The sequence below is a fragment of the Rattus rattus genome, chromosome X (assembly GCF_011064425.1).
Source record: "Rattus rattus isolate New Zealand chromosome X, Rrattus_CSIRO_v1, whole genome shotgun sequence".
In the NCBI taxonomy this organism is placed as follows: Eukaryota; Metazoa; Chordata; class Mammalia; order Rodentia; family Muridae; genus Rattus; species Rattus rattus.
In genome coordinates, this window is record NC_046172.1 from 123,270,445 (window position 1) to 123,342,533 (window position 72,089).

Consider the following 72,089-nt stretch of genomic DNA (forward strand, 5'->3'; position numbering starts at 1 on the left):
GGTTGCCATCCCCTTTAGCTCTTTCAGTTCTTCCCCTAACTCTTCCATAGGGGTCCCTGTACTCAGTCCAATAGTTGGCTCTAAGTATCTTCATCTGTCTTAGCTGTTGGTAGAGCCATATGTATTTCTAAATCTATTTATTCCCTTAGCAAATATATTTTCTTTTTAAAAATATACTTTTTTATTTTATAATTTACATTTTGTTAATTCGTTGAGAGTTTATGCTGTGTTTTGAATATATTCACACACACCTGGGTTCTTGTACAATTCACCCCCTTCCATGCCCACCCCAATTGTTTGTTTGCTTTCATTTTTAAAGAACAATTTCAACAATCATGCCCAGCAATGAACTCTGAAAACCATAATGTTTGGCTTGAGTAGACCACTTATGTGGTAGTGGCACGAACATCACAAGAATAACCATTCACTTTCTAACTGCATTGAAATTTTGCACCACAAGATGGAACTCATACAGGACAATACAGGGTTAAGACATATGGCTACACAAGTCATATGCTCTAGCAGAGAAACTAACACCACAATGCTGCTAAATTGAACATAGTGAAAAAATATTTTTATATCATAAACAATTGCTAATTGTTTTCATGCTAATAGTTCTACAGATTAGAGTGGAGTATTTGTGATTATCTCTATGCATGCTGGGATTTGGTCTAACTTGGGCATGTCCAAGTGTTTTAAATGGACAGGTTTACTTTTGCTTTTGTTTGTTTCATTGTTTGTTTGTAATCAACCACTACTTCTGGATCTTACACTCTTTCTGTTTCTTCTTCCACAATGATCCTTTGGCTTCCATGGTGGGAAAATACATATGTTATATTTAGAACTAAAATTCTAATGTCTTTTGTTCTTTGCTCCTTTGCCAATAAGACACTATGTTAATCACTACTGATTGCAAATAAAAGCTTTTCTTATGAGGGCTGCACGATACTTTAATCTATGATGTAAAAATTATTTTTAATACTATATCAATTTTGAAGAATGATAGTATTAGGTATGCTAATAGGGCATATGACTTGTGTAGTCATAGGATCTTAGTGATTTATTGGTGCTATGTATGAGTTCCATCCTGTCTAGCAAAATTTCAATGTAGTCATGCCACTACTGTACAAGTGGTCTTTTCAAGCCACACATTATCACGGTTTTCAGGGTTCAAAGCTGGGCATCACCAATGATTACTTTTCTCCTCCAGTAGATTCCATAAGCACCTTCTAGCACTATGAAAGATGGCCAGTGGTACTAAAGCTTCCAGGTTTGTATAGGCTTGAGTAATAGAGCACAGCAGAAACAAATATATTTTCAAGAATTACTGTGTGCCAGGAACAGCTCTGAGTGAAGGTGATACAATAGTGAGGGGAAAACTTCCTTATTCATAAAACAAAGGAACTAAATGTAAATGTAGAAATAATGTATCAAAACACTTGCTGGACATGAAACTATACAGACAACAAAAGGTAAGCAGGAAGTGTTGAAGAAAATGATGAGAAAAACAGAACAAGTGTGTAAGGCCACATTCACTTCTTTACCCAAGAAATGTGTTGTTATGAGGAAACAAAGGAAAAGAAATGTATCAGTTACACTAACATATCATTCATGTAAAACATAATAAATATCACAACCAAGAATACAAAAGAAGAATGAAGATTTTTAAGTGACAACGTTGATGATACACATGTCCAGTGGAAAACACAAAACTTTTTAAACTCAAAGTCTACCTGTGTAATGTATCCCTGTTTTCCACTATTATGTTTCACATGAATGATATGTTAGTGTAACTGATACATTTTTATTGAATACTTATAATAAGAATTTGAGGTGAATTTTTTATTGCCTTGATTTTAAAGATGAGGAATTTCATCCATGAAACTGTCACTTACAAATTACAGATTGTGAACAGCAGAGCTATGTAAAATGTAATGATCTTTGTTTGACTCATTTCTATTTAGCATTCAATTAGATTCTGAGACAGTCTATTTTATTGAAACAAACAGCTCAGTTTTCTTTGTTCACAAACTATATTAGTGTTTAAATAGAAAATTCTAATTGATTTATAAGACAGTCACTAAAAATAAGCAGAAGTAACAAGGTCTCCAGAGATAAAACCAAATTAGAAAAAAAATCAATCCTGCTTCTGATTACTGCCATCAAATAATAAGAAAATATATAAGAAGCTCTACCTTAGACACCAAAACAAAGTAAAATAACTGTGGAAATATTTAACAATTACGTGGAAGAGCTCTAAGATGAAATTACAAATTAAATGGAAAAGAATTAGATAATGATAAATGGAAATATTCACCATGATAAAACATTGGAAGACTCAATATTGACATATCAAACTCAGCATGTTTTGGTAAAAAATTGACTTTACAATTTGTATGGAATAACAAAATTAATGAAACAAATTTTAAAAATATAACAAGAAAGCAATTCAAACATTTGAATCAAAGATACTGCAAGCAATACTAAGAGAAATATGATCTCTAGACTAGAACATAGAATCCATGTACCGAGAAATGAATCAATGCTGTTTTGAGGCCAACTTGGTGTACACAGGAATTTCTAGGTAGAGAGTGCTGGGAGACACGGTTTCAAAGAAAATCAAAGAAAGAAATTCAAAAATAGACCCATTCATTATGATAAAGATTGAGTTGTAATAATGTGGCCAAAGAGATTTAATGGAGAAACTGATAATGTTTCTATTAGATAGATTTCAAATGGATATGAATATCAATTCTTACCTCAAAAATATTTAAAAATAAACTTATATAGATCATAAGTCTAAACATGACAGATAATAAAACAAGGGGAGATGAAATTATCTGTACCATGGAATTTTATTTAAATTGTGTTCCTTTTTTGCATGTTACTGTGATACAGTGATACATGATACATGATACATGCAAGATTTTTTACATACATATATTTGTATTTTAAGCCTATTGTTTCCATACTCCTCCTCCTCCTCCTCCTCCTCCTCCTCCTCCTCCTCCTCCTCCTCCTCCTCCTCCTTCTTCTTCTCTCTCTCTCTCTCTCTCTCTCTCTCCCTCTCTCTCTCTCTTTCTCTCTCTCTCTCTCTCTTCCTCTCTCCCCAAATCAGGCAAAACTGTGTTCTCTCATGAACATTATTTTTGAAATTTTCTTTTTTTTTTCTTGGATGATTTATGTATTTACATTTCAAATGTTATTCCCTTTCCCTCCTTTCACATATACCTCCCCTTCCCCCTGCTTCTATGAAGATTCTCCCATCCCACCCTCCAACTCCAATCTCAGTGTCTTGGCATTAACTTACATTGGGGAAATGAGACTTCACAGGACCAAGGGCTTCTCTTCCTATTGATGATGAATAATGCCATCCTCTGCTACATATGTTACTGGAGTCATGGGTCCCTCCATGTGTACGTACACATTGGTTGGTAGTTTAGTCCCTGGGGGCTCTGGAGGGGTCTGGTTGGTTGATATTTTTGTTTTTCCTATGATTCTGTAAACCCCTTCAGCTCCTTTTATCTAACTCCTCCATTGGAGTCCCATTGTTCAATCCAATGGTTAACTGCAAGCAGCCTCTGATAGAGCCTTTCAGGAAATATCAGTATCAGACTCCTGTTAGCAAGCACTTCTTAGCATCAGCCATAGTGACTGGATTTAGTGGCTACATATGGGATGGATCCACGGGTGAGGTAATCTCTGGATCATTATTTCTTTTTTTTTTTTTTTTTTGGTTCTTTTTTTAGGAGCTGGGGACCGAACCCAGGGCCTTGCGCTTCCTAGGCAAGCGCTCTACCACTGAGCTAAATCCCCAACCCTGGATCATTATTTCTTCAGACCCTGCTATATACTCTTTGTTCCTGTATTTCCTCTGGTGGGTATTTTGTTCTCCCTTCTAAGAAGAATTGAAGCATCCACACGTTGGTCTTCCTACCTCTTGAGCTTCATATGATCTGTGGATTTATTCTTAGGTATTCCAGGCTTTGGGGCTAATATCCACTTATCAGTGACTGAACACAATGTCTGTGCTTTTGTGACTGGATTACCTCACTCAGGATGATATTTTCTAGTTCCATCCATTTGCATAAGAATTTCATGTGGTCATTGTTTTTAATAGCTGAGTAGTACTCCATTATATAAATGTACCACATTTTCTGTATTCATTCCTCTGTTGAAGGATGTCTTGGTCCTTTCCAAATTCAGGCTATTATAAGTAAGGCTTCTTTAACATTGTGGAGCATGTATCCTTGCTTTATGTTGGAAAATCTTTGGGGCCTACTATGCCCAGGAGTAATATAGATGGGTCCTCAGGTAATACTATGTCCAGTTTTCTAAGGAACTGCCAGACTGATTTCCAGAGTGTTGGTCCCAGCTTGCAATCCTAAAGACAATGGAGGAGTGTTCCTATTTCTCCACCTCCTCTCCAAGATATACTGTCACCTGAGATTTTGATAATTGTCATTTTGACTAGTGTGAGGTGGTATCTCAGGGTTGTTTTGATTTGCATTTCCCTGAAAACTAAGGATGTTGAACATTTCTTTAGGTGCTTTTCAGCCGTTTGGTTTTACACAGTTGAGAATTCTTTGTTTAGCTCTCTACTCCACTTTTAATGGGATTATTTGATTCTCTGGAGTCTATCTTCTTGAGTTCTTTGAATATATTAGAAATTAGTCCTCTATCAGATGTAGGATTGGAAAAGACCTTTTACAATCTGTTGGGTGCCAGTTTGTCCTATTAACAGTGTCCTTTCCCTTACAGAAGCTTTGGAATTTTATGAAGTACAATTTGTCGATTTTTGATATTAGGGCAGAAGCCGTTGTTCCTTTCAAGAAATTTCCCCCTGTGCCCATGTGTTCAAGGCTTTCCCCTTTCTCTTAGTTTCAGCGTATCTGGGTTTTTTGTTTTTTGTTTTTGAAGGCCTTTGATCCAAGTGGACATGAGCTTTGTACAATGAGATAAGAATGGGTCAATTTGCCTTCTTCTACATGCTGACTCCAGTTGAATCAGCAGCATGTGTTGAACATGCTGTCTTTTTTCACCATTTGGTAGTTTTAGCTCCTTTGTCAAAGATCAAGTGACCATAGATATGTGGGGACATTTCTGGGTCTTCAATTCTATTCCATTTTTCTACATGCCTGTCTCTGTACCAGTACCATGCAGTTTTTATCACTATTGCTCTATGATACAGATTGAGGTCAGGGATGGTGATTCCCCCAGATTTTTTTATTGTTCAGAGTAGTTTTCATTCTCTTGGTATTTGTTATTCCAAATGAATTTGCAAATTGTCTTTTCTAATTCTATGAAGAATTAATTAGAATTTTCATGCAGATTACACTGAATTTGTAGATTACTTTTGGCAAGATGGACATTTTTACTATATTAATCTTGACAATCCATGAGCATGGAAATTCTTTCCAATTTCTAAGAACTTTTTTGATTTCTTTCATCAGAGACATGAAGTTCTTGTCATACAGATCCTTTACTTTCTTTGTTAGAGTCACAGAAAATTATTTTATATTGTTTGTGGCTGTTGTGTGGGTGTCATTTCCCTAATTTCTTTCTCAGCCTGCTTGTCCTTTGAGTAGAGGAGGGATAAGATTTGTTGAGTATATTTATACCCAGCTACTTTGCTAAAGTTGTTTATCAACCCTAAGAGTTCTCTGATAAAATTTTTTGGGACCATGTAAATATACTATCATATCATTTGCAAATAATGATATTTTAACTTCTTCTTTTCAAATTTGTATCCCTTTGACCTCCATTTGTTGTCTAATTGCTCTGGCTAGGACTTCGAATACTACACTGAATAGGTAGGGAGAGACTGGGCAGCCTTGTCTAGTCCCTGATTTTAGTGGAATTGCTCCAAGATTCCCTCGATTTGGTTTGATGTTGGCTACTGTCTTGCTGTTTATTGATTTTACTATGCTTAGGTATGGGCTTTGAATTCCTGATCTTTCCAAGACCTTTATCATGAATGGATGTTGAATTTTTCAAAATTTTTCAGCATCCAATGAAACGATCATGTGTTTTTTCACTTGTGTTTGTTTATGTATTAGATTTCATTGATGGATTTCCATATATTGAACCACCCTTGTATCCCTCAGATGAAATCTACTTGATCATGGTGATCATCTTTTTGATGTGTTCTTGGATTCTGTTGGCAAAAATTTTATTGAGTATTTTTACATCGATATTTATGTGGGAGATTGGTCTGAAGTTCTCTTTCTTTGTAGGGTCTCTATCTAGTTTAGGTATAAGTGTAATTGTGGCTTCATAGAACAAATTGGATCGTGTTGCATCTGTTTCTATTTTGTGAATTAGTTTGAAGAGCAATGGTATTAAGTCTTCTTTGTATGTCTGATAGAATTCTGCACTAATCCTAGCTGGTTCTGTACTCTTTTTAGTTGAGAAACTTTTAATGAGTGCTTCTATTTCTTTAGGGATTATGGTACTGTTTATTTGGTTTGTCTGATCCTGATTTAACTTTGGTACCAGGTATCTGTCTAGAAAATTGTCCATTTCATCCAGATTTTCCAGTTTTGTTGAGTATAGGCTTTTGTAGTAGGACCTGATTTTTTTTAATTTCTTCAGTTTTTGTTGTTATCTCTCCCTTTTCATTTCTGGTTTTGTTAATTTGGATACTCTCTCTGTGCCCTCTGGTTATTCTAGCTAAAGGTTTGTCTATCTTGTTCATTACTTCAAAGAACCATCTTTTGGTTTTGTTGATTCTTTGTATAGTTCTTTTAGTTTCTACTTGATGATTTCAGTTCTGAGTTTGATTATTTCGTCACCTCTACTCCTCTTGGGTCAAATTGCTTCTTTTCATTCTAGAGAATTCAGGTGTGCTGTCAAGATGTTATTGTGTGGTCTCTCCAATTTCTTTTTCAAGGCACTCCTAGCTATGAGTATTCCTCCTTGCACTGCTTTCATTGTGTCCTATAAGGTTGGATATATTGTGCCTTCATTTTCATTAAATTCTAAAAAGTCTTTAATTATTTCTTTATTTCTTCCTTTACCAAGTTGTCATTGAGTAGAGTGTTGTTCAGCTTCCATTTGCATGTGGGCTTTCTGTTATTTTTGTTGTTATGGAAGACAAGCCTTAATCTGTGGTGATCTAATATGGTGCTTGGAATTATTTCAATCTTCCTTGTATCAATTGAGGCTTGTTTTTTGACCCATTATATGATCAATTTTCAAAAGGTAACAAGAGGTGTTTAGAATAAGGTATATTCTTCTGTTTTAGAATGAAATGTCCTATGGATGTCTGTTAAATTCATTTGTCTGTTAGTTTCACTGTGTTTATTTAGTTTCTGTTCCCATGATCTGTCCATTGATGAGGGTAGTGTTTTGAAACCTCCTACTATTATTGTGTGTGGTGCAATGTGTGTTTTGAGCTTTAGTAAAAAAAAATTACGTATGTAGGTGCCCTTGCATTTGGAACATAGATATTCAAATTGAGAGTTTATCTTGGTGGATTTTTTCTTTGATTAGTATGAAATGTCCTTCCTTATCTTTTAGGACAACTTTCGCTTGAAATTTGATTTTATTTGATGTTCGAATGGCTAAGCCAGTTTGATTTTTTTTTTTTTTTTTTTTTTTTTTTTTTTTTTTTTTTTTCTTTGGGTACCATTTGCTTGAAATTTTTTCCCAGCCTTTTACTCTCAGGTAGTGTCTGTCTTTGTCACTGAGGTGGGTTTCCTGTAGGCAGCAAAATGCTGGGTCCTGTTTTCCTAGCCAGTCTCTTAGTCCATGTCTCTTTATTGAGGTTTGAGTACAATTGTGTTGAGAGATATTAAGGAATGGTGATTGTTTCCTGTTATTTTTGTTTTTAATGGTGGAATTATATTTGTGTGTCTCTCTTCTTTTGGTTTTGTTACAAGGAGATTACTTTCTTACTTTTTCTAGGGTGTATTTTCCCTCCTTGTGTTGGAGATTGCCATCCATTATCCTTTGTAGAGCTGGATTTGTGGAAAGATATTGTGTAAATTTGGTTTTGTCATGGAATATTTTGGTTTCTCCATCTATGTTAATTGAGAGTTTTATTGAGTATAGTAGCCAGGGCTGGCATTTGTGTTCTCTGAGGGTTTGTATGACATCTGCCCAGGATCTTCTGGTTTTTAGAGTCTCTGGTGAGAAGTCTGGTATAATTCTGATAGGTTTCTCTTTATATGTTACTTGACCTTTTTCCCTTTCTGCTTTTAATATTCTTTCTTTGTTTTGTGCCTTTGGCGTTTTTGACTATTATGTTACAGAAGGAGTTTCTTTTCTGGTCCAGTCTATTTGGAGTTCTGTAGGCTTTTTTTATGTTCATGCACATCTCTTTCTTTAGGGAAATTTTTTCTATAATTTTGTTGAAGATATTTGCAGGCCTGATTAGGGAATCTTTTTTCTCTCCTATACCTACTATCCTTTGGTTTGGTATTCACACTGTGTCCTAGATTTCCATCAGGTTTTGAGTTAGAAGCTTTTTGCACTTTGCATATTCTTTGACTATTGTTTCAATTCTTTCTGTGGTATCTCTGCTCTTAAGCTTCTTTTTCTATCTCTTGTATTCTGTTGGTGATGCTTGTGTCTATGACTCTGATCTCTTCCTAGGTTTTCTATCTCCAGTGTTGTCTCCCTTTGCGATTTCTTTATTGTTTCTGTTTCTACTTTTAGATCCTGGATTGATTTGTTCAAATCCTTAATCTGTTTGGTTGGGTTTTCCTCCAGTTTTTTGTTTTTTAGAGTACTTTTGTGTTTCCTCTTTATGTGCTTCTACATTCTTATCTGTGTTCTCCTGTATTTCTTTAAGGCAGTCATTTATGCCCTTCTTAAAGTCCTCTATACCATCATGAGATGTAATTTTAATCCGAATCTTGCTTTTCTAGTATACTGCGGTATCCAGGACTTGCTCTGGTGGGAGAACTGGGTTCCGATGATGCCAAGTACCCTTAGTTTCTGTTGCTTAAATTCTTGTGCTTGCCTCTCGCCATCTGGTTATCTACGGTGTTAGTCTTCCTTTCTCTGACTGGAGTCTGTCCGTCCTATGAGCCTGTGAGCCTGTTATCTTAGGCGTGTCTGCACTCCTGGGAGACTAGTTCTCTCCAGGCAGGATTTAGGTGTGCAGAGCTGTGTCACATGGTTAGTTCCTGGACACTCATGGAAATTGGAAGGATCCTATTCCTGGCTGTTTTGTGGTTCCTGTCCCCTGTGATCTCCTGGAGAGTCCCTCTTTATATAGTTATGGAAGCAAAAGTGGTAGTCTCACCTGTGAACTTAGGAGTGACAGCTCTCCTAGGAGACCAGCTCTCTGCCACTGGGATTTGAGAATCAAGAGCTGTGGCTCAGCCTTTCCTCCAGGGCACAGATGGAAACTCATAAATGTGCATACTTAATACTGAGGGTTTGTTGAGGTAGTATTTGAGTAATCTGCCGGAATGCTTCCCATGTGTTCCTGCTCCACACTGATCCGCATGCTCTAGCTATCTTCTCAGCTGTTTTCATACACTGTACCCTTGGAGGGTTCTTCCCATGCCAGACACACACATCACATTCTGCAGGCCATGCTACTGTGGCCACACAGCAAGCTAGCCCCCAGCATTCTACAGCCTAGTAAGGCTTCCTGTCACAGACTTTGCTCACATTCCCAACAACCCTGTGAAGTCATTATTTAACCAATTTGTAAACCAATAACTAAATTTATATGTTAAATAATCGATGTACATCACACCACAAACTTACAACTAATTGATAAAGATATAAACCACCCACCTAGATAAGATAAATTTACCTATAGAAATCCATCCCTTAAGGAATATTTATAACAACCTGTATCTATGTAGAGATGCATGGCAAGGATCTTAGCGTCTGTCTCCATGTTGCTTCTCCCTTTCTGCTTCTCCCTCTCCTTCTAAAACCTCTGTTCCTGCTTCCCTTTCTTCTTATCCAATGACAGACCTCATTTTATCTTGTGCTTGCCTTTACCTGTAGAAGGACATCAACTTACAAGGGTTGCCATCTTCTTCAGCTCCTTCAGTCCTTCATTTATCTCTTCCATAGGGGCCCCTGACCTCAGTTTAATGGTTGGCTTTAAGTGTTTTCATCTGTGTCAATGAGCTGCTAGTAGAGCCTGTCAGAGGGCAGCCATGTTAGGCTCCTGTTTGCAAGCACAACATAGCATCTTAGGAAGACCAACTGTGTCAATAAATCAGACCCCCGGGAGCTCCCAGAGACTAAGCTACTAAGTAAAGAACTTATATGGCCTGGGTTCATGGGCCCTTGCACTTATGTAGAAAAGGACTGCCTTGTCTGGCCTCAGTGAGAGGATGATGTCTAATTCTATAGAGACCTTGATGCTCCTATAAGGGGATGCAAAAGGTGGGTGGGTGGGTGAGGGAAATGAGGAGTATGTGGGAGGGGAAAACCATCTCTGAGAAAAAGGAGAGAGTAAGAGGGTGAAGAATTCTTGGAGGTAGGACAGGGGAGGGAGGCAACATTTGGAGTGTAAATAAGTAAAACAATTTTAAATAAAGAAAGTTAGAAAAATAAAATGAAATAAATTATGTTCCTTAAAAACCATATTGCTCAATATTTGTATAGCAATATATATATATATAGATAGATATAGATACAGATATATTTATATGTGTGAGTGTGTGTGTGTGTGTGTGTGTGTGTGTGTGTGTGTGTGTTTCTTTGATCTTGAAATAACTTAGTCATTCTACTTAAGACCTCATGGAACTCACCACTGTCAAGCTTTTTTTTTTTTCTTTTAAATACAGTTTATAAAGTACTGCATTTTCTAATGCGTTTTTAGTTAAACCACTGTATTGATTTTAACTATCAATTTTATGTTCCCTTTCTGTCTTTATTTCTTTTTAAACTGTGCAGTTTTGTGTTATTATTGGTTTCAACTTATACTGTTTTTATTATTGTGATGTTTTGTCTTGAAATGGTTTTGAAATATTCTTCAAATATAATCAGAAACATTTTGATGGTAACATTATTTCTTCCATTGACCATTTTAATACTTGGGCAGCTCAGAATCTCAGCATAACTCCTCATTAGAACCTGCCTTTTTTGTTATAATCCTCTTCACATTTTTAGTTAAATATACATGTTTTTAGATAATAAAGTTCATTTTATTAACCATTCCCTCCAGTTAATTAAGGTTCTTATTTATAAAAACAGGAAGCATCACTACTAGGGCATTATGATGCTTAGACAAGAAGTTTCTTTAACTCTCTGCAGTCATTTTTATGGTATTTGTCTTCTACTTTATACAAATCTTTTGGAGTTAGGAAAAGTTAATATAATTTATCAAATCATATTCTTATTTCCTACACATCTTTCATTTTCAAAATGGATATGATTCCTTATTCATGTGATAGTTATCTTGATAGTTCTCAAATTATGTATAGTTATTGCTGCATTAAACTGTAAAATACTCCAAATGAATTCATTAATGCGTTTGCTCTTTATACTTAACTTTCTTAGATATTCATTTCATAATGTCATGACTTAAGAAATTTTTATAAGGGGTTGGGGATTTAGCTCAGTGGTAGAGTGCTTGCCTAGCAAGCGCAAGACCCTGAGTTTGGTCCCCAGCTCTGAAAAAAAGGAAACAGAAAAAGAAAAAAAATTATAAAAGAGTATTAATCACAAGACCAACTTAAATTAATCACATTATGTTTATCTGTTGTGTGGCTTTCAAAACATCTTTTATAATATGAACATTATAAAGGATAGTGACTATAATATCTTGCACCTTTCTATACATCACAGTTTCACATGTGAATTGGAACCCCACAGGCAAAGAACATGTAAAGCTAATTTAAAAAATATATATGAGTACATGTCTATTCTTTATTACTTTTATTTTTACATTTGAATCCTTTTTTACAGTCCAGACTTCATTCCTTCCCTGGTCTGCCCTCTTACCACCACTTCACTTTCCATACATTTCCCCTCCCCAATCCACCCCACCCTTTGTCTCCAAGAAATGTCCCTAACCCTCTACTCCCAACCTACCAGGCCTCCATAATTACTGGGGCCTAAAGTTTCTGGAGGGTTAGGTGCAAGATCTTCTCTCACTGAGGCCAGACCAGTCCTCTGCTGTATATCTGTTGAGGGCCTCAAATCAGCTGTGGTTTGCTGCATGGTTGTTGGCTCAGTGTCTGAGGGATATCCAGGGTCCATGTCAGTTGATGCTACTGGTCTTCCTATGAAGTAGCCTCCTTCTCCTCAGCTTCTTCCATCATCTCCCAATTCAAACAAAAGGGTCCCTGGCTTCCATTCATTGGTTGGGTGCTATAATCTGCATTTGACTCTTTCAGATGCTTGTTGGGGCTCTCAGAGGGCAGCCATGCTAGGCCCCTGTCAGGAGTAAGCACAGCATCAGTAACAGTGTCATGGCCCCAGTCCTCCTGTTGAGCTGGATTTCAATTTGTGCCTGTCACTGGATCTCCTTTCTCTAATGCTCTTCTCTATTTTTGTCCCTAAAGTTTCTTTGGACAGGATGAATTCTCGGTCAGAGCTTTTGACTGGGATAGCAAGCCCATTCCTCCATTAATTTTCTGTCCCTACACTGGAGATGAACTCTACAAGTTCCCCATCCCTACTGTAGAGCACTTCATCCAAGGTCCCTCCCTTTGTGTCCTGAGAGTCGCTCATATCCTAGGTCTCCCCCATATCTTTCCTCCCAAGGTTACCTGTTTCCATTCTTTCTGCTGACTTTGGAGGCTTTAGTCCTGCCCCTCAATACCTGATCATGTTTTCCCTTCCCCTCCCTGTCCCCTCTCCAACCCATGTCCCTCCCTCCCACCCTATGTCCCCCTTCAGTGCTTTCTTCTCCTTCCCAAATGGGATTGAAGCATCCTCACTTGGGTCCTTCAGCTTGTTAACCTTCTTGAGTCCTGTGGTTTGTATCCTGGGTATTTTGTACTTTTTGGCTAGTGTTGTGAGTACCTACCATGCATGCCCTCTTGGGTCTGAGTTACCTGGCTCAATAGAGTGGCATGGGAAATGACATATACGTATATTTCTAGAGGCAGAAATTGTCCCTACGCACAGGCAAACTTATGTAATATAATACAGAATCATGTGGATGAGTCCTACAGTTGAAGCTCTTTTCCATCTCTCAGCTATATAAATATAGAGAAACTTGTGGCATCATTTTCTTCATAGTATTTCTCTTCCCTAAAACATCCTCAAGCATAACACTTGTGTTTATAGTCTTGTGTTCTGTATCAGACAGTTTAGACCTCCCTTTCTAAAGAGCAGTAGATCTTGAGTATTCTAATTATGTGAAAAAACCCGGTGCCTGGATTTTTGATAGGAAATATCAATATCAACACCCACCCATTATAAATTAAAGTTTATATTGTTTTTTATTCTGTTTTTGTTTTTCTTCTTTTTTAAAAAAAATCATATTATATCCTGATTGCTATCGCCATTCCTGCCCCCCTCACATAGTCTCTACCCAATTTCCCCTCCCCTACTTCTCTGAGAAAGTGGAGGTCCACCTTGGGTATTCTCTTGCCCCAGTACATCATTTTTCTACAGGACTAGGTACTTCTCTTACTGGGGTCAGCCAAATTAGTGAAACAGATTCGATAGAGAGGTAACAGCAATAAAGATAACCCCTGCTCCAGTTGTTCAGGACCTGAATGAAGACTGAGCTGTATATTCTTGAAGTGTGCAGGAGACCTAGGTCTAGCACATGTATGCTCTTTGGCTGGTGTTTCAGTCTCTGAGTTTCTGCTAGGGTCCATTTTAGTTGACCGTGTTGGTAATCTGGATGAGTTTCTATTCTCTTTGGAGCCCTCAGTCATACTCACAAATCTTCCATAAGAGTCTCTAAACTCAATCAACTGTTTAGCTATGAGTTTCTGCATCTGAGTCAGTTGCTGGGTTGTTGGTGTCTAACTTCTTGAGTTCTATATATATTTTGGATATTATCCCTCTGTCACACGTAGGGTTATTGAAGATCCTTTCCAATATCTAAGCCACTGTTTTGTATTTTTGTCACTTTCTTTTGCCTTACAGAAGCTTTGTAGTTCCATGGGCTCCATTTATTACTTGTTGATCAAGGTGCATTATCTGCTGGTGTTCTCTTAAGGAAATTGTCTCCTGTACCAATGTCTTCAAGGCTATTCCACATTTTCACTTCTATTATTTATAGTACCTAGTTTCATGATAAGAAGTTTGATATGAACAACAATGCCAACCAACCAGAGCTTCCAGGGACTAAACCACTATCCAAACACTATACATGGACTGACCCTGGGCTCCAACTGCATAGGTAGCAATGAAAAGTCTAGTAAGGGCACCAGTGGAAGGGGAAGCCCTTGGTCCTGCCAAGGCTGGACACCCAGTGAACGGGATTCTTGGGGGGAAGGAAGTAATGGGGGGAGGATGGGGAGGGGAACACCCATAAAGAAGGGGAGGAGGAGGGGTTAGGGGGATGTTGGCCTGGAAACTGGGAAAGGAATAACATCTGAAATGTAAATAAAAAATACCCAATTTAATAAAGATGGAAAAAATAAGGTTTGAAAAAAATTAAAGTTACAGTAAAAAAAAAAAAAAGATGTTTGATCCTTGTTTGTATTTTGTGTAGGGTGATAGATAAGGACCTATTTTCATTTTTCTATAATGCAGATATCCAACAGTTAAATCAGCATGATTTGTTGAAGATACTTTCTTTTATTCATTGTAGAGTTTTGCTGATACAAAGATGTGTAGATTTATTGCTGGGTCTTCAATTTGATTTCATTGATCAACCTGTTAAATTTTATGCCAATAACATGCAGATTTTTATTACTGTTGCTCTGTGGTATAGCTTGCAATCAGGGATGGTAAATTTTCAAAAGTTCTTTTATTGTACAGGATTGATTATCAATCCTGATTTTTTTTTTGTTTTTACATATGAAGATGAGTATTCTTCTTTCAAAGTCTATAAAGAATGGTGGTGTAATTTAGATGGGTATTGCATTAAATCTGTAGATTGCTTTTTGTAAAATTGCTATTTTTACTGTGTTAATCCTCCAGATCCATGATCATAAGAGATCTTTCAATATTCTGATATCTTCTTCAATTTCTTTCTGCAATAATTTGAAGTTCTTGTCATATAAGTCTTTCATTTGCTTGGTTAGAGTGACACCAAGATATTGCATATTATATCTAGCCATTGTGAATGATATTGATTCCATAAATTCTTTCTCAATCTGTGTATTGTTTGTATATTGGAGGATTATTTTTGAGTTAATTTGGTTTCTGGCCCCTTGCCTGAAGCTGTTTTTCAGCTGTGTGAATTTTCTGGGAGAATTTTTGCGGTTGGTCAAGTATATTATCTTTTTATTCATGAATAGAGATTATTTGACTTCTTCCTTTCCCATTTATAATCCCTTGATCTCTTTTAGTTGTCTTATTGTTCTAGCTAGAACATCAAGTACTACATTGAATAAATAGGGAGAGAGTGAGTAGCCTTTTTTTTTCTTTGATTTGGTGGATTCATTCTGTTTCTTTACATTTAATTGGATGTTGTCTATCTGTTTATTATAAATTGTAGTTATTGTGTTTCCATATTGATCTTGTATCCTTGATCTCTCCAAGATTTTTATCATGAAGAGGTGTTGGATTTTGTCAAAGGGATTTTCAACATCTAATGTGATGATCATGTGGATTTTTTTTCAGTTTCTTTATAGGGAGAATTATGTTGATGGATTTTCATATGTTGAATCACACGTGCCTCTTTCAGATGAAGCCTGTTAACCATGATGGATGATGGTTGTTTTTGTTGTTGGTTTTGTTTTATTTACTTTTTATTTTTATTAACTTGAGTATTTCTTATTTACATTTCGATTATTATTTCCCTTCCCAGTTTCCAGGCCAACATCCCCCTAACCCCTCCCCCTCCCCTTCTATATGGGTGTTCCCCTCCCCATCCTAACCCCATTGCTGCCCTCCTTCCAATAATCACCTTCACTGGGGTTTCAGTCTTGGCAGTACCAAGGGCTTCCCCTTCCACTGGTGCTCTTGCTAGGCTATTCATTGCTACCTATGTGGTTGGAGCCCAGGGTCAGTCCATATATAGTATTTAGGTAGTGGCTTAGTCCCTGGAAGCTCTGGTTGGTTGGCATTGTTGTTCATATGAGGTCTTGAGCCCCTTCAAGCTCTTCCAGATCTTTCTCTGATTCCTTCAACAGGGGTCCCAATCTCAGTTCAGTGGATTGCTGCTGGCATTCGCCTCTGTATTTGCTGTATTCTGGCTGTGTCTCTTAGGAGAGATCTACATCCGGTTCTTTCAGCCTGCACTTCTTTACTTCATCCATCTTATCTAATTGGGTGGCTGTATATGTATGGGCCACATGTGGGGCAGGCTCTGAATGGGTGTTCCTTCAGTCTCTGTTCTAAACTTTGCCTCCCTATTCCCTGCCAAGGGTTTTCTTGTTCCCCTTTTAATGAAGGAGTGAAGCATTTGCATTTTGGTCATCCTTCTTGAGTTTCATGTGTTCTGTGCATCTAGGGTAATTCAAGTATTTGGGCTAATAGCCTCTTATCAATGAGTGCATACCATGTGTGTTTTTCTGTGATTGGGTTACCTCACTCAGGATGATATTTTCCAGTTCCATCCATTTGCCTATGAATTTCATAAAGTCGTTGTTTTTGATAGCTGAGTAATATTCCATTGTGTAGATGTACCACATTTTCTGTATCCATTCCTCTGTTGAAGGGCATCTGGGTTCTTTCCAGCTTCTAGCTATTATAAATAAGGCTGCTATGAACATAGTGTAGCACGTGTGTCTGTTATATGTTAGGGCATCTTTTGGATATATGACCAAGAGAGGTATAGCTGGGTCCTCAGGTAGGTCAATGTCCAGTTTTCTGAGGAAACTCCAGAGTGATTTCCAGAATGGTTGTACCAGTCTGCAATCCTACCAGCAAAGGAGGAGTGTTCCTCTTTCTCCACATCCTCGCCAGCATTTGCTGTCACCTGAGATTTGATCTTAGCCATTCTCACTGGTGTGAGGTGAAATCTCAGGGTTGTTTTGATTTGCATTTCCCTTATGACTAAAGATGTTGAACATTTCTTTAGGCGTTTATCAGCCATTCGGCATTCCTCAGCTGTGAATTCTTTGTTTAGCTCTGAACCCCATTTTTAATAGGGTTATTTGTCTCCCTGCGGTCAAACTTCTTGAGTTCTTTGTATATTTTGGATATAAGCCCTGAATTTGTTGTAGGATTGGTAAAGATCTTTTCCCAATCTGTGGGTTGGTGTTTTGTCCTAACAACAGTGTCCTTTGCCTCACAGAAGCTTTGCAGGTTTATGAGATCCCATTTGTCGATTCTTGATCTTAGAGCATAAGCCATTGGTGTTTTGTTCAGGAAAATTTCTCCAGTGCCCATGTATTCGAGATGCTTCCCCATCTTTTCTTCTATTAGTTTGAGTGTATCTTGTTTGATGAGGAGGTCCTTGATCCACTTGGACTGAAGCTTTGTACAGGGTGATAAAAATAGATCGATCTGCATTCTTCTACATGCTGACCTCCAGTTGAACCAGCACCATTTGCTGAAAATGCTATCTTTTTTCCATTGGATGGTTTTGGCTCCCTTGTCAAAAATCAAGTGACCATAGGTGCGTGGGTTCCATTCTGTGTCTTCAATTCTATTCCACTAGTCTATCTTTCTGTCTCTGTACCAATACCATGCAGTTTTTATCACTATTGCTCTGTAATACTGCTTCAGTTCAGGGATAGTGATTCCCCCAGAAGTCCTTTTATTGTTGAGGATAGTTTTAGCTATCCTGGGTTTTTTGTTATTCCAGATGAATTTGCAAATTGTTCTGTATATAAGCCCTCTATCTATTGTCTAACTCTCTGAAGAATTGGATTGGTATTTTGATGGGGATTGCATTGAATCTGTAGATCAGTTTTGGTAAAATGGCCATTTTTACTATGTTAATCCTGCCAATCCACGAGCATGGGAGATCTTTCCATCTTCTGAGGTCTTCTTCAATTTCTTTCTTCAGGGGCTTGAAGTTTTTATCATACAGATGTTTTACTTGCTTGGATAAAGTCACACCGAATATTTTATATTATTTGGGACTATTATGAAGGGTGGTGTTTCCCTAATTTCTTTCTCGGCTTGTTTCTCTTTTGTGTAGAGGAAGGCTACTGATTTATTTGAGTTAATTTTATACCCAGCCACTTTGCTGAAGGTGTTTACCCGGTTTAGTAGTTCTCTGGTGGAACTTTTGGGATCACTTAAATATACTATCATATCATCTGCAAATAGTGATATTTTGACTTCTTCTTTTCCAATCTGTATCCCCTTGACCTCCTTTTGTTGTCTGATTGCTCTGGCTAGAACTTCAAGAACTATATTGAATAAGTAGGGAGAGAGTGGGCAGCCTTGTCTAGTCCCTGATTTTAGTGGGATGGCTTCAAGTTTCTCTCCATTTAGTTTAATGTTAGCCACTGGTTTGCTGTATATGGCTTTTACTATGTTTAGGTATGGGCCTTGAATTCCTATTCTTTCTAGGACTTTTATCATGAAGGGGTGTTGAATTTTGTCAAATGTTTCTCAGCATCTAATGAAATGATCATGTGGTTTTGTTCTTTCAGTTTGTTTATATAATGGATCACGTTGATGATTTTCCATATATTAAACCATCCCTGTATGCCTGGGATGAAGCCTACTTGATCATGGTAAATGATTGTTTTGATGTGCTCTTGGATTCGGTTTGCCAGATTTTTATTGAGTATTTTTGTGTTGATATTCATAAGGGAAATTGGTCTGAAGTTCTCTTTCTTTGTTTTTCTTTGTGTGGTTTTGGTAGAAGAGTAATTGTGGCTTCATAGAAGGAGTTCAGTAACGCTCCATCTGTTTCAATTTTGTGGAGTAGTTTGGATAGTATTGGTATGAGGTCTTCTAGGAAGGTCTGATAGAATAATGCACTGAACCCGTCTGGACCTGGACTCTTTTTTGGTTGTGAGACCTTTGATGATTGCTTCTATTTCTTTAGGACTTATGGGGTTGTTTATCTTATTTCTGATTTAACTTTGATACCTGGTAACTGTCTAGGAAATTGTCCATTTCCTGCAGATTTTCAAGTTTTGTTGAATACAGGCCTTTGTAGTAGGATCTGATGATTTTTGAATTTCCTCTGATTCTGTAGTTATGTCTCCCTTTTCATATCTGATTTTGTTAATTTGGACACACCCTCTGTGTCCTCTTGTTTGTCTGGCTAAGTATCTATCTTGTTGACTTTATCAAAGAATCAACTTTTGGTTCTGTTGATTCTTTCTAGGGTCCTTTTTGTTAACACTTGTTTTATTTCAGCTTTGAGTTTGATTATTTCCTGCCTTCTACTCATCCTGGTTGTATTTGCTTCTTTTTCTTCTAGAGCTTTTAGGTGTGCTCTCAAGCTGCTGATATATGGTGTCTCCTGTTTCTTTCTACAGGCACTCAGAGCTATGAGTTTTCCTCTTAGCACAGCTTTCATTGTGTCCCATAGGTTTGGGTATGTTGTACCTTCATTTTCATTAAATTCTAAGAAGTTTTTAATTTCTTTCTTTATTTCTTCCTTGACCAGTTATCATTGAGTAGAGCATTGTTCAACTTCCATGTATATGTGGGTGTTCTTCCCTTATTGTTATTGAAGACCAGCTTTAGCCCGTGGTGGTCTGATAGGACGCATGGGATTATTTCTAACTTTCTGTATCTGTTGAGGCCTGTTTTATGACCAATTATATGGTCAATTTTGGAGAAAGTACCATGAGGTGGTGAGAAGAATGTATATCCTTTTGCTTTAGGATAGAATGTTTTATAAATATCTGTTAAGTCCATTTGGTTCATGATTTCTCTTAGTCTGTCTATGTCTCTGTTCAATATCTGTTTCCACGATCTGTCTACTGATGAGTGTGGGGTGTTGAAATCTCCTACTATTATTGTGAGGTGCAATGTGTGCTTTGAGCTTTAGTAATGTTTTTTATATGTTCGTGAATTGAGTTTTGGAGCATTTTAATGAGTGATTTTGCATCAATGTTCAGAAGGGCAATAATTCTTAAATTCTCTTACTTGGTTGAGTCATTTTGTTTGAGAGTTACTGTGGTACCATAAAATAAACCTGGAAGTGTTCCTTCAGCTTTTATTTTGTGCAATAATTTGAGAAATATTGGTATCATCTCCTATTTGAAGGTATAATAGAATTTTGCACTAAAATTATCATTCTGTAACAATTTTGTTGTTGTTTCGGTTTGTTTGTTTGTTTATAGACCTTTAATGATGACTTATATTTCCTTAGGGTTTTTAAATCTAATTAAACTGTTTATCTGATGTTGATTCTACCTTTGGTAAGTATGTGTGTGTGTGTGTGTGTGTGTGTGTGTGTGTGTGTGTGTGTGTATTAATATAGGAAATTGATTATATTTAAAAAAAAATTATAAATAAAAGGCATTAATTTCAGAGACTAAGTTGATGTTCAATGGGTAGATTTATTTTTATAAAGTTGTTTTTGTTTTAAAATTTAATTCAAAAATTATAAATATTTATGTGGACTATATGATATTTCAATACATTCATATTTAGTACCCAGCCTCATTTTTATTTCCTTGTGTTTTGCAGAAACCTGTACAAATTAGTTTCGGTATCTCTAAAATACATTAAGTTAGAAAATGCTACGAGATTTATGCTAATACTTAATGTAGAACTGACAAGAAAGTTATGGCAACTTATCCGTGTGTTACAAATCTAATGTTTATCAAAAGAAAGATACATTAAATTACTTTAAATATAAGCAATGGGGAAATTACCAAAGTGGAAAAATATTTGATTTTATATTCTATGTTGATTTTTGTCCTTTCTTCTTCTAAAAATCATGTTCAATGTCAGAATTTAATTTTAATGATGAATGAAACACAGTCAAATATGTTCCCTCAGGAGAGAAAAGTGCAAGAGGCAATATCTTTAAATGTTAATATAGATGGTCATTTGCATAGAAAGACCAATACATTCTGGAATGTAATGCGATTCTAAAAGGAATAATATGAATGTCTACTTCTACTGATGTGAATAAATTTTGCTTACCATCTATTTTCAGTACAGTTATCAAAAGCATATGGGATTATAAGGCCTTAATGAAGAGATGTTTATCTAAGGAAATTTTGCCATAAAGGTGAAATAGCTAACTATACCTGTATTCAAATGCTTATCCTATCTTAGAAACTCTGTAGCCTTAAATATTCTATTTTCTTCTGATTTTATAATGCATATTTCTAATAATACCACATATTTATTATAGATTACTAGATGGCATAGAGACAGAAACCTACTAATCTAAGACAACCTCGAGAGATTTGCACAGAATATTCAGTATAGAGCACCTATTATTATATGGAAAGCAAGAATTGTTCCCATTGTTCTTTAAAATGTGCAGTAGTACTGTGATTCTGTATAATGAGCAAGACGATTTAGAGTAAGCACCAAGTCTCTTGTAAAGGTGACCATTTTAAACATTTTCCCAGAATAACTTCCTATGAAACTAGTGCTTTGGATCTCTTCCAAATTGGAGAAACAATAGTACTTTTGTTTTATAGTCAAATAACATGGTAGAAATTTAAGGGAATAAAACATTGTTCATTTGAATGAGAATAATATAATGCCAATAATTTCAAAGCTCCATTAATCTTGTAAGACCCAATTACTATGAACTCTGTATTGTAGATCCAAAACATACTTGTACTGCTTATGAATACTCTATAAAATAGTTTCATGCTTTTCTTTTATAACATGCACCTTTTAAAAAATTAGATTTTGATGTTTCTATAATAAAGGCATGACTTTAGATTTTATTAATTGGAAATATCAGAGTATAAAATAGGTTAAAGTGCATTTATTGTAACTTGATTTTAAAGTTCTTAACTAAGTTTTGTTACTCAATACTTCATGGCTCAAAATTAAACATTTACAACTTTGTCAAGATCTTTATTCCTTTGATGATGGTTACTTTGTTTTACTTACTTTGCATTCCAATTCATACTTCTGTTCGTATCACTGTGGTGGACCTGTAACTTTAGAGTGGTCCTGTCACCAGGTCAAATAATGTCCACAAATATGCCAGTAAAATAAAATACATGAATGAAATAATGCCAATGACATGTCAAATATGCCTGGTACCTTCAGACATCATTGGAAAAGAACTCTAGTTACATATGTGTTATATATATTATATATATATATATTATACATATATTATATATGTGGATATATTTGTGTATTTATGGATATGAATAGATATTTGCATATATGTGTGTGTGTATGTTTATCAATAGAGTTATTACTCACCTTAATCTACTATGATCATCTCTCCTTCAGCTTCTTCCTTTAAATCTATGATTTTTTCCCCAGTTTTAAAGAAGTTACAGATGTTTCATATTTTCTCTCAAAATTCATTTTCATATATTTATGAATGGCACAAATAATTTTGATGTCCATTTTATATCAGGCATTATTTTATATTATTAATAAGATATGATAGAATAAAGAACATAGCAGAACGATTAATCTGTTTTTTGAGGAACACATTATTTTACATTATTAATAATACATCATAAAGTACACAAGGGAAAATCAATTGTGTTTTCTGAGGGACAATTACAAGGTCAATGTAATTGAATAGAGTTAGAAAGATGGAGGGGTGGATGGGAAAGTAGCTAGAAAAATAACTCATGTTGATGTGAAGATACTGTACTACATGACGCCTCATTTGTTCCTGATAAGAATTTTGATTTTTAAAAGTATCACTGTGGCTTTCTTTTTGTCAAAAGTACCTGATAGATAAAATTTTCATCATATCAAATGATAAGGAGTACCAGTTACTAAAAAAAATACATTAGATGAAGACAGGAAACAAATTTAACTTTACATATTTTGAGTTTGAAATGTATTTCTGAAATCAAAGAGCAAATGTCACACTGGCAGGTGAACATATATTTGTAAAGTTCAGGAAAGAGATTTGAGCTTGTATTTTGGATTCAGGAGTCAAAAACATTCAATAAGGGTTAAGTAGACATTAATCCAGAAGAAAGCTAAGAAATGGTCCTTGCTAAGTCATCATTTTACAGTGGAAAATTTAGTGATAGAGCACTATTGAAAAGTTGTACCAGACTGTGATACACTTTATAAAGAACAAAATAATAAATCCACATATTACCAACAAAAGGAAATTAAATCCATAAAGAACAGAACATTTTCCAAGAGACAAAAATAATAAAACAAATCTGATAGACAAACAGAAGTTAATTAAGTGAAATCTATTCTGAAAGTTTTCACTCACGTCCCAGAAAGTTATAGTAGCATGTTTAAGGATAACAAGGAGCACAGAAATATAGGTATAGTCAAGCACTTAAAAGCAATTTATTGTTGTCTAGAATGCAGAATTGAAGGTGGATAAAGTGAGAAACCAAGCTGAAGATGTGGGTATGAATAGGATCAAATCAGGTCCTTACTAGACTTGTTAAATAGCCATTGCTAAGGCCATGGGTAGACACCCCAGGATTTAAAGCTGGTAGAAGATTTGATCAAATGTTAGTTTTAAAATGTCCTGTTTGCTGATCCAGGAAAAATTACTTGGGAATGAATAAGGTGCTGTGAATCACAGAAAATGGTCTTGATTTTGATTGATGGGAGAAACTGGAAGTGGGTTGAACAAAACACTGCATCTGTATATGGAAAATTACTTCAGTCAAAAAAAAAACAACAAAAAAATAGGCCTTCTATCATTCTTTCCTAACATTTTATGAAGATTTGAAGACACATAAATGAAAGTGAAATCAATGAATTTACAAACATAAAAGGAAAACAGAAAGAAGGTAATGGGACAGGTGGATGTGATAAAATGCTAAAGGTAAAAGGGGATAATAAAATAGAGAGGTATGATGCAACTAGCGCTTGTTTTCAAATCAGTCATTTGTAATTAGTAATGTTTGGCTTCCCAGGGGACATGTGGCTATGTCTAGAGACATTTTTTTTATTAACTTGAGTATTTCTTATTTACATTTCAAATGTTATTCCCTTTCCCGGTTTCCAGGCAAACATCCCCCTAATCCCTCCCCATCCCCTTCTATATGGGTGTTCCCCTCCCCATCCTCCCCCCATTGCCGCCCTCTCCCCAACAATCACGTTCACTGGGGGTTCAGTCTTAGCAGGACCAAGGGCTTCCCCTTCCACTGGTGATCTTACTAGGCTATTCATTGCTACCTATGAGGTCAGAGTCTTTGGTAGTGGCTTAGTCCCTGAAGCTGTCTAGAGACATTTTACATGTAAAAGTAGGAAGGCAAAGCGTTAATGTTATCTAACAGTTGGAAATCAGGGATGTCATTAAAAATTGTCTACTACACAGGAGAACTTTCCACAACTATACATTATCTAGCTAACAAAGCCAATAGTGCTGAGAATGAGAAACTGTCCTGACCTAAGTGGATGTTATTGTCAGAAATGAATGGCTTTTAGGCAAAGTAACTCAACTGCTTGTAGTAGTGGTTAGCAGATTTCATACTACAGTGATTGGAGGGAAAAGTAAGATTAAGCAATTTAAGTTTAATTCTTAAAATCCCAATATGAACGGTAAATTGCTGTTATTAAGAAAAAGTCTAGAACCAGACATTCCTAATAGAAAGGTAAGAACATATATAAAACAGGAACACATACACACATACAAAATCATGTAGGATGTTTTTATGTTTGCCAACTATGAGAGCTCAATTGCATCCCTTTTTAGTTATGGTAAATGCTCTTTCGAATCATGTTACTACTGGTGTTTTTCTGCTACCTTTTTATGCCAGCATAAAATTGAACAAAGGTATTTAGGTTTTGCTGGTTTTCACTGCTTGTTATTTTCAATTACTGCTATTATAATGTCATATTCTATGTGAAATAATAAGCAACAAATATTTTTGACTCAAATAAATGTAAAATCTATGTATTTCAAACTACATTTACACAGGAAAATGTAAAAAGTAATATACCATCTATTATTTAAGTGTTTGAGAAGAGGTATGTGCATATAGTAAATTTAATATCATACAAAGTATTAATACATTGAGTCCTCTTAAGGTACCTCATAAAACCATAATTTTTATGGAAATAAGAGAACGCAATATTTATTCTCAAAAATAACATTTTATTGTTTTATTTTATGAACAAAGGAGATCTAATAAACTTTACATATTTTATGCTCTTTTCAGACTATTTTTTCCTTATTTTGGCCCCGAATCATCACCTCTTTGTTCCTCTTGCTGCTGCTGACCTCTCCTAATATGTATACATGTAAATTTATAAAATGTAGCAAGAATCTGTTCAAAACCCCTTATCTTATCATATTTCTATATTCCATAATTCATTTATGGTTTTTTAACAAAATAGAATCATTAATTAACAATGACGGTATAAATGTGGGCTCTTACATCCTGACCTGCCAACAGCTTCAGCAGGAGACTCCTGCTTTACTGGAGGCAACACCCATAATAGAAACTAGTGTGTACCAACTGGTAAACACTCCTTAAGGCCTGCCCAACTGTTTTCAACAACTCCCTTGTCCCTGGTCTCTGTATCCAGGCTGACCTACAACCCTAGCAGAAGACTTGTGCCATATCTGTAGCAGAAAACCAGATGACTACAGAGTACCATAAGAATACAGCCAACAAGAGGCAGGGCAATATGGTACCACCAGCACTCACATATCACTCTACATCATGTCATGGGTATTCCAACAGGTAAAGCAGAAGATAACGGCCATACATCCAATCTTATGATGACGATAGTGGCCCTTAAAGAGGAAAAACATAAATCCCATAAGGAAATCTAGGAAAAAATTAAACAGGTGAAGGAAATGAATAAGACCTGAAAATGGAAAAAGAAACAATAAAGTGAACAAAAAACTAAGGGAGTCCTAGAGATGGTAAATCAAAGCAAGGGAACAGGAACTACAGGCTCAAACACCACTAGGAGAATGCAATAGATGGGAGAGAAAATCTCAGACATAGAAAATACTATAGAAGAAATTGGTATACTAGTCAAAGGAAATGGTAAATCAAAAAAAAAAAAAAGTGACACAAATCATCCAGAAATTCTGGGATCCCATGAAAAGACAAAATTCAAGAACAATAGGAGTAGAAGAAAGAGAAAATTTACATCTCATAGGCCCAGAAAATATTTTTAACAAAATGATAGAAGAAAATTTTCCTAATCTAAAGAAATAGATAGCTATAAACACAAAGGGAGATTATAAAATAACACATATATTGGACAAGACAATAAAGTTTCCCTGCAACATAATAAGCAAAACACTAATGTACAGAACAGAAAGAATATTTACAGCTTCAGGAGAAAAATGCCAAGTCAGGCATAAAGGTAGACCAATTAGAATTATACTTAATTTTTCGAGAGAGACTCTAAAACCCAGAATGTTTTTGACAGATGCCTTGCAGATACCAAGAAGTCACAGAATCCAGTCCTGACTACTACACTCAGCAAACCTTTCAATCACCATAGGTGGACAAGACATCCCATGACAAAACAATGCCAGATACACTGTAATACTATATCCATAAAAATAAATGAAATTAGTAATTTCACATCAGCATTAGCAAAATACACACACACACACACACACACACACACACACACTATAACCACCACCCACATCATAATAACAGTAACATTAATTGGTCATTTATCTCTCTCAATATCCATGGAATCAATACTCAGTAAAAGACACAGGCTAAGAGAGTGGAAATGCAGGCAATATCTGTCCTTCTGCTGCATACAAAAATAGACGTCAACAGCAAAGACAGACATGTCCTCAAAATAAAGGGCTAGGAAAACATTTTCCAAGTAAATGTACCCAAGAATCAAGCTGGAGTAGTCATTTTAATATCTAATAAAATAGACTTTCAACCAAAAGTAATTTAAAGAATCAGAAAGGACACTTCAAAGTCATTAAAGGAAAAATCCACCAATGACTTCTGAATTCTGAACAAGGACACCCACATTAGTCAAAGAAACATGACTAAAGCTTAAATCACACATCTAACACTACATATTAATAGTGGTAGACTTCAACACCAATGGACAGGTAATCCAGAGTAAATCTAAACAGATAAATAATCAAACTAATCAATGTTATGACTCAAATGGACCTAACATATATCTACAGAAGATTTCATGCAAACACAAAAGAGTATAACTTATTCTTAGCTCCTCAAATAAATTCTCCAAAATATATTGGTCACAAAGGAAGTTTCAACAGATGAAAGAAAATTGAAATTAGCCCCTGTAGAAGAACACTCCTTATTAGACATGGATTTCAACAACAGAAACAACAGAAAGTCTACAAACCCATAAAAAATGAAGAATTCTTTTCTGAGTAACCATTGAGTCAAAGAAGTAATAAAAAATTAAAGACTTCCTAGAATTCAATTAATGCACAACAGAACCAGAACTCCAGAGGTATTATTATCCTTGACTTCAAGCTGTACTATAGAGAATCACTAATAAAAACTGCTTGTTATTGTCATACAAACAGTCAGGTTGAGGAATGAAATTGAGATGAAGAGCCAGACACAAATCTAGACACCGAGGGATACTTGATTTTTGACAAATAATCTAAAATTATACAATGGAAAAAGAAAGCATTTTCAATAAATGATGCTGGTCTAACTTGATGTCACCATGTAGAAGAATGTAAATAGATCCATATCTATCACCCTACAAAAAACTCAAGTCCAAGTGGATGAAAGACCTCAACTTAAAACCAGATATACTAAATCTAATAGAACAGAAAGTGGGGAATAGCCTTGAATGCATTGGTACAAGGGGCAACTTCCTGGATAGATCATTAACTATGGAGGCTCTGAGATCGACAATTAATAAATGGGACCTCCTGAAACTGAAAAACTCCTGTAAGGCAAAGGACATTGTCAATAGGACAAAACAACAGCCTACAGAATGCAAAGAGATTTTTTTTACCAACCCCATAGCTGACAGAGAGCTGTCAAAACATATAAATTTCCAAGATATATTAAGAACTCAAGAAACTAGACATTTATAAACCAAATAATCCAATTAAAACACGGAGTAGAGATCTAAACAGAGAAATCTCAAATGGTTGAGAATTACTGAACCATCAGGGAAGTACAAATCAAAATGACTCCTAGATTCCATCTTATATCTGTCAGAAAATTGGGAATTTATTTCAAGAACCAAGCATACCAATTCCTTGATATAGCCCCAATAGTTATTCCACCATACAGCAATGACACTTGATCAACTAAGTTCACAGCAAAGCTATTCATAATAGAACCTGGAAAATATTTATACATATCTCAATTAAAAATGGATAAAGAAGATATGGTCCATTTACATAATGGATTATTACTCAGCTATTAAAAAAATAACACAATAAAATTGCAAGGAAATTGATGGAGCTAGAGAAAAAGAGGTCATACTGAGGGAAGTAACTTAATCCCAGGAAGACAAAGATGGTGTGTATGCACTTAAAAGTAGATATTAGCTGTAAAATAAAAAGTAAAAATGCTGCAGTCCACAGACTCATAGAAGCTAAGTAACAAGGAGTGCTTGTGTACGTGAATGCGTGCGTGTGTGCTTTCGTGTCTGTGTGTGTGTGTGTGTGTGTGTGTGTGTGTGTGTGTGTGTGTATGTGTGTAGAAACAAATTTTGCTGTGAAGAGGAAGTAAAACAGTCATTTCAAGTGGACAGGGTGTGTGTATGTGGGGTGGAGGTGGGTTGCTACTGTAACAGGTGGGAAGAGGATCATAGATCCTCTGAAATGAGTGGGCATCTCTGGGACAATATAGAAACTCAGTGCAATGGAAACCCACAAAAATTTAAGACAGTGACTCTGGTTATGACTACTAGAAATGGAAGACACCGAGCTCAAACTGTTCATTTCCTGTAACCAACCAAGTCTTTCAGTTGAGTGATTGGGACAGCAACCAAGCCACAAAACCTTTGAACTACATTTTGTCCAGCCTACAAGATGTGCTGGGGTAAACGCAGCACCCAAATTATGGGACTTGCCAACTAATAACTCATTCAGCTTAAAACCCATAACAGGAGAGGTAGCTCACCCCTGATACTGCCTGGAGGATCAGGACTCCACTGCTGGTAACCCAGAGACCTAGGATAAGAAATAATTCCAAATGATATTCTGCTATACTAATAGATTGTTGCCTAGCATAATTGTCATCTGAGAGTCTTCATGTCATGTCACAACTGATAGAAACATATTCAGGATCCATAGCTAAACATTAGTAGCTGGGTAATCCCATAGAAAATGGAAGGAAGAATTATAGGAGCCAGAGGGTCAAGGACACCATAAGAAACCCACAAAATCAAACAGTATGGGTCCATAGAGACTCACAGACTGACCCTACAACCAGGGAACCAGCATGGGACTGACCTACATTCTCTGCACATATGTTATAGTTGGGTAGCTCAGTCTTCTGGGATGTATAACAGTGGCAGCAGGGGCTGTCTATCACGTTTTTGCATGGTTTTTGGAACCCTTTTCCTCCTAGTTGCCTAGTCTAGCCTCAATATTGAGGAGGCACCTAATCTTACTGCAACTTGATAAGTCTCTGGTGGATAATAGCCCTGATATTAACCTTTTCCCAAAGAGAAATGGTAAAAGAGTGGATGCGGGGGTGAGAGGGGAAATGGAGGGGACTGGGAGGAGAGGATGGTAGTGAAACTGTCATCAGAATATATAAATAACGGAACATATACATTTTTAAATAAACCCACTCTATGACTCCGGATGTTAATGACTATCCTCATTGTTGTATTAGAAGTTGTGTTTTATCAGACTATTCCAGATCTCAATGTAGTGTCAGTTTCCCACCCTTTTTTCCTACAATGATTGTTCACAAACAAAATCAACCTTATCATTTTAACAGGTGTCAGAAAAGTTTTGTTTAATGCACATTTCTGTGACTACATGATTAACACTATTACATACTATATAGTATTTTGCAGAGATTCAGAATATGTGTCGACTTTGCTAATACACTTTCTAGATTATCAGGGACAATGAGACTTGTATGTAGGATTTGTAGGTAACAAAGGAATTCCTGGTATTTTGTTGGCTATCTGACCTCTACTCTACATGACTGACCACATGAGTGACAGACATTTTACATATAAGTTATTGATATCATCTCTATTTAAACTTGGTTTTATTATGTGCCTAGAACAGTATGATATACTGGTAAATTTTTAATGACTAACTCTCAATCCCCCCCCAAACAACCATGATTTGTAGTGTCTTTTTATCTCCAGAGCATAAATATTTCAAACATGGTTGATGTTCAATATCAATTTGGCCTGAGAAAAGCAGAGTAAAGGAAAACTATATGTAATCAATCAGTTCTCATGAGCAAAATCACACAGACTCCAGTCTGTGGTTAACTCAATGTCCAGCACCCTCAGATGCAACAGTACTCAAACAGTTGGTGTAGTGAATACATTATGCTATGTTATTACTTTCTCCATTGTCACCTTAGAACACAAAATCATTAAGATTTTTGGAAGAGAAAACAAATATTGTAAATCTATAAATAGAAAATAAACATTTTAATTCAAATTTTAATAATTAAAATAAGGAAGTAAATAGAATATGATAATTTTATTACAAAATAATTCATTGAATGCTGTCTATTCGTTACGTACTTTTTGGGAGATTAATGCCTCAGTAAATAGATTGAAAGATTTTATACTTTCTAGAGAGAACAAGCAAAACTACGATGTAAAAGAAATAGAAAACTCTAAAAGGCCCCATGTCTCCTGGTCTTAGGATATTAAAGAAGAAGGGGGGGGGAGAAGAGGAGGATGCTAATGACTATGACAACTATGGCGACAGAGGGTGAGAAGGAGAATTACAGTAGAGATAAATCTTGAGTCTTGAATGTGACATCCAAGGAAAATGGCTGGCATTCTGACTTCAATAAAAAAATCAGCAATGAAGATCAGATCAGTTTATTCTATGCTTCTTTTTCTCTTAGAATCAATTGTTCTGTGAATGGTATCATCCTGATCTGGAGTGAGGTTGAGGCAAACATTAAAATCATTATAGTGTTTGCTTTGGTTTTAGTTTCTCCCATGATTCAAAAGGTGTTCAGAATAAAAAAGAAAGTCTTCTTGAAGAGCCTAGGATAGTGGGGATGAAGAGGGCTTATACCTGAATGCGATGAGCATAGTAACTGTGGCAGAGGAACAACCTGTTACAGATCAGAATCACATGTAAAACATTTGAAACCAGATACTAAACAGCAGTAGGTACTTCCTCAGGTTCATATGCTATTTGTTTTGAAAACAAATAAGATAATACTATATTACTTGGTAGAGAAGTATCATGTCTATAGATGAAGAATAAAGTTTGAGAGAATATAAAACCCTTTTTGTGAGGGTGTAAGGCTTTTTTTTTTCAACAGGTTTTAAATTATTTATTTTATGTGTTTTCTTGAGTATAGTTAGCATCACTAGGTTGGAGTTTTCTTTCTAGTATTCTCCATATGGCTGGGTTAGTGGAAAGATGTATAGGCATAAATTTTTTACAACCTACTTTATTTTATTAGATATATTTCCTTATTTATATTTCAAGTGTTATTCATTTTCCCAGTTCCTGTCCATAAGCCCCCTATCCTCTCCTTCTCCCCTATAAGCGTATTCCCCTCTCATCCAACTCCTTTTACTGCCCCCCTAAGTTCCCCTGCACTGGAGGTTCAACCTTGGCAGGACCAGGGGCTTTGCCTTCCACTGGTGCCCCAACAAGACTATTGTCTGCTACACATGCAGTTGGAGCCCTGGATCAATCCATGTATAGTCTTTTGGTAGTGGTTTAGTCCCTGGAAGCTCTGATTGGTTTACATTGTTGTTCTTATGGGGTTGCAAGCCCCTTCAGCTCTTTCAATCCTTCCTCTAATTCACCAAAAGGGGGTCCCATTCTCAGTTCAGTGGTTTACTGCTAGCATTCACATGCTCTGGTTGTGTCTCTCAGGAAAGATTTATATCTGGTCCCTGTCAGCATGCACTTTTTAGCTTCATCAATCTTATCTAGGTTTGGTGACTGTATATATATATCTCCACAGTGGGACAGTCTCTGAATGTCTTTTCCTTCAGTCTCTGCTCTAAACTTTGCCTCCATATCCTCTCCTATGGATATTTTTGTTCCCCTATTTAAGAAGGAATAAAAGCATCCAAATTTTGCTCATTCTTCTACTTGAGCTTCCTGTGGTCTGTGGATTGCATCTTGGGAAATTTGAGCTTTTGGGATAATATCCACTTATCAGTGAGTGCATACCATGCGTGTATTTTTGTGATTAGGTTACCTCACTCTGGATACTTTCTAGTTCTATCCATTTGCATAAGAACTTCATGTAGTCATTGTTTTTAATAGCAGAATAGTACTCTATTATATAAATGCACCATATTTTCTGTTCAATTCCTCTGTTGAAGGACATCTGGGTTATTTCCAGCTTCTAACTATTATAAAAAAGGCCACTATGAACATAGTAGTGCATGTGTCCTTGTTATATATTGAAGCATCATTTGGGTATATGCCCAAGAGAGGTATAGCTGGATCCTCAGGCAGTTCAATGTCCAATTTTCTGAGGAACCTCCAGACTGATTTCCAGAATGGTTGTACCAGTCTGCAACCCCACCAACAATGGAGGAGTGTTCCTCTTTCTCCACATCCTCGATAGCATCTGCTGTCACTTGAGTTTTTGTTCTTAGCCATTCTGACTGTTGTGAAGTAGAAACTCACGGACCTTTTGATTTGCATTTCGATGATGATTAAGGGTGTTGAAATTTTCTTTATGTGCTTCTCAGTCATTTGAGTTTCCTAAGTTGAGAATTCTATGTTTATTTCTGTACCCCATTGTTTATAGCATTATTTGGTTCCCTGGAGTCTATTTTCTTGAGGTTATATATATTTAATATTAGACCTCTATTGGATGTAGGATTGGTAAAGATCTTTCCTCAATCCGTTTTTTGTTATTTTGTCTTATTGACAGTATCCTTTGCCTTACAGAAGCTTTGTAATTTTATGAGGTCCTATTTGTCTATAGTTCATCTTAGAGCGTAAGCCATTGGTATTCTGTTCAAGAAAACTTTCATTACTCAGCTATCAAAAACAGTGACTTTATGAAATTCATAGGCAAATGGTTGGAACTGGAAAATATCATCCTGAGTGAGGTAACCCAATCACAGAAAAACACACACGGTATGCACTCATTGATAAGTGGCTATTAGCCCAAATGCTTGAATTACCCTAGATGCATAGAACACATGAAACTCAAGACAGATGATCAAAATGTGAATGCTTCACTCCTTCTTTAAAAGGGGAACAAAAATACCCTTGGCAGGGAATAGAGAGGCAAAGATTAAAACAGAGACAGAAGGAACACCCATTCAGAGCCTGCCCCACATGTGGCCCATACATATACAGCCACCCAATTAGACAAGATGGATGAAGCAAAGAAGTGCAGGCCGACAGGAGCCGGATGTAGATCTCTCCTGAGAGACACAGCCAGAATACAGCAAAGACAGAGGCGAATGCCAGCAGCAAACCACTGAACTGAGAACAGGACCCCCGTTGAAGGAATCAGAGAAAGAACTGGAAGAGCTTGAAGGGGCTCGAGACCCCATATGAACAACAATGCCAAGCAACCAGAGCTTCCAGGGACTAAGCCACTACCTAAAGACTATACATGGACTGACCCTGGACTCTGACCTCATAGGTAGCAATGAATATCCTAGTAAGATCACCAGTGGAAGGGGAAGCCCTGGGTCCTGCTAAGACTGAACCCCAGTGAACGTGATTGTTGGGGGAGGGCGGCAATGGGGGAGGGTGGGGAGGAACACCCATAAAGAAGGGGAGGGGAGGGGTTGGGGATGTTGGCCCGGAAACCGGGAAAGGGAATAACACTCGAAATGTAAAGAAGAAATACTTAAGTCAATAAAAAAAGTAATAAAAAAGAAAAAAAGAAAACTTTCCCTGTGCCCCTGTGATCAAGGCTCACTACACACACATAATTGCACCTATAACAACAACAAACAAAATACAGGAAGCAACAATCACTGTTCCTTAATATCTTTTAACATCAATGGACTCAATTCCCCAATAAAAAGACATAGACTAACTGACTGGATACATAAACAGGACCCAGAATTTTGCTGCATACAGGAAACACACCTCAGTGATGCTACCTCAGAGACAAGGGCTGGAAAATTTTTTTCCAAGCAAATGACCCCAAGAAACAAGCTGGAGTAACCATTCTAATATCTAATAAAATTAACTTTCAAACAAAGTTGTCAAAAAGTTAAGGAAGGACATTTTATACCCTTCAAAGGAAAAATCTACCAAGATGAAGGCACAATTCTGAACATCTATGCTCCAAATGCAAGGATACCCACATTTATAAAAGCAACTTTACTAAAGCTCAAAGCACACAATGCACACCTCAGAGTGGGAGACATCAACTCCCCCCACTGTCATTAATGGACAAAGATCATGAAAACAGAAACTAAACAGAGACATAGTGAAACTAACAGAAGTTATGAATCAATCAAATTAACAGATATCTATAGAACATTTTATCCTAAAACAAAAGAATATACCTCTCAGCAACTCATGGCACCTCCTCCAAACCTGATCATATAATTGGTAACAACACAAGCCACAACAGATACAAGAATATTGAAATGATCCCATGCATCCTATCAGATCACCAGGAAATAAGGCTGGTCTTCAATAACAAAGAGAGAGAGAAAGCCCACATACACATGGAAGCTCAACTAAGCTCTACTCAATGATAACTTGGTCAAGGAAGAAATAAAGAAATTAAAGACATTTTAGAATTTAATGAAAGTAAAGGCACAACATGACCAAACGTATGGGGCACAATGAATGCAGTGCTAAGAGGAAAACTTATAGCTCCGAGTGCCTCGAAAAGTACACTGGAAAGAGCATGCTGTAGCAGCTTGACAGCAGACCTGAAAGTTCTAGAACAAAAAGAAGTAATTTGACCCAAGTGGAATAGAGGGCAGAAAAAATAAAACCCAGGGATGAAATCAACCATGTAGAAAGAAAAAGAACTACTCAAAGAATCAAAAACACCAGAGGCTGGTTCTTTGAGGAAATCAACAAGATAGATAAATCCTTAGCTGGACTACACAGAGGACACAGGGACAGTATCCAAATTAACAAATCAGAAATCAAAACAGAGACTGAGGAAATTTAATAAAAAATTTAATAAAAAATCAGATCCTACAACAAAAGCCTATACTCAACAAAACTGGAAAATCTGGATGAAATGGAAAATATTCTAGACAGACATCATGTACCAAAATAAAATCAGGATAACATAAACCTTCTCAACAGTTCCATAAACCCTAAAGAAAAAAATCAGTCATTAAAAGTCTCCCAACCAAAAAAATCCCAGGGGCAGATGGATTTAAGGCAGAATTTCATCAGATCTTTAAAGAAGACCTAATACCAATAGTTTTCAAACTATTTAACAAAATAGAAACAGATGGAACACTACATACTTCATTCCTTGAAGCCACAATTATGCTTATACCTAAACTAGACAAAGACACTACAAAAAAGAGAACTTTTTACCAATTTTCCTCATGAATATCGATTGAATAATAAAGTTCTTGCAAACAGAATCGAAGAACACATCAAAACAATCATTCACCATGATCAAATATGCTTCATCCCTGGGATGTAAAGATAATTCAATATAAGGAAATCTATCAACATAATCCACTATATAAATCACCCCCCCAAAAAAACGTGATCATTTTATTAGATGCTGAGAAAGTACTTGACAAAAGTTAACACACCTTCATGGTAAAAGTAATGGAAAGATCAGGAATTCAAGGCCCATACCTACATATTAAAAGCAATATACTACTAACCAGTAACCAACATCAAACTAAATGGTGAGAAACTTGAAACTTGAAGCAACCCCACTAATATCAGGGACTAGACAAGGCTGCCCAATATCTCCATACCTATTCAATATAGTACTGGAAGTCTTAGCCAGAGCAATTAGACAACAAAAGGAGGTCAAGGAGATACAAATTGGAAAGGAAGAAGTCAAAATATCATTACTTGCACATGATATATTAGTATACTTAAGTGATCTTAAAAATTTCATCAGAGAAATTCTAAATGTGATAAGTAACTTAGCAAAGTGGCTGTGTATAAAATTAACTCAAACAAGTCAGTAGCCTTCCTCTACTCAAATGCTTAACAGGCTGAGAAAGACATTAAGGAAATGACACCCTTCACAATAATCACAAATGACATAAAATACCTCGGTGTGATTCTAACCAAGCAAGTGGAAAATGTGTATGACAAAATCTTCAAGTACCTGAAGGAAGAACTTGAAGATCTCAGAAGATGGAAAGATATTCCATGCTCATAGACTGGGAAGATTACTATAGGAAAAATGGCCATCTTGCCAAAAAGCATTCTCCAGATTCAAGGAAATCCCATCAAAATTCCAACTCAATTCTTCATAGAGTTAGAAAGAGCAATTTTCAAATTCATTTGGAATAACTAAAATCCAAGGATAGTGAAAACTAGCCTCAACAATAAACGGACTTCTAGAGGAATCACCATCTCTGACCTCAAGCTGTATTACAGAGAAATAGTCATAAAAACTGTGGTATTGGTGCAGACACAGGCAGGTAGATCAATGAAATAGGATTGAAGAGCCAGAAATGAACGACATGCCTATGGTCACTTGATTTTTGACAAAGGAGCTAAAAAAGACAGCATTTTTAAGAAATGGTGCTGGTTCAACTTGAGGTCAGCATGTAGATGAATGTAAATCCTTCCGTTCTTATCTCTTTGTACAAACCACAAGTCCAAGTAGATCAGGGACTTATTTTCAAAGTCAGGTAACCTGCATTCAGAAAGTGAGACACTAAAATATTTTTGCTCACCTGGGCATAGCTATTTGATAATTTCACCTGAATGTAAATACCTAATTGATACAATGTAGATAGGCTACAGTCATTTTAGATGTATACAAAATGGAAATCAGAATAAAAATATGTGAGATTCTCAATAAATTTATTTTTCCAAAGGTAACCAACAAAATGAATTTGAGTTATGAATACTCAGATCTTGGCATTGGAGCTACATTGCAAATTTCAACACATTAAGAAATGTAAATAGGAGCCGGATGTAGATCTCTCCCGAGAGACACAGCCAGAATACAGCAAACACAGAGGCGAATGCCAGCAGCAAACCACTGAATTGAGAATAGGACCCCCGTTGAAGGAATCAGAGAAAGAACTGGAAGAGCTTGAAGGGGCTTGAGACCCCATATGTACAGCAATGCCAAGCAATCAGAGCTTCCAGGGACTAAGCCACTACCTAAAGACTATACATGGACTGACCCTGGACTCTGACCTCATAGGTAGCAATGAATATCCTAGTAAGAGCACCAGTGGAAGGGGAAGCGCTGGGTCCTGTTAAGACTGAACCCCAATTAAACTAAACTGTGGGGGGAAGAACGGAAAGGGGGGGGGAGTGGGAGGGGAAACACCAATAGGAAGGGGGGGGGGGGGGGGGGTGGTTGGCCGGGAAACGGGGAAGGGAATAACAACCGGAAAGTATATTACGAATTATTCAATTAATAAAAAAAAAAAAAAATGTAAATAGGGAAGGCTCACATAGACTGAACCACCAACCCAAATGCATGCAGAGTCAGGACCTCGGCCCCTTACACATCTGTAGCAGTTGTGCAACTTGATCTTCATGTGTGTTCCCTAACACTTGGTATCTGAGACTGTCTCTGATTCCCTCCCCTTCTCTTAACTAATTGAGCCTCAGTGGGAGAGGATGCTTTTACAGGCCTATTATGACTAAATGTCCCAGGTTGGGGAGTTAACCAAAGCGGGTCTTGCCTTTCTCTGAGAAGTAGATTGGGGTAATGGTAGGACGTATTTGTAACAATGGGACTGGGAGGAGAAGACGGAGGGGTCCATAATTGGGATGTAAATTGAATCTTTTAAAAAGAGAATAAATATAGAATTATACTCAATAACTAAGAACACTTATTGCTTTTACAGAGAACCCAAGTTAATTTTCTGCACTTACAACCACCCATAACTCCAGTGCCAAGATACCCAGTGAACTGGGTAATGTGTGTACTAAACTTTCCATACACAGTGTGATATGTATCAGTAGCAATGCAGTATCATCAACCCATTATTAGACAGTTTTCAGAAAGGGGAAATATTCAAAGCAGTTCAGTGCAATGTGCAGGGAGCAGAAGGCAGACAAAGCAAATGCTGGCTGGCAAGGCAGAGAAAAACTCCAGTTTCCTAAGAGAATATTTGCTCCAAAAAAGAAAAGGTATCTGGTAGTAGAATGTGACAAATGATCAATTTTCCTTTTATCAATTATAGATTCTTTTAACATACAATATATCCTAATCATAGTTTTCTCTTCCTTTACTACCATTTCCTCTCAATATTCCCTCCCCTACAGATCCACTCCCCTTTTGTCTATCATTAGAAAAGATCAGGTTTCTAATAGATAATAACCAAACATGAAAAATAAGATTTAATATGAAGAAACAAAAACTCTCATACTAAAGTTGGACATAGCAACCCAAGAGGAGGAAAAGAGCCCCTAAAACATGTACAAGTCAAAGACCCACTTGCTCAGTGCTGTAAATGACCATTTACATGCATATTCTTTTTGCAAAAAATTGTCTATCCTGAGTATTACCCCAATTTTGAAATCATGTTCTGGTTTTTGTTTTTTGTTTCCCTGTTTTGCAATTTGGCTGCAGGAATTCTTAATTTCCTTTGCAAAATTATTCCCTCATGGAATGTATAGTTTACAAATAATAATCTCTTGTCCTTTGAATTGCTTTAATATTATGTTGCTCTTTTTATGCAGAAGCTTTGAATTTGGTATTATTCCTTTTGTATATTTTTGCTTTTGTTGCCTGTGATTTTGGCACTGCATTCAAATAATTATGAATAAAACAATGCCAAATGTCTTTTACCTTCTTGTGTATTAGGCAAATTAAAAATTCAAGTGTTAAAGTCTTTGAAATATTTTCTTTGTTTTTTGTATATTTTATAAACTACAGGTTTCAGTTGTTTATTTTAGATTTTTGAGGCATCTTTTCTCTCTATAGAGCAGGCTATCATGAAATTTACTGTGTAGTTCAGGATGGCTTCAACTTCATAGTGAGGGTTTTTTCCATCTTAAGTGCTAAGATTATAGACATAAGGTACATGCTGAGCTATTTTCTTCAGGTTTTGCATGGTTTACTGAATAAGATGTTTCTTCATTGTTTATTTTTATCCTTTTATCATAGATTAATTTACTATAGATGGATGTCTTTTTTGGGACACCTTATTTTGTTCCACTATGTCTTCAAATGCTGAACATCCTCAATTTAACAAAAATTGATAATATTGTAACATATCATTGTTCACATTTCAAATTTTTTCTATCAAAAAATTCTACAGTTATAAAGGAGCTAGAATGCTTCCAATTTGATGTTCGGAATGTAAAATGCTAGAGTAGTTTTGCATAAGATATAACTAGTTCTCAAAAATTCGTAATTCAAATACTAAAAAATATGGTCTCCCTTTAAATTGACAAGTCTTTTCAAAATTACATTTTTTTTCTAAAATATACAATCTCATAACTTTATACTTTTGTACTATACTTTTTAATAATTAAATACTTCCTTATACCAAGTAGGAAGGAACCTAGTCATAGGTACATTCAAATCAAATCAAAACTAAAGTCCAGCAGTGTAAAAGATTTGTGTTTGACATCTGGAAAATAGCAATGTTCCTGTGTTCCCAAAAGGCACCAGCAGTGTAGCTCTCCAAGGTTTGGTACACATAGCTCATGCAGGTTATCTCCTAACATCACTCTAGCTGCACTCTACAGTTCATAATTGTCTTTAGTGTTCACACTGTTGTACTGACATTTAGAAAATTCATGAGTCTTCACTTCAAATGGGCTTAACTTCCACCAGGACTCTCTTCTCATCTCTCTTCAGGGATTTTTGATCCTTTCACAGAGTGCCATATCTCAATCACTTTGTGACCCCTTCAATATGGGAATTCCAGTTCAACTAAGGTTACAGTCACCAGTGACTTCTCCTGATGACCTCTTATGGTGTCAAACCTCAGCTACTCTTTCTCCAAACCTCCACCTAAGACTTTAAAGCTCATTCCAATTGCAAAACTTACACTTTACACACTTAAATTGTCAGCAGAGGGGTACAGCCTTGTCTTCCACTGGATCATAGCTTCTGTGTGATGACACAGAGGTCACTTTTCAGATTTTCTCCCAATCATAATGGTCTTCTTAATCACAACTGTTTCTTCAGCTCCAGCTCACCAGAAACATAGAATTTTAATTCAAATATTGAATTGCTCTATTAGAGACTTTCAAATGTTCCTCTGAAACATCACAAAACAGGTTGTCATTATTTGCATTTTTATTATCACTGTTGCCCTTGAAGCTTTCATGGTACAGCCACTGATTTCTAAGCACTCAATGCATTTTTCAGCCCATTGTTCAAATGTTAAAAGAATGCTCTGAAAAACATATGGTCAAGTCAGTCACCATGATATCCTATAAGCCTAGTGCCAAATTCAACCTTAGGGTTTTTATTGCTGTGATAAAACACCATCAGCAAAAATAACTTGAGTAGAAAAATGTTTATTTCAGCTCATAATTTTTAGGATACGCTATCATGGAAGGAAGTCAGAGTAAAAACTCATGTGGGTATTTGAAGAGCTAAACTGAAGCAGAGGGCATGGAAAAAACTGCTTGATGCTCTCAGCTTACTAACTTTGTTTTCTTGTAGCATCCAGGACCACCTGCCTGACAGTGTCACTGTCCCCAATGGGTTTTGCCTTCGCACACCCATAGTCAATCAAGAAAACGGTCTACAGTTTTGACTACAGGCCAATTTGTGAGGCAATTTCTCAAAGATCACTTATTCCTAATTACTCTAACTTAGATAAAGTTGACATAAAAATAGTCAGCACATACCTTATTAAAGAAACTATTTTGGGGGGCTGTAACAAACTGAGACTGTGATGACTTATATATGCTTGGCCCAGTGAGTAACACTATTGGCCTTGTTGGAGTAAGTGTAGCCTTGTGGGTGTGGTCTTTAATACCCTTGTCTTAGCTGCCTGTAAATAAGTAGAAAAGCCAAGCAGCCTTCAGATGAAGATGTAGAACTCTCCATTTCTCCTGCACCATGCTTGCCTGGATCCTGCCATATTCCTGGCTTAATGATAATGGACTGAGACTCTGAACCTGTAAGCCAGCCCCAATTAAATGTTGTCCTTACAAGAGTTTTCTTTGTCATGGTGTCTGTTCACAGCAGTAAAGCCCTATCTATGATAGAGATAATTACAGAAGACAACAATTAATCAAGATGCTGATAAAAAGAGATTATGGTTCTGTCCAGTCCAAGATGGTCTATCTCCAACACAATCACTGAATATAAAGCTCAGAGATCACTGCAGAAGAAAGGGTGGAAAGATTGTAAGAGCCAAAGGAACAGGGAGCTTGCTATGGGAGTATGTCTTCTAGAAATACCTGAAAAGCTATACCAGTGATGACTTAGCAACATGTCTGATGAAATAAGACGTGGATAATGAATACATCAGTAGATATGCTAACTCAGATGGGAAGCTCGCAAGGTCTGAATCCTAAACAAAACCTGCAGGCAAACCAGGAATGCTGTGAGTAGGAGAAATAGTCTTCCCACAGAAGAGGCCCTAAATGATAATCCAATTATTAGGAGTCAGCCTAGAAATCATATATAAATATAATTTTATGGGGCTTGAGCAGGGTGATTCACATATTTGGAATATACGTGACATATATAGAAATCATGAATTTTAAAGAAAATAATGGTGAAAGAAGAACCCAGGAGGGGTGGAATGGGAGAAAAGGCAGTAATGATATTATAATTTTGAAAAATATGTAAGATCAATCCTGCCACTGACAGTAGTATAGCTGAACTTATATAGAAAGTGTGTGTAAAGTGAAACCAAATGACAGTCACTAATGCCAACATATATGAGTTATCTACACATTTGAGAAATACAGAGGTAGAATTTATAGTGCAGGTCATCATGGTAATGGGATATTGGGAAAATAAAATTAATTATTCAGTTATTGAATAATTATAGGGTGAGATGAACATATTCTGGGACATGAATAAGCTTTAGGCATTTTTCTATAAATGATCTATTTACTTAACAATATTTAATGTATACTTCTAAACTAGTAAGTAGTAGGGATCTTTATATATACTTATTGTAAAAATTAACCCCAAACTGGAATCAAACAGAAATTCACATGATAATATCAATAAATTTAGAAAACTATTTTCAAAAATTTAACATCTTTTCATAATAAAAATCTGGGAATACTAGGAAAAATTCAATGTAAACAAATAAATAAGTATAAACTACCTACAACATGCTTTCAATTCACTACCTTAACTCCACTTATCTCATTATTTGCTCTAGATATACTAATCAATAAAATATTTACTCCTTATTTAAAACACCTGTACAACAAACCTGAAGTGGAAACTTACTTGCTCTTTGGGGAGTCAGTTGTGTTTGGTGGTGTTTTTCTGGGGCAAACACATGAAGGAGGGTTTTCCTGAAGTGAATACAGGTGAAATACTAAGGCAGACTGATGAAGGGATATTTCACTGAAGCTAACACAGGAGAAAGGATGTTCTGCTAAAGCAAGCATGTGAATGGACATGCAATGAAGGATTCTTTGCTAACAAAATGCCTATGTTAATCAGCCTTACAATGCATAGTTGAGCTGCATTTATCTGACTCCTTGGACTTCGGTTGATTGTATGCATGTGCTGAGGAAATGCTCAGGTGGGTAACCAAGTGGAGGTCACATAATGTTTGCAGGGTATAACTAGGACTCCACAGAGAGACGAGACAGAGCTACCTGTGCAGTGCTTATTAACCAAAAATTTAAAACCCTCTATAATGAAATCTATGAGCCACTGAAGAAGTTAAAGACATCACGAGGTGAATTAGTACAGTTAATATTCTGGAAAATGGCCCCATATGCAAATTTAAAGCTATTCCCATGGAAACTCCAATGATATTACACACCAGACACAGAAAAATAAAGAAGTCTAATATTTAAATGACACTGCCAAGATTTTGGTAGCCAAAATGTTTTAACTAGGAGTAGTAATAACAAAAATATTCAAAACATCAGAATGCAAATTATCCTAGAGAAGTATTGTAAAAAAAAAAAAAACTAGAATAATACTAATACAAAAACATACACGTAACCACTTGGATGAAATAGAAGATCAAGAAGAAGACCATACAGCTATAGTCTTCTTTTTCTGAGTAATAAGAAAAAAAAAGAAAAATGAACTAAAAGCCTCAAAACATTTTCTTAACAAGTGATGGTAGGTTAGCTTTTTAATTGTAGAAGAGCAGAACAACTTAACTGTCTCTAGTCCTGGTAAAAATTATCTACCAAAATAATCTCAAAATGAGTAGAAAACATTAATATAAGATGTTAAATGTTGGAAGTACTAGAAAAATATATAAGGGAACTGTTTTAAAATCTGCTTATGGATCAATATATGATTCTAGATATGATTCCAATATTTCAGGAAAGGTAGGAAAATTAAAAAGAAACAGAGGTCACATTAAGTTAAAACCTTTTTGAAAATAAAAAACTAATATATATGTACACACACACACACACACACACACACACACACACACACACACACATATATATATATATATATATATATTATATAGTATTAGGTTTTAAAAGGCTCACAACATAAATCTAGTTTTTGGAACCAAAATAAGACATTGGGCACCATGACATATATCTGTAATCACAGTATTCTTAGAGGTTAAAGTGAGATGGAAGTGCAGACAGCAGAATTTGTCTGAAACTGACACGTCAGACAACCTGGAGTAAAAATTGGGGTAGACACAAAGAAAGATCCTGCTTCAACATATTGGAAGGAGGAAACTAATTCTCAAATGCTGTCCTCTGGCCTGTATGTGTATGCCCTGGTATCTGAGCACTAACACTCATACATCTCTCACAAATGCACATACACGCACACACCACACCAACAGACAATACTTGAATGGGAGAATGAAAAATTATAAGACTGTCAACTTAATAAAGAAAAGTCTATAGTATAGAAAATCTGTAAGCAATAATCAAAAGACTAATATCTGGAATTCATAAAAACTCAAAAAAATTAAACTACTGAAACAAATAACCTAATCAGTTAATGGGGGAGAAAAATGAAATGAACACGCAGTTCCTCAAAGAAAGCAAACAGATGGCCAATAAAACAAAGAACATTTTAAGCATTTTAACCACCATGAAAATGTACATCTAAACTAAATTTGAATCCTTTCTTACTCCACTCAGAATGTGAGTAAATAAATAAAAATGTACAAAATTTTAGAACATGTCATATGAAAAAGAAATCTTAATACATTGGTAGTAGAAATATTAAATATTATAGAACTCATGATAAAGCTTGTATATGATCCACTTATACCATTTCTGGATAAGAACAAAATGGAATTGGAATGGTTTGCATATGCTTGGCCCAGGAAGTGGCACTATTAGAAGGTGTGGACTTGTTGGAGGAAGTGTGTCACTGTGGGGTGGGCTTGGAGACCCTCCCCCTAGTTGCCTGGGCATGCTCAGTCTGTTCCTTGCTACCTTCTGGTGAAGATGTAGAACTCAGCTCCTCCTTGACCATGCCTCACTGATGCGATGCTGCCATGGTCCTGCTGATGACAATGACTGAACCTTGAACCTGTAAGCCAGCCCCAATTAAATGTTGTCCTTTATAAACTTACACTGGTCATGGAGTCTGTTCACAGCAATAAGACCCTAATTAAGATAGGAATCTATGCCAATGTACACCAGATATAGCTGCATATTCATTCAGAGTAACTGTAGCATTAATCTTATCTCACAGTTATGGAATCAGTACTGATAAATCTAAATGGACTCATGGATAAAAACTATTTTATGTATTCTACAATGGAATATATTTCAACCCAAAAGAAAATTAAATTTCTGTTGTTTGAAAGAAAACAGATGAAAGTGGAGATCATCGTGTTAAATAAAATAAGTCCTATTCACAGATAATTATTATGTTTTGCATTATAAATGGAATTTAAGAAGAGAATTTGTATGAAAGTATAAAAGCAAACATTCTAATTTACAAGAGGAGTGAGGTAGACAAGGGATAAGAGTTCAATACTCGAGGTAAATATGATAAAATATATGTGTGTATGGCCATTCTATAATAGCACCTATTCATTTATATAATTTACATTTATATAAAAGACTATAAGAAAACTCTGAGAGATGTTGGATAAATATTGACTGTACTTATGAAATTCTCATGGCAAACTCATCAAACTACAAACATTAAAGGTGTGCATTTGTTTTCATGGCGATTATAGCAAAATCAAGATGCAGGACAGGATCGTTCACCGTGTTGATGCATCTGTGCATTTGCCCAAGAATCATTCCTATTTTAGATTTTTCTTTCAGATTTAAAACTTTTTTCTTCTTTCTTAGGAGACAATAATCCAAGTCTCTGGTTAAATTTGATTTCCCTACCTCTTGCTTCAAGCCACAAATTACATGATCCGGTTTTACAACTTCAACCGGTTCTTGGTTTAAAAATCGCCATTCACACTATCCTTACCCTAATCCATGTTCTTCCGTTATTCTTAGTTTTAGCTCTACTAAACATGTCAGAGCAATCGGAGTGAGTGATACCAAACTGTAGGAATAATTTATAAAATATAACCTTACTCAAAAGGTCAGAATAGGGGCTCTGGTGTTGGATGACTAGGGAAAAAGTTTGATGTACAAGAATGAAGTTCCACAGAAAGAGTCCAGATAAGAAAGTGCATATCTGATTCTCATAGCTTTTTGTCTAGTCAGTCCAACATACCCAGTGATGCTCAGGGTCATGTAGGTATTTATTAAATTTTTAAAAGGTGGATAAAATGTGGAGAGTGATTGGTAAATACATCTGATTTTACCCTCTGGCCTCCACCTGAATGGATACCTTTACATATGTAGGTCTTATTTGGACATGAATATTTATGTTTTTTATATACTGTTAAAGGTCAGAGAAGAGTTACTGAATGAATTTAAGAACTTCCTTTCATTAGTTCAGGGCTTCCTATCATAATGCTTTCCACTTTTTGTTCTGCTTTTAAATTTGTTAGTAGTCATATTTAACAGACAAAATGAAAATATACAAATAATTTTAATAACCTGTTTCATATAAAACCATTTATCCAATTTTAAAAATTCCACAGTCAACATAATGAACATAATGAAAAGACTGTGCATATGCTAAACCTGGTGTTCCTTTTACATGTAAACCTATGTCAATTCAGACCGACTCCCTTTCAGTTGTTCAATAGTCAAAAGTGACCAGGGGTCACCTACTGGAGAACACAGACAATAAAAAGTCTTCATTGCATAGATTGGAGGATAAGGATCTGAATTAGTCCTTCATTAAGTTGCCCAAGGTCAGATAGCTAATGATTCTGTCTGTTACCCTAAGCAGCCAAAATTAGGACCACAAAGAACTCAGATCCATCCATCTGCTTCATACTCACTGGTGCATTTTATATGGCCTTTGACTTCAGCCTAGTGAGAAATACCCCTGTACTTTCCTGGCTGAACTTTCTCTGAGCCACTATTTGCAGTGTGACCCCTGACCCTAGATCTAAGCACCAGTTTCTGTATGGCATGCTAAAAAGGCTAGCCATCTGTGTGACAGGCGGTTACTTCTTTGGGTGGTTGACTGTCGGCAAAGCAAGGCCATTCTTCTGGCACTCGCTGTCATTCAGGATTTTTAGAAGCAATAATCTGTTGAAAAGAATATGATCTGGGTGACTGATAGTGTTTTCTATCCCAAGGTTTAGTTTAATAAAATGGAAGTGTTGATTCCTAGCAATAACAATTTGACTACCACTGCAGGATTTAGATCATTCCATAAGTTTTAGACAGAGTTGTTTTAGAAGATCAGATCACTGACTACAGTGAAATAGTCATTCCCTACTTATGCACACACACTGCCTCCTTTAAATAGGAGGCCCATTTGTTACAGTAGGTTATTATTTGCCTAGAAAAGACTTTTATCTACTTTTGCACAATTGCTCTGCAGCATGTATATGAAATCAGATGGTTAAATGAAGGCATTAAACATTGATAGTACATAAAATAACAAAATCTTCATATGAACATGGGCAACCTACCCAGTAATTTGTAATCTTCCTGAGTATCATGGTATTTAGAAAATTTGTTTGTGTCATGAACTGGGTCACTAGATAAAGCTAGTCTTTTTTATGAGAAATAATTTCTGATGGAATATATATCATATACCTGCAACCCTTTGAGACTACTAGGTATTCTTTGTCAAATATAATTTGGAAAGTTTGCTTCAAATATACATAGTTTTGTAAAAGAGTTAATTTATCTTTATGTTTATTCTATGAACAAACATCTTACATGTAGCATTGGCAACACTAATAAGAAAATCATAGACAGTATTAAAGGTTACTCATTTGAGATTCTCACATCAGAGAGGTGGCAGAAGTTAGACAAAGCAGATGGAATTGTGTGAAATGTTAAATATTACGTGAAGAAATGATATTGTAAAGGACAGTAACATGAGCTTGGATGAGTTCAATTAATTCTTCTAAAAGTAAGGAGTCTTCTTTGTAGTGGAAAATTCTAGTGGCTACATGAATGAGATACAGTTTCTCAAAAGACCTAAAGGAGTCAAGCAATTCAAGAACAAATAAAAATTTGTCAAGGTTAAAATTAAAAAAAATAAACAAGGTCAGAATAATTATGATATATAGTATCAATATCTAAAACATGATGACCTTTACATATATAAACAAATCATAACACCCAAATAAAAGTCATACATTAGGAAAAACACTTAGAAGTGTGTCAAAATCTAATACAAATAACATTCTAAGAACCCACAAAATAAAGACAGAGATAGGTCCTGTTGCTATTTATACTCAACATTCCCTCATTGTTTTACAGAATCAAAGAATGTACAGCCAACAATCCATATAGTTGTAAGACATACCCAAACCGATAATGAAAGCCATATGCAATTTTATGGTCCCCAGAGCAGCACAAATAATACCTTAAAACACAAGCAAAGTTTAATCATTGACACTTTGATGATTCCAAACTAATAACAAAACATACATATGATGCAGACATAAGTTCAACCATCAGTTAATGGCTTGAGATTTAATTTGATAAATAAATTGATAGATTTGTACAGAACTGAATTTAGACAAATGTCCCAAGATTATTCAATAGGAAAAGTAAAACCTTTCCTTAGCATGAGTGTGGGTTGTTTAGACCTCCCATGGAATCCCCTTAGTCAACAAATCAAACAAATGCAACCCATTCCCACCACTGGAAGCCTTGCCTGGCTACAAAACTTTCCAATTGAGACTCCATATCCTTCTGTACTAGAAGTGCTCACTAACCTCACCCTCACAGATTAGTGGAAGTTTCAACTACCCTGAGTTTCCATTCTGCCCTCCTAATTCTCCCACTCCATCCCTCTATCCCATATGTGATCCCTCTTGTTGCCATTCTCACCAGCTACCTGTGCAACTGCAATAGTTTATTCTATTTCCCCTTTATCAGGGAATCCATGCACCACCACCCCAGTCTCTTCCTCTTTGCCTAAGCTCTCTGGGTCTGTGAATTTTAACTTGATTATCATTTACTGAACTGTTAATATCCTTGTATAAATGAATTCATACCATGTTTGCCTTTCTGTGTCTGGGTAACCGCTCTCTCTCTAGATATTTCTTTCTAGTTGCATCCATTTGCCTAAAAATTTCATGATATAACTTTTTAAAAATGCACCACATTTTTATTATATATTCTTTGAGGCACATTGAGGTTTTTTCCAGTCTCTGGGTAGGTAATATGAATAAAGCTGCAATGAATATTAGTGAACAAGACATAGGGTGTGTCTCCAAAAACTTTCTACATTGCTGAGGAAAACATCCACATAGTTCAATTGAACATAGAGAGGTCAAGCTGTTCCCTGCATGGCACCTTCATTTCTAAATTTTAGTCTTTGGGGGTGGGAAGGTACTCTGTAGGACATACAAAGAAAAACCTATACACCAACCAACCCACAAAACTTTCTACTTAAAGTCTGTCCTGTCTGCCACATGTGCTGGGGCAGTAGTGGTTCAGAACTTGTGGTGGTAGCCAACCAATGTTTGGTGTAATTTGAGGCCCATGCCACAAAAAAGGAGCTAATGTTCTACACTTCCTGAATGGTCAAGAATGGAAGACTGTATAGCACAGAGATCTAGGGTAGAAACAAACACAACAGGCCTAAAAGAAGTGTCACTAATAAGATACATAATTCATAGATACATATGTATCTTGGCAGGTCCTCAGCGAAGGTTACCCTGGCAATAGATTGGAAGAGTTTCAGAGACCCACAGCAACACATTAAGTCTAAATTGGTGGTCTCTGTAGGATCTTTTCACAATGGAGATGGTGAGAAATGAACATGAGAGTCAGAGGGAAAAAGGACACGAGGTGAACATGGCCAATGAATGAATCAACCAATCAGGGCTCACTCTTGCCTCACAGAGAAGGAAACAGGCCCCATACAGGAGTCTGTATCAGATCCCCTGTGTATATATTTTATGGCTGCTAACTTGGGATTTTGGGGAATTCATAACAGTGGAATACCTGTCTCTGACTTGTTAGTCTTCTCTTGGGATTCATTTCCTTCTATTAGGTTGCATTGTCCAGCTTTTGCCCTGGCTTGTTGTGTCTTGTTTTGTTCCATTTGGTTGTAGTCTTTTGGAGGCCTGCTCTTTTCAAAAGATGAAAACCAGAGGGGAGTTTAATCTGTGGTTGATGAGAGGTTGGGGGGAGCTGGGAGGAGTGGACAGTGGAGAAACTGTCATCATGATAGCATATGAAAGAAATCTATTTTCAAAATAAAATAAAATAAAAAGTTAAAAAAATTCTTTTTGAGAAATGTTGATTGGACAATTGAGCATATATGAGCATCAATGAATAAAGTTAGAAATCAGAATGTGTTTGTTAATTAAATCTGTCCAGCCAGCAGAGAATCAATTTTACTCAATATTTATATTCACACAGAGTCCTATATCTCATGTAAATCTAGACTTGTAAGTTTTAGGAAACAGTATGAATGAAAGTTAAGTTAGGGGATCACAGTCTCCACTGAACTGTCAGAAAAGCATTAAATAGCTCACTACTAGTTTTTCAAAAGATGCTACGTAACTTTCCTCAAAGACAGGAGGTAAGCAAATACTTTAACTAGATGATATAAGGACAAGTCAGAAACATAAAATATGGATAATTTACAGAGCAATATTATGCATTTTGCTCTAGAGAAAATAATTCAACATTTTGTTCATGTTTTTCTTCAGTTTGCTGACCATCTGTAAAATGCACTTTGTCCAAATTTAATGTAATTTGTAGGCCTCATTCTGCATATGTTATGAAAAATTTCAGGGTAAAAGGCAAGAATTATGAATTTTTTCAATATGTCCCTCAGGCAATGGCTATGGGGATTAAATTCTGCAAGAAAATGAACAACATCTCAGTTTTGTGAGTTAATTTTTCAGTGAAAAATATGTTCTCATTTTCAAGGCATCTGCTTCTGAAGCCGATTGTGTATCTTTATCTATGTATTTTATTAATATGGACCCTTGAACTCCTGTTTGGAATGTTTTGCTTTTAAAATTTCTAAAGTGGATTTCTCTTGTTCTGAATTTACATTTCAGAAAAGCAATGACTATAGTACTTTGGGGGGGTGTGCTATCAGTTCTTATGACGTTTTCAATAATAGGAGCCTTCCGTATCAGCAGCAGACAAGGTCACTATGCAGTTCACCACACAATAGGTTCAGTACTATCGAACCAGTTACTCTTCAAGAATAAGTACAATCCCAAACTGGTCCAGTTAGCACTCCTCTTAGCACTTTGGTTCCACATAGAACAAAATATACATCTGAGCATGCTAAGAATTGGAAATTGGATTTTCAGGTTTTCTGTTTCACTTTTCCCAATCAACCATAAATAGTAACTGTTTTCTGTTACTATTTCATTGACAATAAAGACCAAACAGTTTAACAGGACCATATGGGTGTTATAATATCTTTTGATTACAGTTTTATGTTGGCTGTTGATTGGTGAGAAAAAATGTTTTTTCTTATTTTACATTTTCTATATGGCAGTCTCCTGGATAGGACTGACAATTCTCTCTTCATTCCTTCAGACCTAGAGATGGTAAATTTTACTGTCTCTTAACCTCTTCCTATTATACAAATTCATATTTCAGTCAAAATTACATAAATATTTCGACTTAAAGTAAACCTTTACTTGGTTTGAATATTCTTCCTAGCACCTGCAGTGATGCTGAGAGATATTCTTCTCTCTTATATCTCAAGATCAGAGCATTATCTTCAGTGGCTGGGATTCCCTGTGGAATCCAGACTCACTTTTCTAGGATTGTAGCCCCTTATCTGAAAAGTGTAAAGCTAGATAACAGAGCAGAATTCTTCATAAAAGGGCCTTGGTAATTTTATCACTTCTACTACTTTCTGTTGCTCCAGTAAGTATATATAACTTTAGTTACAAATTGGAAAAGCTAAATAAAAATGTGACTGACAAAAGAAGTATATATTCTCTCGCCTGACTTAAATTGGAGAAAGGGGCTTTAATTTTCTATCGTATTTGGAGATTGAATTATTCCACAGGTCTCAAACACTTACATCAGAGAACCATGCACTAACTAATAATGACTATAAATGACAGGCCTATGATGCTATTTGAGGCAAAAGTCTTAAGCATAGTATCTAAAAGAGCAACAATGAAATGAGATTGTTAAATACTTTTGTAGCACTAGTTTGCTCTCATCATGTGAATTACTTCCACTTGATGATATTAAAACAAACCTGGAAAACTGGACGAATTTTGCCTTAATTCTATTCCAAGATTTAAAATAATTTGAATTTTCCCTTACCACAACTTTGAGGCCCTGTGCTACAATAATACCAATAGAAAAGTATCTATAGAAGTGCCACATTCACGACTGAAACGCGATGTCTTAAACCACATCTCAGGAACAAGAGAAGGCTATCATAGGACAAGGGGCTTACAAATAATGTCTTGGAGAGAATATCTTTGAAAATTAGATAGAGTGGTTATAATTTGAAGATTCAGAAAGCTGCCAGAAACACTTCCTTTTGCATAATGTGTTTATTGAAAGTGTTAGAGGAGATAAAACGGTTAAAGGGATCACTCATGAATGAACCCCATGCCATGCTGTTTGCAGACTGGTGAAGTGAGTAACATTCTTTCATATATAATATACAGATTAGTTAACTTTTGGAAAATCTCATGCCATAGGGTTTAGGAGAAATATTGATTAGGCATGTTTGATCATTTATGTCTTTTAGCATGATATATTCCACAGTGCTCCAAGGCAGCTGTCTTGCCTCTTTTCCATATGGCAGGCTTTGTGAGCTGCAGACTTCTTTTGGGACTAGGAATAAGCTGTCATTCTTGGTTAGAAAGCAGCTATGTGCTCTTGAAATCCTTGTTAGTGATTAGAGTTAATCTAATTGGTTAGTCAGAAATAGCTGAAGTGAAGCAAACATAATGTTGTGCACATGTGTTGATGATTCTTTAAAGGGCTTTTAATTTGCTCCTCTTTGTTCTTTTCAACATGCAAACATATTGCTGCAAGACCTTCTTCATATGAATTCATTCAATTTTTCTAAATCCAGAACACTAACCACCATTGATTTACCCTCTGTTATAATTGTTATCTAAAGGTAACTTCATGTAGAATATGAGCTTAAATTCATTCTTATCCTAATTATCCATTTGCAAACATGGATCCCATTCATTAATAAAAGCAAATAACATAAAATATCTTGGTATAACTCTAACCAAGCAGTTGAAAGATCCATTTTTCTCTAATTCTATTGTGACTTTTGCAGTCTTCTTGACTTTCAAATCTAAGCCCAAGTAAGCACTTATCATCCATCTCTAGTGTTAATTTTCTTTTTGTTTTACAACTGTGTGTAGATGAAGTGGTAAGGTCACTGATAGAGTACTGATTCTGCTTTCTTTCACTTATGCTGTTTTTGAGTTTCATCCATATGGTTGCATATATTATTGCTTCTTTCCTTTTCATTTCAAAATTGTATACTATTGTGTGGACTACAATACTGGTTTATGTATTCATTAATTAGTGAGCATTTGGATTGTTTCCAGACTGTGGTTTGCCTGTTCATGTTTTTAATTGTCTCTTTTGGTTAAGAAGTTTAGGATTTGGATGAAATCTAATGTATCATTTAAAAAAATATTTCTACCTCTGTCATCATGTCTAAGGAATATTTGCCTTTCTTAAGGTCATGAGTATTTTACTTGTATTATTCTTAGAAAGATTACCATTTTAATATTTTAATTATTATTTTAACTTTGTTTATAGCTTGGGCTATTCATACACAGGCATATGCATATATATAACTCACAGAAGAATGCCTTCCTCTGTGCAGAGAAACAAGAAGAATAATGCTAGTTCTTTTCTGCTCTTCTCTTTATCCTAATTTTACTCAGTCCATAAAATGTTCCTAGCTAAATTCAGTGTAGTTATTCAACTACAATGGAATTACTCTGGAAACACATTCATTGAAACATATCAAATGTGCCAAGTTAATACAGTAGTGTTTTTTCACTCAATTAACCTGACAAACAAAATATGATATCTGAAATTTAATCAAAAGATGTTTTATTTTTATGTCCTAAAGAAACTTGCCACTATTATACCAATAAGCATGTCTTGCCCACTATTCATTATTATGGCATGCTCCATCACAGGATAAGAATATTGATATAGTTAATGTCCAAAGCAACCTTCATAACCCTTTTCAAAACTCTGAAAGTTAGTCATGTGGGAGAGTTTCCTGGCTAGCTAAAGACGGATTTCTCTGTTTATTGTAGCAAAAGTGGGCGGTCTTTAGAAAAAGCATCTTATCATCTTGTTGCAGTGCAAAAATCAAAAGTAATAGAAGTAATCTGTATTGTTTGTGGTACCACTTAGGGCCCTTGTGAGCAATAACTGATGGAAAGGCAGCCCATCTCTTGTACTCTAATTTTCACCTAATAAACTGTTTCTTGGAATAGTACTGTATATTCAAGTAGAATATTACTGCTTAAACCCTAAAAATGTTTTAATTAGCTTACTAACTAATGGAGTATCATACAGCTTCTTTATACATTATTGTGTTCAATTTGCTACATATGCCTCCTTTCCTCATACTCCTGTCTTCCTCCTCCGTTAGATCATTAGATTCCATTATTCATCGTATTTTTCCACATCTGCCTAGTACTGCTTTATCTTATACTTTCACTTGGATTGTAAAATCATATCTTACTACCTTCTTTCTTTTTTAAAAATAATGTTTTTTTTTACTTAATTATTTTCCACTCACTGTCCCCCCAGTCATTCCTTTCCATTAGCCCTCCCCATTGCTGCATTCCCTTCTCCTCTGAGCTGGTAGGGCACCCCTGGGTATCACCCCTACTTTGATACTTTAAGTCTCTTCAAGGCTAAGTGCACCCTTCCACACTGAGACCAGATAAGTCATTCCAACTAGAATCCTACAAAGCCACTTGCTTACATATGATCATAGCAGCTTTATATGCAGTAGCCAGAAACTGGAAAAAACCTAGATGTCCCCCCAATGCAGAATGAATAAAGAAAATGTGGTACATCTACACAATGGAATGCTATTCAGCTATGAAAAACAAAGATATGAATTTTGCAGGCAAATGGACGGAAATTGAGACTATCATCTTGAGTGAGGTAACCCAGACACAAAAGGACATGCATGGTATATACTTACTTATAAGTAGATATTAGCCGTAAAATACAGGTACCATGTTACACTTCACAGACCCAAGGAGGCTGGACATGAAGAAGGGCATAAGCAAGGATGCTTAAGTCTCACTTGGAAGGGAGAATGGAATGGTTACTACCTTCTTCATGCACATTTGACATTTCGCTGTTCCCTCATTTCTTCATCTTCATCACTCTACTTGTCTGTTCCCACTGTTGCTTTTTAGTTTAAGTTTATTTATATTGTAATATTCCTTCCTCCTAAATCCATTCCCCTATCAATGACTTTTCATAACGTCTACATATATTCCATAATTAATACTTAAACAAGATATTTGAAGCTATACTACACATATGAGAAAGGACATACATTTTTTAAGGCCAGTTGACCTCATTCAGTTTAATCCACACTTTAATCAATCAGAAATGAAGATCAAATAAATTCCCTGCTGCAGGATGTGTTTGTTTAAACATAAGAGTATACATAAGACAAGTTGTGCTTTCTGAGGGATACACATTATGCAATATGCTACCTAAAATGGGTCAACACTATTATAGATTTTGTTACTCATGTTTTTGCATTCTTTGGAAATATTGTAGAGTGACGAGCTTTGTCCGTAATTCAACAGGAAACACAGATTTCTATAGGTGCAATTACTAAGTTGTGAATTTTGAGGAGTGATTTTTGAGACAGACTCACTTGGTAGCTCAGCTTGTTCTTACACATACTCCATATACACGTCTAACCCTGAAGTGATAGGTAATCCTTCTGCTTCATACTGATGAATATTGAGAGTGTGGATGTGAGTTTGTATATGTACCTTGGTTTTCATGTTGATTATGGGTATTCAGAACACCCTTTCTTAAAATAAGCACACACATTTAGTACCATGTATAACCTTATAGAAAGAAGTTCCATAAAAAGGAGATAGGAGATTCCAAAGTAGGATGAATTACGCAAGTCTGTGCCTCATTGATTTGGACAATAGAATACTGATATATTAATAGGGACATTTCATGCATACTGTTGCTTTGATTCTTAACTATATTTTATCATAGAGTTTCATTAATAAACTTACCTTAATTACCTTTATAAAATCACTAGTTACAAGTTAAAACCTTACTAAGGATAATACAACTTTGTGGTTTATGACATAGGAAACATAAAAAATTACATTCCTGGGTTTGGGGATTTAGTCATGGTAGAGCGCTTGCCTAGGAAGCGCAAGGCCCTGGGTTCGTCCCCAGCTCCGAAAAAAAGAACTAAAAAAATTACATTCCCATTATAGTGGATTTGAAATCAATTACACGAGGAGAAATTGTTCCTTTATGTGAATCAGTCAGAATTAAGGTAATACAGATTATTAGAGGGCCACATGTTGCATCTCCAGTGTATAATTTGGGACTAAGTGGCAAGATTTGCAGGGTGTTCTGAAAAGTCATGTAATATGAATTCTTTCATCATTACAAGTTTTGTAAGAAACATGAACATGAACAGGGAAATACTCTCAGAGTAGCTGGAGATACCAAGAGGTGAGACATATTAAGCAAGCACACTGTATATGCATATATTCAAATATAAATATAACTTTATTACCTTTTTTATACCCTGACCTTCCTCTACACTGGGCATTGAGCCTTCACAGGACCAAGGGCATCTCTTCCCATTGATAACCAACAAGTCCATCCTCTGCTACCTGTACAGCTGGAGCCATGGGTTGCTCCATGTGCACTCTTTCAGAGTTGGTTTAGTCTCTGGGATCTGTGGAGTGTTTGGTTGGTTGATATTGTTGTTCTTCCTGTGGCCCCTTAAGCTCCTTCAATTCTTTCTCTAACTCCTCCACTGGGGTCCCTGTGCTCAGTCCAATGGTTAGCTGCAAGCATCTGCCTCTGTATTTGTCAGGTTCTGACAGAGCCTCTCAGGAGACAGTTATATCAGGCAGCTGACAGCTAGCACTTCTTGGCATCTGTAATAATGTCTGAGTTTGGTGTCTGTATATAAAATGGAACATTCTGAGTATTTATACTTTGGATCTACTGGAAATTTCATGGCTTTAAGTGTCCTTTTCTAATAGGCTAAGTCATTTGTTTAATCTCTGTTTAACAGTAGTATCTCTCTCTCTCTTTCTCTCTCTCTCTCTCTCATACATACATACATATTTGCTGTATATTGCTTTTACTATGGTAGGTATGGGTCTTGAATTCCTGATCGTTCCAGGACTTTTATCATGAAGGGGTGTTGAATTTTGTCAAATGTTTTCTCAGCATCTAATGAAATGACCATGTGTTTTTTTTTTTCTTTGAGTTTCTCTATATAGTGGATAACATTGATGGATTTCCCTATATTAAACCACCCCTGCATCTCTGGGATGAAGCCTACTTGATCATGATTGATGGGCATTTTAATGTGATTTTGGATTCGGTTTGCAAGAATTTTATAGACTATTTTTGCATCAACATTCATAAGGGAAATTGGTCTGAAGTTCTCTTTCCTTGTTGGGTCTTTGTGTGGTTTCAGTATAAGAATAATTGTAGCTTGGAAAAAATTTCCTGAACAAAACACCAATGGCTTATGCTCTAAGATCAAGAATCGACAAATGGGATCTCATAAAACTACAAAGCTTCTGTAAGGCAAAGGACACTGTGGTTAGGACAAAACGGCAACCAACAGATTGGGAAAAGATCTTTACCAATCCTACAACAGATAGAGGCCTTATATCCATAATATACAAAGAACTCAAGAAGTTAGACTGCAGGGAGTCAAATAACCCTATTAAAAAATGGGGTTCAGAGCTAAACAAAGAATTCACAGCTGAGGAATGCCGAATGTCTGAGAAACACCTAAAGAAATGTTCAACATCTTTAGTCATAAGGGAAATGCAAATCAAAACAACCCTGAGATTTCACCTCACACCAGTGAGAATGGCTAAGATCAAAAACTCAGGGGACAGCAAATGCTGGCAAGGATGTGGAGAAAGAGGAACACTCCTCCATTGTTGGTGGCATTGCAGACTGGTACAACCATTCTGGAAATCAGTCTGGAGGTTCCTCAGAAAATTGGACATTAAACTGCCTGAGGATCCAGCTATACCTCTCTTGGGCATATACCCAAAAGATGCCCCAACATATAAAAAAGACACGTGCTCCACTATGTTCATCGCAGCATTATTTATAATAGCCAGAAGCTGGAAAGAACCCAGATGCCCTTCAACAGAGGAATGGATACAGAAAATGTGGTACATCTACACAATGGAATATTAATCAGCTATCAAAAACAACGACTTTATGAAATTCTAGGCAAATGGTTGAACTGAAAATATCATCCTGAGTGAGGTAACCCAATCACAAAAAACACACATGGTATGCACTCATTGATATGGTTAGCCCAAATGCTTGAATTATTAGATGCCTAGAACAAATGAAATTAAGACGATGATCAAATGTGAATGTTTACCCTTCTTTAAAAGGAGAACAAGAATACCCTTTTGAGGGAATAGAGAGGCAAAGATTCAAACAGACACAGAAGGAACACCCATTCAGAGCCTGCCCCACATGTGGCCCATACATATACAGCCATCCAATTAGACAAGATGGATGAAGCAAAAAGTGCAGGCCGACAGGAACCGGATGTAGATCTCTCCTGAGAGACACAGCCAGAAAACAGCAAATACATAGGCGCATGTCATCATTAAACCACTGAACTGAGAACGGGACCCCTGTTGAAGGAATCAGAGAAAGGACTGAAAGAGCTTGAAGGGGCTTGAGACCCTGTATGAACAATAATGCCAAGCAACCAGAGCTTCCAGGGTCTAAGCCACTACCTAAAGACTATACATGGACTGACCCTGGACTCCGACCTCATAGGTAGCAATGAATATCCTAGTAAGAGCACCAGTGTAAGGGGAAGCCCTTGGTCCTGCTAAGACTGAACCCCCAGTGAACTAGATTGTCGTGGGGAGGGCGGCAATGGGGAGAGGATGGAGAGGGGAACACCCATAAAGAAGGGGAGGGTGAGGGATTAGGGGGATGTTTGCCCGGAAACCGGGAAAGGGAATAACACTCGAAATGTAAATAAGAAATACTCAAGTTAAAAAAAATTAATAAAAAAAAAAAGAATTGTAGCTTCATAGAAGGAATTCGGTAGTGCTCCCCGTCTGTTTCTATTTTGTGGAATAGTTTGGAAAGTATTGATATGAGGTCTTCTATGAAGGTCTGATAGAATTCTGCACTAAACCCATCTGGTCCTGGGAACTTTTTGGCTGGGAATTTTTTTTAATAGCTGCTTCTATTTCTTTCAGTGTTATGGAGTTGTTTCAATGGTTTAATCTGTTCCTGATTTAACTTTGCTACCTGGTATCTGTCTAGAGACTTGTCCATTTCCTCCTTATTTTCCAGTTTTGTTGAATACAGGATTTTGTAGTAGGATATGATGGTTTTTTAATTTCCTCAAATTCTGTTATTATGTCTCTGTTTTCATTTCTGATTTTGTTAATTTGCATACACCCACTGTGTGCTCTGCTCTGCTTAGTCTGGCTAAGGGTTTATCTATCTTGATTTCCTCAAAGAACCAGCTTCTGGTTTTGTTGATTCTATGTATAGTTCTTTTTGTTTCTGCTTGGTTGATTTCAGCTCTGAGTTTGATTATTTCCTGCCTTCTATTCCTCCTCGGTGTATTTGCTTCTTTTTGTTCTACAGCTTTTACATGTGCTGTCAAACTGCTAAACTAAGCTGTATCCTGTTTCTTTTGGAGGCAATTTGAGAGCTGTGAGTTTTCCTTTTGGTAACTGCTTTTATAGTGTCCCATAAGTCTGGTATGTTGTGCCTCCATTTCTATTTAATTATTAAAAAATCTTTAATTTCTTTTTTTCTTCCTTGACCAAGTTATTATTATGTAAAGTGTTGTTCAACTTCCATGTATATGTAGACTTTCTGTCGTTTATGTTGTTATTGAAGACCAGCCTTAGTCTGACATGATCTGATAGAATTCATGAGATTATTTCTATCTTCCTGTATCTATTCAGGATTTTTTTGTGACTGATTATATGGTCAACGTTGGAGAATTGTAACCTGAGGTTCTGAGAAGAAGCTATACCCTTTTATTTTAGGATGGAATGTTCTATAAATATCTGTTAGTTACATTTGGTTCATAATTTCTGTTAGTTTCTCTATGCCTATCTTTAATTTCTGTTTCCATGATATACCCATCGATGAGAATGGGTGTTGAAATATCTTACTATTATTGTATGATGTGCAATGTGCAATTTGAGCTTCAGTTAGGTTTCTTTTATGAATGTAGGTGCCCTCACTTTTGGAGCATAGATATTTAGAATTGAGAGCTCATCTTGGTGGATTCTACTTTTGATGAATATAAAGTGTCTTTCCTTATCATTTTTGTTTTAAAGTTGATTTTTTTCAATATTTTAATTGCTACTCCCACTTGTTTCTTTGGACATTTGCTTAGAAACTTGTTTTCTAGCCTTTTACTCTGAGGTAGTTTCTGTCTTTGTTTCTGACATGTGTTTCCTGTATGCAGCAAAGTTGTGGGTCCTCTTGGCCTATCCATTCTATTAGTCTATGTCTTTTCATTGGAGAATTGAGTCCATCGATGTTAAGAGATATTAAGGAACAGTGATTTTTGCTTCCTGTTTTTTTTTTTTTTTTTGGTTGTTAGAGGTGGAATTATTTTTGTGTGTCTCTCTTCTATTGGTTTCATTGCAAGGAGATTACTTTTTTTTTCTAAGGTATAGTTTCCTCCTTGTGTTGGAATTTTTGTCTATTATCCTTTGTAGGGCTGTGTTTGTAAAAAGATAACGTATAAATTTGGTTTTGTCATGGAATATCTCAGTTTCTCCTTCTATGTCTTGAGAGTTTTGCTGGATATAGTATCCTGGGCTGACATTTGTGTTCTCTTAGGGTCTGTATGACATCTGCTCAGGATCTTCTGGCTTTCATAGTCTCCTGTGAGAAGTCAAGCGTAATTTTGATAAGTCTACCTTTATATGTTACTTGACCTTTTTCCCTTACTGCTTTTAATATTCTTTCTTTGTTTGTGCATTTGGTGCTTTGACTATTATGTGACAGGAAGAGTTTCTTTTCTGATCCAATATATTTGGAGTTCTGTAGGCTTCTTGTAAGGTTCTGGGCATCTCTTTCTTTAGGTTTGGGAAGTTTTCTTCTATAATTTTGTTGAAGATATTTACTATCCCTTTAAGTTGGGAGTCATCCCTCTCTTCTATACCCATCATCCTTAGTATTGATCCTCTCAATGTGTCCTGGTTTTCCTGGATGTTTTGTGCTAGGAGCTTTTTTCATTTTACATTATCTTTGATGGTTTGTATAGATGTTTTCTATGGTATCTTCTGCCCCTGAGATTCTCTCTTCTATCTCTTGTATTCTGTTGGTGATGCTTGCATCTATGTCTCCTGATCAATTCCCTAGGTTTTCTAACTCCAGGGTTTTCCCCCTTTGTGCTTTCTTTATTGTTTGTACTTCCAATTTTAAATCCTGGATAGTTTTTTTTTAATTCCTTTACCTGTTCAGTTGTGTTTTCATGTAATTCTACAAGGGATTTTTGTGTTTCCTCTTTAAGGGCTTCTACATGTTTACTTGTGTTGTTCTGTTTCTTTAAGGGTCATGTATGTCCTTCTTAAAGTCCCCCATCGTCATCATCATAATATGTGATTTTAAATCAAAATCTTGATTTTCTAGTGTGTTTGGATATCCAGTATTTGCTTTGGTGGGAGAACTGCACTCTGATGATGTCACATAGTCTTGGTTTCTGGTGCTTAGGTTCTTGTGCTTGCCTCTTGCCATCAGGTTGTTTCTGGTGTTAGCTTGTCTTGATGACTCTGAAAGTGCCTTGACCCTCCTATAGGCCTCTGTGTCAGCACTCTTGTAGCCTGTTTTCTTTCAGCCATATTTGGAGACAGAGAGCTCTGCTCTCAGGTGTGTAGGTGCTCTTGGTGGCTGGCTTTCAGCTCTTGACACAGGCAGAAACTGGAAGGGTCCTGACCCTGACTGCTCATAGGTCCCTGTTCCCAGGTGGCACTGATGGCACTATGTGATTTCTTCTTGGGTCAGAAATGTGGGCAGAAAATTGTTGTCTTCTCTGAGTTCTCAAGAGTGTCTGCACTTCTGAGGGTTCACCTCTCTCTCCCACGGGATTTGGGTATAGGAAACTGTGTGACCTTTTCAGTTCAGTTCTGGGTGCAGGCAGAAACTAGCAGGTTCCTGCAGCTGACTGCTCCTATATTCCTGTTTCCAGACACACTATCTATTAACTTTTGAAATTAGTGAATAGATAACTAGTTTAATTATGAATTTTCCATACATTTATATATGAGCTTTATTTGTCCTCACTGCCTTCTCATGCTTCCCTTCTTGTTTCAAGAACGCCTTACTCTCTCAACACATATTCCCATATGTGCTTCTGTGTCATATGTATGAACATATAGGTGTGTGTGTGTGTGTGTGTGTGTGTGTGTGTGTGTGTGTGTAATGCATTCTGAATATAGGAAAAGTTTATTTTGTCTTTTTCTTCATTCACTTTCCTTCATAATGTCATATTAATAAAAACATTGTAATACCTGTGTTTTGTTTATTTTATTTATATGATTAGCTACCATGCTATATACTTTTACAAGTGACATAACTTTATCCTTTTTTCAGCAAAATAAAAATTTCATTGTCACAACACACATGTGCCCACCATGTATACATATATCACAATATTTTTACTTATTTCTTCTCAATATATGCTTAATATCCATATTTTAATGTTTAATAGTGGTCGAGTTTTACATATTTCTTCATGGCAAATAATACTATTTGAAAAAATTAGTGAAATCATTATTAATATTAATTTATGAAGACTGATTTTATCATAATTGTATGTGTGAGCATCCATGTTTGTGAATGTGAACCATATGAGTGCTAGGTTGTCTGTGGAGTCCAGAAGAAACTGTTAGATTCCCTAAAACTGGAGATATTGGTACTTGTGAGTCACCATGTCATTGCTGGGAACCAAATTCTCATTCTCTGCAAGCACAGCAAGTGTTCATTACTATCTTTCCAGCCAATAAGGTTACCTTTTAATGGAAGAAATCCCATATTTTTTCTCTTTATTTTTAATTCACTTCTTTAACGATAATAGCTACAGAATATTTACTATGATCTATTCATTGTGATACTTTGTATCATTAACACTCAAAATTTTATGAGAAATGATTACTACTACATAATTTTTTTCATTTTAAAAACTCTCTGAATTCTCTCATAGTAATAATGGTAGTATGTAGGAGATGCATTTAAATAGTGTATTATATCACACAGATTATGTCTTTTACATTTTTTTACATTTTAATTAAAATAATTATATCCCATATTATATTTCCTCCTTTCTGCCACTCCAAGTTCCACCGACTACCAAACCATTGATTAAATTAATCTTTTCTCTTTATTTTATAATTATTGTAATCCATGCATAGACAAACATGTATGTTTATGCAAAAATACATAAGTGCAATCTGCTGAGTCTGTTTTTATTGGTGGTGTATATGTGGTTTCAGGGCTGATCACATTATATTAAACAACCAGTTTCAAGGATCATCCCTTGGCAGAGTTAATTGTCCTTTCAGTAGTCATTAGGTAGCTGTACTTCTTCTTTTTTTTTTTTTTTTTCTTTTCTTTTTTCTGAGCTGGGGACTGAACCCAGGGCCTTGCGCTTGCTAGGCAAGCGCTCTACCACTGAGCTAAATCCCCAACCCCGGTAGCTGTACTTCTTAATGTAGGGGTAAGAACCCATAAAAAATTTTCCAAAATCACATTAGCATATTGATTGATACTATCATTGTTTCAGTCTTATCTATGTGGTTATTTCTAGGATAAATTGTTTCACAGTAGCCTTCTTGATATTCTGACACTTACAGTTCCACCTCTCCTTCGATGTTTCCTGAACAATAGTGGGGCTGGATTCTTTACAAATTGTTTCCATTTGTAGAAATCCATTTGAATGGATTCTTCATTCCTAATTATGGTTTCTGTGATGGTTTATCTTTGTGTAAAGAGAAACTTCTTTGATGAGGGGTGGTAGCTACAAATATTTGTGGGCAAAAATACAACATTCAGATCATAGAAAAAATTTAGGATGTTTTAGCAAATAGATAGTGGTATTCCCTTTTCTAAGATTGTATTTTACATATTTACCTATTGACCAAATACATACATTCTGTCCCAATCATTCCATGCCAGAAATTTGACTCATATAGACAATATTAAGGTTCAGGATATTCTGGAGTTTCATTAGTGTTTATATCATTGGATATTTTCCAAAAGCAGCCTGATTGAGCAAGGTTAGCTAAAGGTATTAATTTACATCTAAGTCATTAATAAGCAATTAACTGTATTGAAAATATAAAGACACTGTGTTACTCTTCTCTCAGGACATTTAAATAAACCTTTCCTGAGCTCTGTGATTAACACTTCTATTTAGTACCAGATTTATTTTCAGTCTTCTTTTCTCACTGATAGATAAAATGACAGTTGGGGTGATTATCCCAGTTTCAGCATTCCAGCTCTTTTGTTTTGTGTTTTACTGTTCTTTTGCCAGTGCCTTATGTTGCATGCATGTAAAAGAACTTGTGATTAGCTTTCTTCTTATATTGATCTGTTTCTGAAATATTTTTCTGTTTTATTTCTCTTTACGGTAAATGCTAAAGCCACACAATCAATGCCTTGTACAAGGCATTAAGGGTAAAGTAGAGGCTTCAAATAAGCTCTTTCCTAATTAAACTGTTGCTGCTTCTTTATCACATTCACAACTGTTTTAGTTCGTGGGAAGTCCAATCTAGAGTTTTGCATTCATCTTCATGAAAAACTAAATGTAAACCCTGTTTCTTGTCTTCAAGTGATGCTCTTTCTGAGGCTCTTTTGTCATTTATAAGTATTCTATTCAAATGAAATAAATATTTTAAGGAACCCAACATTGTTTTCATAGCAAAGTCTTTTGTCTCTATTTTATATTTGTGCTTCGATCCATGTAATTCTTAAGCAAAACAAAGCTGCTGCACAGTCTTTTCAAGGGCCTGCTTCCCTTTTCCTTTAAAAGACTTTTATAAACATTCCCGTAACTGAGCTAGGCGATAGACGGAAACAAAGATAAGAAAAAACACTGGTTCTGTGTTTAAACCCGTGCTTGTAGAGAGAAGGACTGTAATAACAGGCTCCATCCTTTTAACTGCTCATCACCACTATCAGTGGATAGAAATGCATCAGAAGCAAAATATCTCCTCTCTCCCTGCTACATCTAAGCTATTATGTTTAGAAAATTCAAGCTGGCAGCCCAAACCTGCAACTGATTTTTGTATGGTGTCCTAAGATATACTTATCTAGAAATTAGCTATTGTACTGCTTCATACAGCTTGCCAGGTAAGATTGCAGTAAGGACAAGTGGAGGACACTGGCATCAGGAATCCTCCATTTCACAAGCTATTAAAACAAACGGAGAGAGAATCCCAGCCTATAATGTGAACTGAGATGATTTTACCAGCACGGAAATTCCAGATAAAACTGAAGTCTGTGCTGTTCTCTGCTGTGCTGTACAGATTTCTGTCATCAAAGAAAGCTCGTGAATTATTTTCAATGTATGACAGGTTTTTGTTCCTCTGTCAGCCCTGATAATGCCATCCCATTTTGTATTTTCTTTAAGCTTTGTTGCTTGAATAATGTTTTCAGATGAATAGATTATTGATGAAGACATCTTATCAATGTACTCAAAGACTATGCCCATAAAATCTGGCACATGGTACTTCATGTATGTTTCTCTCAGCACACAAAATGTTTATTCTTATTAAAAAGCTCAAATTCACAAAAGTTAGAATGTTTTCAAAACCACAATGACAATTAGTTTTCTTTTATGGCATATGACATAGAGAAAAGCATATAGCTTAGAATCCAAATCAGCACACCACAGGCAGGAAGACCATGAGTAAAGAGGAAGAAGAGGATTATATGGGTGGGAGTTAGGAGATAGGGGGGTAATATAGAGTAAATATAATATTTAGTAGACTGAAAAAGAAAGGTTAACAGAGAGTTAATGTGGTCGAACTGTATGAGTTCATTGAAGATATTAGTATAAATTATTATGTTTTAATAAACTGGTGATTGTATGTTTTCCTACAAGATCTATGATGTCATTAGTACTGAGTGATTGGTTTGGTTTTCAATACCAGGAATATTTTTCCTCTTGTGGGACATATCTTTTGTTCTATTAAAAAGTTATGTGGGCCATTACTATACTTAAAAGTATATTAAGTTATTGTCCCAAGATAGCTAATTTTTTGGATCATAGATGTCATAACTGGATAAGACTCTTGGTTGATTTCTTCATTGTTTTTATACCTACAGGGAAATGTAGTCATCATCCCTCCTTATAGAAAATCCTTTACAACAGATAGAGACTATTGCAAAAATCCACACCCCAACCAAAATGCATAACTGTGGAGCCCAGTATCAATAATTATTTCTCCAAAACATTCTTACTCCTAACACTCACAAAAGATTTGGAAGAAGAAGCAGAAATATTGTAAGAGCCAGGACATCTGTGTTTCTTAGTAATGTTAGCAGCTACATTCAAATAGTCTCCCCAACAGGGTTACTTAAGCATTAACTGAACAAGCATTACACCAATATATGTGTCAAAGTGGACAGGGGAACGATCAGGAGGTCTCAAAGCTATACATAGAACTATCAACAACTAAGGATGATTAGAGGGGAAAAATAGTTTTCTTCAGAGAAGAGCACACTAATTGGTTATACAATACTACCATTATTCATACTGAGAAGGTTTATATATATATATATGTATTATGTGTGTGTGAATATAATAACAATTAAGCAATATAGAGGGTATGAATTTTAAAGAGAACTAGGAGGGATATGTGAACATATTTGGAGGAGGAAAAGAAAGGGAAATGATGTGATTATATCAAAAATAAAAGAAAATTTAAAAGTAATTATAAGTTTAAATCCCATCAATTGTTACTGATAAACACAAGTTATACTCTAAAAATAAAAAGCAAAGCCTTCTTCTCCTTCAATGAATATACATTGATATTTTTCAACCTTCCTAATTCTAACGGTTTATACTATTCTTCATGATGTGTTGACTCCCACCCATAAAATTTTTTGTTGCTGTTGCACTACTCTAATTTTGCTATTTCATGAATTGTAATGTAAATATCTGTATTTTCCCATGGTTTTAGACAACTGCTGTGAAAGGGTATTTCAGCTCCCAAGGAGTTTGCAACTCATAGATTGAGAACCACTGGTATACATTTCTATGCAGCAAGGGAAGAAATAGTTTACTTTAGAACATATCAGACTGAATCAGAAGTTATAGAATAGCTGAAAACTCTCAGAGGACATGAACCTATCACAACTGCATAAATACAGTTTGTTATAGAAAACTGCTATCAATTTTGACATATAATGAAGTATGTGACAGTATTAATATGACTACAGACTCTGTCCACATATAAGGAGCCAAATTATACAGCATGTGTACAACTGGGTGAACCTTTGAGAAATTATTTTGAAGAGGTTAATTGAAATAGGAAGACTCACTTGCTCTATGTGGCAACATACATTGTCCTTAAATCTTGGATTGTACAAAAAGGAGATAGCAAGCAAAACTTCATTAATCCTTCTGCTTCCTCATTGTGGATGCAATGAAATGAGCTACTTCAACTCCCAACTGTCTTGATTTCCCTGACATGATGATCTATATTTTGACCTTTATGGTAAAACAAAATTTTCTCTTTATGTTGCTTTTCTCAAAGTTTGTTTGTTTGTTTGTTTAAAATCTAGACTCACGTTTTCCCTCCCTCCTCTCCTTCTAGTTTTTCCCTCCACCTTCTTTCTCCTGTCCCAATCCACTCTTCCTCCTTTAATCTTCACAGGAGCGCTGCCATCCCTTGGGTATCAAGGCATATCAAGTCGTAACGGGACTAGGTGCATGCTCTCCTATTAAGGCTAGCCGAGGCAACATAGTAAGAATGAAAGGTTCCAAAAAACATGATCTGAGTCAGAGAAAGCCCCTGCTCCTAGGAGTTCTACATGAAGACCGATCACACACACACACACACACACACACACACACACACACACACACACATATATATGCAGAGATCCGAGGTCAGTCCCATGAATGGCCTCTGGTTGAATATTCAGTTTCTGTGAGAGCCTATGGTTCCAGGTTAGTTGATTCTCTTCCTTTTTTTTTTTTTTTTTCTGTGTGTCATTGAACCCTATGACTCCTACAATTTTCTTGACAGTCTTCTGTAGGATTTCCCAAGTATCACCTAATGTTTGACTATGGGCATCTACATCTGTTCTGTCTATTACTGTCTGCAAGTATATCAGAATCTCATTAGCAGTATTAGGGGTAGACTCTCTATCATAGTATGGGTGTCAGGTTGGGCCACTCCCTCAATTTCTTTGCCATCTTTACCGTACCACACTCCCTAGCTCTATTCTATTTTCTCCTGTCAGTGATTTTTTATTGTTGTTTTTGATCATGACATGTGTTATTTTTCCCCCTTCACCCTCCCTCAGAGTTCTTTGACCCATCCTCCCTTCCCTTCACCTCTGAGAGGGTGGCCCCCAGGCTTCTCCCTTCTCTGGGGAATCAAGTCTTTACAGAATTAGGTGCATCCTCTCCCACTAAGGCCAGCTTCAATGTAATCCCTATCAAAATTCCAATACAATTTTTCATGGACATGGAAAAAGCAATTGTCCACTTCATATGGAAACACAAAAAACAGAATAACCAAAGCATTTCTCAACCTTAAAAGAACTTCTGGGGGAATCATTGTATCTACACACACACACACACACACACACACACACACACACACACACACACACACAGAGTTCTCAATTTTTTTCCTAAACAGAGATGCTTGTTATAGATGGGTAGATTAAGTTCTAGGAAATCAGTTATATCCCACAGATACATCTGTTTGAATGTGAAGTAGCATTCAGGTTTTAACCTGTGAGTCTGTGGTAACTTGAACTCAAATATGGTGACACCCTCACAATTGTTTTTATTTTTCCCTCAGAGTTACTTTAGATACTTGGGTTTTTGGGTCTTCATGAGTTTGAGCATTTTAAATTTTTCTATGAAGAATGTTATATGGATTCTGATGAAGATTTCATTATATCTATAAATTACTTTGGGTGAGAAAGTCATTTTTATATGAATTCCATTTTCAATGAACACTGAGGGATCTTTCTATTATCTACTGTCACTTGAGCTGTTTTAAATTCTGTCTGATTCATGCATCTGATTTTGATTTTGAGCATCAAATCTAACAGTTATTCAAATATGGGCAAGTCTCAATAGAAATATTTTAGATAACTCATATCTAAAAATAGGACTTATGGATGTTAATTTAATTTCACAAAGTCAGCATATGCTTGAACATAATTCTTATTCAATTTGTTTTTATTTCATATTTTATAAATTTTCTAATGGCCAGTGCATTTTTACCTTAGTGTGTTGACAGATCAATATATTTCGCTTTTTATAATCTTTAGGGTGTCTATCATCTGACAGTCTTGGCCTTTGTAGACAATTAGAATCTCATAGTGTATGTTATAGATTGAGATATTATGTTCAAGTCTTAGATCTAAAGAAACACTGACAGCATCTATTTTAGACCTCCTTTATGTGCGATGACTTCGTTATTCTAATTACTGCAATACCTGGCAATTGGGAAAATTTGTATGTGTGTATGTATGGGTTTGTGTGTGTGTGTGTGTGTGTGTGTGTATGTGTGTGTGTGTGTGTGTGTGTGTAGACAAGGTATTTGCTATAAATATAACTTAGAAGACTTTAAGACAAGAAATTATCAATTATACAAAATACTGCTCATGAGTTTAGCAAATAGAAGCAGAAATTATGGCTACTACCAATTTTTTTTCCATTTTAATATAATTTATTGGAAGGTTTAAATAAGACAGTCGAAATGCAAGAGATATAGGATTCAGGGGAAACCATTTTATGGGCACATTTTGGCATTTTCATTTATTTTTTCCTGTGTAATTTTTCAATTACATATTACCTTTAATAGTTAGTTTATTTAGGGGGTTACAACAAAAGCAATTGATTCTTCGGTGTTTGGAAGCCAGAAGTCTGAAATGAGCAGCTGGGTGTAGAAATCAAGGCTATATCCAGGGTTGGTTACTTCTAGAAAGACTTTTGTTATAATCCTTATTTGTTGCCTCTTTCAATTTCTAGAAAAGCTTTGCCTGTGGCAATGATTTGTCTTCTTCATATTTCTCGGGCCTATCTAGTGCTCAATAAGGTCAATCGTGATTAAACCTAGGCTAGTTCCCCCCTTAATATATAGCACATTTAAAAAATCTGTCTTTTTCATGAAGCATTCATAAGATACAGGAAAGGCAATATAAATGTCTTTGGCATATATTATTTATACAACCATGTAAGTTGATGTCTACATACAGGTGGCAGGTGAGGGCTGGCACAAGTTAGGTCAAGGTCATAATTGCACAGTAAAAAAAAAAAATAAGGTGGGACAAAGCTTTTGTAAGTCTGGAGAGAAGAAGGAAAGAGAATCAAGATGGAGACAGAGAAGGATGACCCAGACCTGGGTGGCCTTGAATTGCCAAGGTAGTTGGGATGGATTTCTGTGGCAAATTTATCTTATCTGTGTGGGTGCTTTATATCCTTATCAATTGATTGTGAGTTTACTGTGCGGATATATTGTGGATTGAGAATTCAACATATAAATCTGCTTGTTGGGTACAGTTTGTTGAGTCTTGATTTTAACTGGTTGTTGGGAGTTTATAGCATAACTATTAGGAGATGGATGTTGGGAATGTAAACAGAGCAGTGACAGGAGTTACAAAAGGGGACCAGGGGGTGGAAGTTAGAAATGTGAGCTGAGTCCACAGTAAGAGAACTGCGAGATAGGCAGTCTTTGTATGAAACTGGCGTGGTAGCGACCTGCCTTGGGAACTAGATGAGTAGAGAGATTGCTTCAGGGCTCAGAAAGCAACCATCAACAGTGTGACGTGGGATGGAGCTTAGCAGGTGAGACGCTTTGCTGAGTAGATGAAAACATCCCGCAGATGCCATGTGGCCCTGTGGTGCTGCCACTAGCAGAGGATAAAAGAAATCATTTTATTTTTACCACAACACAACCACACCTGTCAATTTCAAAAGGTGAACCATTAAATGCCATAAGGAAAATTCGTCACAAAAAAGTCCTCTTTTCCTTTGATATATAAGATATTGAAATATCTGCCATATGTACTTTACTTTCCACAGTTCAAAATATAAATAATTTCTATTGTCTTCATTTATTTTCCATAGCATGGTAACAGATAAAGATCATCACTACAGGACTGCTTAAAAGGGATTCTGTGGTGATATGTGCACATTTATGATAATTTGTTCTTGCAAAATCTTAGATATTTCTTGGTCTATGGTTGAATAGAGAGAAGATGCAGAGGTAACAGCAACACGTGTTTCTTTTGACACTAACAGGAATTTGCAGGTGACAGCAGATGCTAATGCTGTGAAAGTAAGGTTTCTTGGGCTGTGTTGCAGCTTAATGTTTTAACTCCGTAGGACAAGATACAGCAGTTGTCCTTTAGAGTGTCTTTACAACATGAAGGGCCCCCCAATTTATTAAGATACATTTGAAGGTCAAAAAGAGCTAGGGTATGGTTTGATGAATTGTATTAATCTGTCCACCGATTAAAGTCAATGGCACTTAAATGACACTGTAAGTAGTAACACCTTCCATTGTGATAAATAAAGTTTAACCCACTAAAACAGGATATCATTTTCCTTTAGAATTTGGATGAAGGAGAGAGAAAATTCAGCCCAGGTTCATATATGACACATTATGCTGTGCTATGACATACATTTAATGCAAAC